Source organism: Terrapene carolina, unplaced genomic scaffold (assembly GCF_002925995.2).
Source record: "Terrapene carolina triunguis isolate 2854851 unplaced genomic scaffold, T_m_triunguis-2.0 Scaffold31, whole genome shotgun sequence".
Taxonomy (NCBI): domain Eukaryota; kingdom Metazoa; phylum Chordata; order Testudines; family Emydidae; genus Terrapene; species Terrapene triunguis.
In genome coordinates, this window is record NW_020664382.1 from 4,451,438 (window position 1) to 4,523,526 (window position 72,089).

Here is a 72,089-nt window from a genome sequence, read left to right on the forward strand (position 1 = left end):
ACAGACTGCTCCTTACAATTTCTCGCCACTTCTTTGGGCTGCTCCTACCTTTTCCCTGTTTGTCAGTATCCCTCCAAGGGTCACAGCTTCCACTACTTCCACTCTGGACTGCTCTCTCTTCACCCATCTGCTTCACAGCCAGTTACTAACAAGCATCCTCAATGCCACACTTAGGGCTGGTCTACACTACAGCTGTAAGTCGAGCTAAATTATGCTACTTAAGTTACGTAACTGAAGTCAATGTAATTTAGGTCAACTTACAGCGGTGTCTACACGACGCTGTGTCGATGGGAGATACTCTCCCACCAACTTACCTTATGCTTCTCGGGGAGCTGGAGTACAGAAGTTAATGGGAGAGCACTCTGCCATCCACTTACTGGGTATTCACTAGACCCGCTAAATCAACACCACTGCATTGATCGCAGCAGTGTCAATTTAGCTGTAAGTACAGACAGAGCCTCAGCCTCTCTGGTAGTACCTGGGTTGTACTTCAGGCAGCCAGTCTCTCTCTCTCCTTAAGGCAGAAGCCCCTGAGCACTCCTCCTGGAGTTGGAGTTGTGGTTAAGGCAGTCAGTATCTCCCCCTTGAAACAGGAGTCCCGACAGCTCTCCTCTGGTGTAACACCCCAGCTATAGGGCCTTAACCATCTTAGAGTCATAGACTAGTCTGACCTCCTGCACAACGCAGGCCACAGAATCTCACCCACCCACTCCTGTAATAAACCCTAACCTATGTCTGAGCTATTGAAATCCCTCAAATCATGGTTTAAAGACTTCAAGGTGCAGAGAATCCTCCAGCAAGTGACCCGTGCCCCACCCTGCAGAGGAAGGCGAAGAATCCCCTGGGCCTCTGCCAATCTGCCCTGGAGGAAAATTCCTTCCTGACCCCAAATGTGGCGATCAGCTAAACCCTGAGCATGTGGGCAAGACTCACCAGCCAGACACCCAGGAAAGAATTCTCTGTAGTAACTCAAAACCCACCCCATCTAACGTTCCATCACAGGCCATTGGGCATATTTACCGCTAATAGTCAAAGATCAATTAATTGCCAAAATTAGGCTATCCCATCATACCATCCTCTCCATAAACTTTTTTAAATCTTCTCCTTCAACTGGCCCTTCCGCCCCGCCCCACCGCCCAAGTTAGTCATCTAGCCTGGAGAGTTCAACAGACGAGCCTTCTTCTTGCATCTCCACTGCTATTAGGGAAGAGGCATCAGATATCTGGTCCACTTCCTAATGCGGGAAAGAAGGGAACCTTGCCCCACCAACTCTGCAGAGTTCCCGGTCCCTCTAATCACACAGTAACAGGATTTCCTTCCAAACACTGCTTACTTCCAGGATCATTTCCTTTCTTCCAATATCTCCTATTTCCTTGGTCTTTGTATATATCAGACCTCCCAAAATTTTAGAGAGCTCTGCTATGTGATGGAGATGGGCCGACCCTTAGACTCCGCTACCATTAAGTGGACAGGCTACCCCATCACAACTGCCTTCAGAATATTATTTGCTTGTGTGCTTTGGCATATATCAGTGAAATTATTTCCTTAACTGTAAATTTCAATTATCAATTGCATATGTTGGTATTACCCATACTTTATTTTTTTTACTTAGTGAGAAATGATTGGGCTAATTAATTTGTTCCCAGGATAGACAAATTAAATTTTAATAGTAGAAAATGTCAGCAATGACTACCATTACCACAGATTTCAGGAGCAAAATGGATTTCTAAATTGTCCTTTTTATTTCTAGTCCATAATTAATCTGTGTAGGCTCTGGACCAAATATCTAAACTGGCAAAGACACAAACCAATCTATAAAGCAGGGATAGTCAGAGCCCCGAGATATTCAATTGTGGCTAAAAATAAATGGATTAGAATTAGAGACCAATAATCTACTCTGGATAAAAAGAAGCCTCCACTCTCCAAACCTTTAATTTATAGCACCACACTCGAAGGGTTTGTCTATACTCAGAAAAAAATTAAAAGTTAAACTGCATTAAATTCCTGTGGTGGACACTCTCATTCAAAATTAAAGTGGCCTTAATTTAGTTTAGTTTAATTTGCTTCCAAAGTGAATTAAACTAAACCAAATGAAGGCCACTTAAAATTCTGAATGAGAGTGTCCACCACAGGAATTTAATGCAGTTTAACTAATTTACTTTAAATTCACACCTTTAGTTAATTCAGATTAATTTTCTTGAGTGTCCCCATGTAGACAAGCCCTAAGTGAATTTGATAGAACCAGAAGCAGCAGAGCTGAAAATCGCTCCAGAGAGAGAGAGAGAGTCAGTCCAGTTTTTATAGATGGTTTGGATAAGCATCTGAACTGAACCCTGACAACTACTCATGTGTAGTTCTCATCTCCGATTGTGGATGGGAAAACGAAAATGTTCACAAAAACCAATTAAACTATTTGCAACTCTTTAAAAGAGTTAATAAAAAATACTTTCATAAGAACCTTGCTTGTCCAAGGAAGAGAATCCAGTATGATTTAAAAACTACTTATTCTCAATGTTGTATATATCTAAATTCAGATTCTGTGGCACAAAAGCTTCAATAATCCAGTCATCCGAATTCTCTCCTGTTGGGAATCTCTAGATTTGCCCTGATACTGAAGTGATCTCTTTTCCTCCTTTAAAGGTCCTCTTTCTGTCACTGGTTTTATGTTTCCCCCGCCCTCTCCCCCAGAGTGATGTCCTGAATTGACCTTGGAGTTTGAATAGATCTATCTATCCACAGCACAGATGTGTGTCTGTAATGCCTACACCAACATTTCCCAAACTGTGGATCTCAACCCCAGTGAGGGAGGGTGGCAAAAGGGTACTGTGAAGGGGGAATAGTGAGATGTGGGGGGGGGGAGAAGAGGGAAATATCAGGGGTGGGGGCAGATGTATGTTTTTGCCCCCCCTCCTCATAAGGTTTTCCACTCCCACACATCTTGCAAAAGTAAGAGTGACAGCCAGAGGAGGGGCTGGAGCCACCACTGTGGCGGACACGATCAGGCCAGCCACCAGAGAGCAGGTAGGAAACACGTGGTAGAGACACCACGCCCAGGGGAAGGGCAGAACTCGGAGCGGGTGCACCAAACCACCATGATGGGGTTGGCTAGGGGAAAAGGCACCAGCACCTCGGCAGGGGCACGGGGTCATTGGTGCACAGGGCACACACACCACCCAGTCTCAGTAGCTCCCCTTGCTCCCTCTCCTATACCTCTGGTGGTCAAAAACAGTTTTCATGCTTTTTATTTTCAACCCTCCCTCCACATCTCAGACCCTGTGGGGGTCACTAACAGAGGTGAACAAAACATTTCGAATGTCATTTCAAAATGACATCTCAATTCAAAATGATATATTCAAAATGAAATGTCAATTAGAAAAATGATTTAGCTTAACAAAGAGAAGGTTAAGTGGTGATTTGATCACAGTCTATGTGGAGAATAAATATTTGATAATGGACTTTTCAATCTAGCCAACAGAAGTATAACATGATCCAATGGTTGGAAGTTGAAGCTAGACAAATTCAGACTGGAAATAAAGTGTTAACTTTTAACAGCACAGGTAATTAACGGTTAGAATAATTTACCAAGTGTTGTGCATTTTTCTTTTCTTTTTTTTCCAGCTGAAACTGCTCACTGAATTTTACCTGAATTCACAAATTCTCTCAGGTGTGAAAAAACACATTTTTGATCAATTCACTATTCATTGAAAAAATTTCACCCAGCTAAATAACTATTAAACATGTTTTCTAATCCTTTAATCATTGTTGTGGCTTTTATCTGAACCCTCTCCAAATTATCAACCTCCTTCTTTGTGGACACCAGAAATGAACACAGTATTCCAGCAGCAGTTACACTAGTGCCAAATGCAGAGGTAAAATAACTGTTCTAATCCTACTTAAGATTCCCCTGTTTAAGCACCCCAGGATTTCATTATTCCTTTTGGCTGCTGCATTGCACTGGGAGCGCATGTTCAGCTGATTATCCAGCATGACCCCAAATATTTTTCTGAGTCATTGCTTCCTAAGAGGGAGTCTCCCATCTTGTAAGTAATGCCAACATTATTTTTTCCTAGATGTATACATTTATCCATATTAAAACACATTGTTTGCTTGCTCCCAGCTTACCAAGTGATCCATCTCTCTATATATTTGTGACCTGTCCTCTTCATTATTTACCACTCCCCCAATCTTTGTTATCTGCTACCTTTATCAGCAATGAATTTGGTTTTTTCCAAGTCATTGCTAAAAATGTTAAATGGCAGAGGACCAAGAATTGATCTTGTGGGACGCACCCACTCAGTGACTCCCCCCCTTTATAATTACCTTTGGTGACCTATCAATTAGCCAGTTTTAAATCCATTTAATGTGTGCCATGTTAATTTTGTATTATACTAGGGTTTTTTAAAATCAAAATGTTATGCAGTACCAGTCAAATACTTTACAGAAGTCTAAGTGTATTACATCAATGCTGTTACTTTTATCAACCAAATTTGTAATCTCATCAAAAAAAGATATCTACGATCTATTTTTCTGAAACCTATGTGTGACATTACCCAGGGTACAATCTGGTCTGCTGAACAGCTGTGTCCCCTCAATCCTCCAACCTGGGGTGCCTTTTACACTGTTTCGCTATGAGAGCCACCACTCCTGCTCTGCTCTCACACAGCTTCCAGCATGTAAGTCACTCCAAACAGGAGTGTATGAGTGCTATAGCCAGCCATTCTTGAATTACACTGCAGAGCAACACCAGCAAATTCTCAGTCCCAGATTCTCCCTGGAAATGGTCATCTTGTACTGCCCATCACCCTCCTGGACGATACAAGGTCATATAAAGTCCATCATTTCATTTACAGAAATGTAGTTTCCCAAACACTTCAATCCAAACACACTGCTTTAAATGAAAACAACAAAATAAATGTATTAACTACAGAAAGATAGATTTCAAGTGATTACATGTAATGAGGCATACAAGTCAGAATTGGCTACAAAGAAATAAAAGGTAAAATGCAACTAGCACCTAGCTTAGCAAGCTGAGTACAAAGCAAAAGTGTCTCTCACCACATGTTTCAGCAGTCTTCCTTCCTGAACCTCTTTCAGTCAGAATCTCTCCACCAGTCCAATACTGCTTCCTTTGTTCTTTGGGTAGAGAGAAAGGGAGAGATATTTGGGGGCATCTGCTCTCTCCTCTAAAAACCCTTTCTCTTGTGCAAAAATCATCTCCAGTTGAGGCTCAGGGGGCAGAAAGTCTGTGTGAGCAAGAACCGCAAGCTATTTCTTTGTCAAAATGTAGATTTTTTGCCCACACCCTCTCCCCTGCGGTACAGTGGCCACTTAATCAGGTGATGGTCCATTTGATCTCATTGACACCTGGCTGAGATCCAAGGCTTTTGTCTCTGGAGAACTGGTTTGTGACTGCCCTGCAGAACATGTTGGGATATGTTTTGGTAATATCAGAGTGGAATCTTGTAACTTTACATACAATGTTGCCACACAGTTACCAGGACAATAATGATCAGCAAATCATGAGTTTTCAAATGATGCCTTACAAAGCATACTTTGTACAACATTTATCACAGTCAATGAAAAAGGGGTGAACATGGGCTACAGACTGTCAAACTATGTTGATTGGCATTAATTATATTGCCCTCTTTTAGTTCCTTATCAATCAAGATGGGTAACTCACTGATAAAAAGGAAGTCTATATTAAGTAGTGTGGCCCAGAGGTTGGATAGCATCTAAAAAGTTAATCTACTGAACATAGGACATTCCAGTTCAGAACACAACGTTAACTCAGGTCTCACACACACACAAAATTGGTCACAAAACCAAGCCCAGGTCTTACCCCACTTGCAGCCCCAATGTCAATATTCAGCAGGAAATGGCCCAGCTAACAGGAAGCCAGTGGGCTTACTACAGCATATTTTGGATTGAACCATGCCATGGTTATCAGAACTTAAGTGATTACAAGTAATGAGGCATACAAGTCAGAATTGGCTACAAAGAAATAAAAGGTAAAATGCAACTAAACACCTAGCTCAACAAGCTGAGTACAAAGCAAAAGTGTCTCTCACCACATGTTCCAGCAGTCTTACTGGCTGAACCTCTTTCTGTCAGAATCTCAGACTGGTGAATTTAAAAAAAGAGAGACTGACTCAAGCCCTTCCCCACCTTCCTTTTGCAACAGTTACTTTTTCCAGATTAACACAATAGCAATCTTCATATTTTCTACTTACTCTGCACACCTGTGCTTCTTTGTCAGTGTTATTTTGGAACTGGAGGCTGGGATGTGCTTTTGTTTTAATTATGGCTAAAATGTGGGTACAATATTTCACCTAGTTTGGCACCTAGGGTATGGCTATGCTTGGAGCTGGAGGTGTGATTCCCAGCTCAGGGAGACACTCTCACACTGCCCAAGCTTGCATGCTAAAAATAGAGTCTAGTATGAGGGAATGGCCATCCCGCATAAGTACCTAGCATCTGCAACAGGCAAACACTCAGAGCGGCTAGCTCCTCCCACAGTGCTGTGTCTACTTTCTATTTTTAGCATGCTAGCTCGATGAGAGGTAACACAAGTATGTCTCCTCAAGTTGGGAATCACACCCCCAGCTTCAAGTGCAGACATATCCCTAGAGTACCAGCGTTATTTAGATTGTAAGCTCTTTGTGGCAGGAACTGTCTTTCTTCTGTATTTGTACTGCACCTAGCACAATGTAGTCTTGCTCCATGATTGGGGCTCCTAGGCACTACGATAAGTAATAATAATTATTATATATTTATTATTTGCACTGCTCCCGACTCTACCAAGTTAACTTTCTCCTTCTTGATAAAACTTGGCAGAGTCCGCACCTTGAAGTTGGTTTATTAGCATTGTGAGGAAAATACACATTTTCCAGCTTAGGACAAATATGACAATGGAAATAAGAAAAGTATTTTCAATTTGGAGAGTTTCACAGGGCCTGATCATGCAGCACTGAAGTCAGTTGCATTCTGCTGCTGTTGGTGTAAAGATAACCAAGTTCATTTTTATTAGGTGTTAATATATTGCATCATGTTCCTTCTGAAAATCATTTCTGAGGCTCAAAATACCCAGTAAATAGATAAATGAAAGGCTATACATGGCCATATCTACTGATGTTTTGAGGTAAGGAAGTTATCCTCTATTTTGACATTATACTTTTTACAAGATATAAAACCAGAGGAGTAACAATACAGAGCACTGGAAATCAAAGATATGTTTTTTTGAGTTCCTGTTTGGAGTGCAAATCCCAGCTATAGGAACCACATGTGTCTTTGGGATACACTGTAAGTCAATCTTTATAGTCCCTTATGCCACAACCTTTGGAGGTGAATGTAGGCCCAGTAATAAGAAGGCTGTCGTAGGGGAGCTCCTATTGAGATTTACTAGAACAGTATGTATCCATTAGTAATTAAGTGGTCGTACTATTGACCATCAAAGAAGTAGAAGGGAAAAATTGAGAAACATAATGCAATTAAAGAATTTCCAATCTTTAGATTTCTTTTTACCAAAACTGATATGGGCCTTAAGTTGAAAGAAATGACAAAATTGGTACCATTCTCTTATGGAATCAATGGCTTCCAATTCTAGCACACCAGCCCATCCGATCCAGCTGGCCAAGGAAAGTCTTACCAGTGACAATATGTTCTCTATGGTTAATTCCCCACCCCACCCAGCCAGCATTTCAAAGCCCGGGCTCCAGCCCAAGTCCGAATGTCTATTCTACAATTTCTAGCCCTGCAGCCCAATCCCTTACAAACCCAACTCAACTGACCCAGGCCAACCATGGCTGGGCCAAGGCTTTTATTGCAATATAGACACACCTGTAAAGTCTGATCCAGTGCCCGTTGAACTCCAGGGGAGTCTCTCAATGGACTCTGGAGCAGGTCCTTAATTAGCTGTGTTTCCATTATAGCTCGCACATGTGTGAAGGCACACCCCTTATCAACTGTACATCTGGTATTACCTTCCTGTCTCTTTTCTTTAGAACATTTCTTTTATTGAAAAAGTTATGCTGAACCCCCCTAAGGCTACAATGAAAAGGGTTTTTTGCATGGTTACACACTGCTCATTTCCCTTCTCATTTTTTTCCCCACATTGTGCAGCCTTTCCACATGCAAACAGCATACTAACTTCAGAAGGAAAGACTAGAGAAGACACTATAGAATCTAGTCTTAAAGTACATAGGTGCTTTTGAAAATTATACCCTAAGTGACTTTGGAGCCTAAATTCCACTTTCAAGTGACTTAGGTACCTAAATCCCATGAATTCCAATTGAAAATCAATAGGAATTAGGCACCTAACTCACTTAGGTGCCTAGTGGGATTTTCAAAAGTGCCTATATGCATCTTTATGCACCTAAATAACTTTGTAGATCAGGCCCTAGAGGCCCAAGTGCCTAAGTCACTCTTGAAAATGGAACATAAGCTCCTAAGTCACTAAGGCCCAGATTTTATAAGGTGTTTAGGCAATGTTCTGCTCAGCACTGGAAAGCTTAACTGACTGAGGAGCCTAAGTCCCATTTCCAAAATGGACATAGCCATCTAGGCGCCTAACGCTCACTAAAAGTCAGTGGGACTTAGGCTCTTAGGCTCAGCATTGCAATGCCTAATTTTAGGCACCCTGCTGCCCAATGGAATCCTCATTCCTGAGTTGGGCAAGCAGGCTCTCTATCCAATGCATGGGGAAAGTTAGGGAAAGTGAACCTAAGAAAGGTATTCACTGTAGCCAGCACACTCAGTGGGGAGCTGCCTAAACTAGCCAATAAGAAATGCCAAGGAGAAGGGTGGTGCCTAAGTTCCGCCCCTCAAGAACAGTTAAGCTTATCTCCACTAGTGAGTCACAGCTGTGATCCCTCTCCTGCAGTTAAGCCAGGTCAACCCTTTCACACAAAAAACCCAACAACACAGCAGTGGTGGTGCTGTTTTCTCTTACATGGTTAGATTCCTTACTTGGGCCAAATTAGTATCTGGTGTAACTGCATCCAAAGTCAGAGTTACTCTAGGGATAAAATTGTGCCTTTGTTGGTCTGAACATCAAATGAGATGCCTTATAAAGAAGTTACACCTTCGCTGAGGTCACACCAGGGATGGATTTGACCCTTTGTTGGTATGAATTCTCAATGAGAATTTCTTAAAATCCCTTTATGTACTAAGTGTTGATCATAACGCCATCATTTATAATATCTGGAGCATACAAGCCTTATCCAATTTTGGCATAGTAGTTAAGACATTAACATCATTAACAGGGGTGTGCCTTTGCTCCAGTCTTCTTGCCCTGCAGAAACTGCACAGACTCCATTAGTTGTGCATTCAAAGTGACTTTTATTTTGAGTTCCCTCCACCAATAGTTGAGTTCCCTCCATTACAGTCCCTGTGCAACAATCTATTTACAATATCCTCTGTGCTTTTGGCCATCCCATCAGGATCTGAGGGGAACAGAGGTCTCTCTTCCCTGAGGCCTGTGTGACTGGGCTCAGCTGGTCCTGGTGTTGGCCCTGTTCCCCTTCCTCCCACTTACCCCAGGGCTTCCTTCCTTTGTGTCTTTATCAGAGTTGGGCTGATGGACTAGTTGGCATTTTATCCACTCAGCCCCCCAGCCTGCTTCGGGAAACTAATTGGCCTTTAAGTGATCAGAGCGCAAGCTGATCTGTTCTCTCCCTGCACTCTGTCACATGTTCTGCACTCTGTCACATGTGTAACTTCTTTATAAGGCATCTCACATGTCAACTGGCTGCAAACTGAAGAATTTAGTCAATTTTTTTAGTCACAAATACCTTTTCTAAAGCAGTTTCTGTTAAAGTGTGAAGGAGATGTTACCATTTTAAGTTCATTAACTGGGCCTTGTCTGGCAAGGCCCATGATTCATCCATTCAACTACCATTGTTTTGACTGGGGAAAAAAAATTGAACCTAAATATCAATGGTATTTATTTGAACCTGAATGTCACCTCCTCCTCAGAGTATTTGGAAAAAATATTCTATTGAGGGCTTTCATATTCTAGTATTAAGGCAATGGAAATATATTGGGCCAGAGAACTTGAGGTTAACTTCTGAGGGCCCCAAACAGGGCTGACTCCAGGCACCAACCCAGCAAGCAGGTGCTTGGGGCAGCTAACAGAGAGGGGCGGCACATCCGGCTCTTCGGCGGCAATTTGGCTGCGGGTCCCTCGCTCCCTCTTGGAGCGAAGGACCAGCCACCGAATTGCCGCCGAAGACTGAAGCGGCGGTGAGAGCAGATAGTGATCGCGGCTCCTTTTTTTTTTTCCTTTTTGCTGCTTGGGGCGGCAAAAACCCTGGAGCCGGCCCCGGCCCCAAACCACTCCCTTTACTCAGATTGAGTAGTATCTGATTTCAATGGGATTAATGGAATAAAGGCTTTATAATTCAAATAGAATATATTCCTTAGGTCAAAATTAAATCTATATATATGGAAGATATAATGAAAATTAGATTTAAGTTACAGTGAATTTTACTTATTAACAATGTATAGAGAAAATAAGCATGCTCCTATATTTTGGCTATACATTTATCCAGAAATAGAACTCCTAGTATTATTAATTATTATTATTCTAGATTGTAACGATAGAGCTCATTATCTAACTTGGCTCAAATTACCATTGTGATTTTCCACATGTACTGAAGATCTATTCCACTATCTGTATCAGGCAGGGAATGTCTTATACAGTGCTAAGCACATTGTCTGTGCTGAACAAATAATTTAAAACAGTAAAAATTCTGCTGAAGATTAGCCTAGGAGTAAGGAGTATCTGGGTGTCATTTTTTTAAAAAGCATAATAAAAAACGTGTATAGGTTGGATAGCAGGTGGTACATTTTTATGGAGGCAGGGCTTTGACATGATAAATCCACTACTTCCTAACTACTACTAATTTGTATTCTATAATGCCAAAGTGATTTTGAGAACCAATTTAATAATATTTTAATAGTGCCTTTCTCTTTATGCATCACAAGTGATTTTGGAAGTCTCCACCATTTTAGAAATAAAGTTAAATAAAACCCATAAACATAAAAAAACAGCAACTAAGCAAGGAACTAAAAACATTTCTAAGGTGCTAGATGTCTCAAAGGACTGATACTGAGACAGAAAGACTTCTCCTTTGGAGACCAAGGCAGAAGTGAACAAAATGTAATTACCATCTGACAGCTTACTGTATATTTAAGGAGTTGGTAGCTCCTAATGGGCAGGTGTCCACATTAGAAAAGCCATTCGATTGTCACTAATTGGTACCCTTGTTGGCAGTCTCAAGCAGAGAGACATATGACTAAATGAGCATGGAGACCACAATGCCTTCTGTGGTGATAATTACACATACCCACATTTATGGCTATTTACAGATGTGATTTGCCATTTAGGTCTCTACCCTTGAAGGGATTCAGCTATTCTGACAAAATTCAAGAATAATGGCTGTAAGCCTATTGAAACTTTTATGGCCTGATTTTCAGAGGTACTGAGCACCCATAACTTTAATAGAAGCTGTAAATACCCAGCACCTTTGGGAGACTTACCAATAACTTCAGTGTAACTAAGAGTCACATCTCAAGTAGTAACTATAGTTGCGTCACTAAATAATAGAGAGCACAAAATAATTAAGTTAAACATCCTCTGGGGAGGGATCCTGGGAATAACTAGCCTAGATACACTAAACTTTAGAAAGGATTTCATAACAATGAGGAAGCTAGGCAGTGGACTAGAGGTAGCAAATGTTGTACCTATCTTTAAAAAAAAAAATAAGTGTTAAGTATTGATCCTGGGAATTACAGACCACTGTTACTTCAATACCAGAAAAACTGGTTGAAATGATACTTGAAAACAGAATTATAAAAGCATCTAGAGAATGTAATGGAAAATTGTGCTTCTTTTATCTACAAGAACAATTTGTGAATAAAATAATGGGCTGATATGGTTTATTTGGACTGTTAAAAATATTTGTCAAGGTCCTTCACAAGAGGCTGTTAAGAAACTAAGCAGTCATGTAGTGAAAGGTAAAGTATTAGAATGGGACAAAACAAAAATCAGGAATAAATGGTAATTTTTTATTAATGGCAAATTTATTCAAATCATTGTATTCATTTATTTCATGGCAAAAGGCTTACAGCGGGGTCCCCATGGTTCTACACTTACCAGTGTTCTTTACTCAAGATTTGGAAAGAGGGATGACCAATGAGATGGCAAAACCTGCAGATGACACAAAATTACTTGTGTTAGCCAAGACTTGAGAAGATGAGCGAATTTCAAAGGGACCTAACAAAGCTAAATGAATAGGCACAAGCTAAAATGAAGTGGGGGGGGGAGGGGACGGATAGCTCAGTGGTTTGAGCATTGGCCTGTTAAACCCAGGGTTGTGTAGTTCAATCCTTGAGGGGGCCATTTAGGGAACTAGAGTAAAAATCTGTCTAGGGATTGGTCCTGCTTTGAGCAGGGGGTTGGACTAGATGACCTCCTGAGGTCCATTCCAACCCTGATATTCTATGATTCTAAGTTCACTGTTGGCAAATGTAAGGCTAGGACATTAGAAGGTATAATCTAAACACAGTTCTTAATTTACTGGGCACTGCTCAGGAAAAAGACCAGATTCACTGGTACACTCCATCTGCTTTGCACCACTCTTGTGATATGCAATAAACTTACCTGCTCAGTTACAGTAACAATTACCTATTGTCCTAAAACACAAAAATGAATAGGTTCTTCTTTGCACAATTGTTAGAAGACTTATTTTCTACTTTAGATTTTCCAATTATTATTATTATTATATCATGTCCCTTTTAAGTGTTTTGTATGAAACCTCTGTGGCAATGACTCTTAACAACTCATATATAATTAGTAATTAGAAAGCAATCATTTAATTTACCAAAATGAAAAACATCCTGATAAGAGAAGCCGCATTACTATCAGGGTTGCTTTCAGATACCTAACAGAAAAATAGATATTTCAGTCCAATAAATGAAGGATGAATCTCCTACTTTTGATCTTGGCCCTTTCAAATACTAAGGCAGAGCTCCTCAGCGGATTAGACCCCTACACCCTGAGCATGAATTGAGGGCTGTTCAGGTAGATCCCAGACCCCACATGGAGTCCCATGATATTCAGCATAGCTCCATGCAAATAGAAGGGCATGATTGTGTGCAGCTAATTGCAGGATTGGGACCTCACTCTTTCACTGAGTAACATTTTCCAGACTTCCACAGATAAATCTGCTCTTGAAAAAGAAGGAAAAAAATCATTCATGAAGTTCCACATCATTCTGTCCCACAAGGCAGAAACAGCTGGCTGACTGTGCAGGCAAGAATGCCTGCAGCAGATTCATTTTGCCTTCCTGGCAAGTAATGCTACAGAATGAATTACAAAAATCCAGACTGTAGAAAAGCTGGAACGTCACCTCAAAGATTTAAAGAAAAGAAAATATAGATAAAAACAACACATGTTTAGCCTAAATCTTTTTCCCCCTTTCTATAAAACAAGCAAGAGTTAGCACTAAGTTATCTGAAGTGCTATTATATGGCAAGCAAGTCAAACTAAGCTGAAATATTACCACACTGCATTTATCTCCTCAGTTCAGCACAAAGCTAGAATGCTTATGTTAATATGACACCACCAGAACTGTTATTTGCTTATCCTATGTAACATGTGATTGGCTAGGTCTGACCATAATTGAATAAATATTAGACTTACTCTAGAATCTTGTCTGGGGGAGGGGAAAATCAGGAGAACAGACAATACACAGCCTGAGAAACAAGTGTTACAAAAGGATATAGCAAATTGTAGTCAAATGCTCTTTATGACGGCAAATTGTTCTTGGTGATTATTTCAAAAGCAAGCTAAAATAATATATTCTCAAATGTTGGTAATAATATAACTTCAAACTCAATTTAAATACAGGAAATGCTGTTTGGTCAAAAAAGAGACAGACAGACAAACCCAAACATCTTGGCCTAGATCTACAAAGGGATTGAGGTGCCTAAATCCAGGGTTTAGGTACCACTGAGATCCACTAGCCTCCCACTCAGCTGCTGTCTAATCCTGTAAATGCCTAATTCAGCTCCTAAATTTTTGCTGTAAAAGTTCCCTAGGCACCTACATTTTTGCCCGTGGGCACATGCACAATGCCTCACTCTCAGTGCCTATATGCTTATCTCAACACCTAAGCCCAACTGCAATCCTCAAACCAAGTGAAGAGAAACATTCCCCATTTTCTCTCACCTAATCTCAGAGCACGCCTACCAGATCGGGGCCTATTCAAAATCCAGCCATAAGGAGAAACTGACTCCCTTATAACTTTCAGCCTAGTGACTAGGGCACTCACCTGGGATATGGGTACGGTGACCAGACAGCAAGTGTGAAAAATCAGGACAGTGGGTATGGGGTAATAGGCACCTATATAAGACAAAGACCCAAATATCGGGACTGTCCCTATAAAATCGGGACATCTGGTCACCCTAGATATGGGAGACCTGGGATCACATTCCCCCTCTCCTTGATGGAGAGACAGGATTTGAACAGGGGTCTCCTACCTCCCTAACAACTGGGCTATTCTGGTGTGAGTCTCTCACCTATTGAAGCTGTTTCTCATTGGATAAATAATTAAATAGTCATGGGAGCAGGGGGCCTGGACCTCCTACCTCGCAAGTGAGTGCCCTACCCACCAGACTACAAAGTAATTCTCACACTCACTCTCTGGCCAATGACTATTTAAGAATTTAGCCAAAGTGAAACAGCTGCAACAGAAGACATTGAGGGAGCCACACCTCAGGATATCCCATGGCTCAATGGTTAGGGCACTCTCCTAAGAGACAGGATTTAAACAGGGGTCTCCTTTCTGCCCCTCTGGCAGAAGGGGGAATTGAACCCAGGTCTCCCACATCCAAGGCGAAGTGTATTATTGCCCATGTAGCCTGCAAGAAAAATCCCTTATGTTTGTAGGCTCAAAAAAAAAAAGTCAATATTAGAAATAAGGAGGTGGAGGAAGAAGAGGAATCTCGGTATGGGGAGATAAGTAGGATTGCCCTGCAAACAGACAAAGAAAAGGAGTCTAACATAGGGATGTTACAGAGCCCACAAGGGAGAGCCACACTGGAGGGAATGGGGAAACCTGTAGCTAAGAAGTCCCTAAGGACTGAAGAGATGTTGAAGGACATGGAGCAGCTTAGGAAACTCAATTACTGGTGCCTTTGTAGCAGTAGTCTAATAGGCAATAAAATGCTAAATATCTCAGTTCCACTGCAGCATGTAATTTTTTCCCCCCTTATGAGCCAATAACTATTAACATTTTATTACCATTAACACTTAATTAGATTAGAAGAGACAGAAATGGATGGCTTTATGAACTGACCTTCTATTTCTGGCACCTAGTGTATTATTTCAGGAAAGACTAAATTTTGAAACATCAACATGATAAATCTGGAAGGCTCCACAATATGTTGGGAGCAGCCTTGGCTGTGTTTATGAAGTATAGCCATGGGAACTTTCTCGGGGAAGCACAAAACTTGGTACTTTCTTTGCAGGGGCAGCATGTACATCTTTTGTTGTGGTTTGCACCCCACTTAGTTTCTCTTTGACACTCCAGTTCCAGCACACCCAAAATCCAAAGAAAACTGCCTTTTGCCTTACCGTAAATTGAAACCACTGAATGCTAGTTGTCTCCAGTTTTAATCTGAAACCATAAATCCCTCTCCAACACTAAACACAGGTTTAGTGGCAGGCTCAAAAAACCTTTGTTAACTTGGCTACAATATCATGATAATAAAACCAATGCCAGTTGAGATTCACCTGCTTTGGAGGTTTGCTAATAAATGTTTTGCATAACTTTGGGCTTTACATCTGCATGTTCTGTACATATTATTAAACATGGTTATTATGGTTGTGCCTAAGGACCCACCATTGTGCTAGGCCCTGTACAGACTCAGACGTAGATAGGCCCTGTCCCAAAGAGCTTAACATCTAAATAGACAAGATTGACACAGGGTGGGGGAAGAGAGGGAGGGTGAAGAGAACAGAGCAGGGGAGAAGAGGATAGGAAGGGCAGGTGTGGAGTGAAGCTGAGATGAAGAGGTGGGGGTGCAGTTTGGAGCAAACAGCCAGGGCCGGCTCCAGGCACCAGCGCTGCAAGCAGGTGCCTGGGGCGGTCGACGGAAAGGGGTGTCACGTCCGGCTCTTCAGCGGCAAGTCCCTAAGTCCCTCTTGGAAGGAAAGACCTGATGCCGAATTGCCGCCGAAGAATGAAGCGGCGGCGGTAGAGAGCTGATCGCGGCTTTGGGGGGGGGGGGCACTTGGGGTGGCAAAAACGCTGGAGCAGGCCCTGCAAACAGCCAATCAGCACAGGGCAGAGAACATCCAGTCTAAATTACAAAAAGTTCTCCATGTCAAACGGTCCTAGCTTTGGCTCCTTCTGGCTGGTTCCTCTGCAGTTTTTCCCCAAGGCCACATGTGGGGGGGAGGCACCACCCGAGTTCTAGTTCCTCCCAGAATAATGTGGGGGGGAATCTTCTCTCAACAGTACTGGATCAAGAGGGGTGGCGCTGACTGGGATCCTTTTTACCCCCTTCCCCAAATTGCACCAATCCCTACTCTGGCTGTTTCTGTAGCTGATCCTATCAGCTTATGCCTTAGCTCTGAAAAGCTGAATATTGTGGCACATAAAAGTCCAAATTGATTATTTAATTATTTAATTTTGAGCAGACTTGTTTCACACTGACATTAGTAGAAGGTGAATAATGTCAGGCTTGGGTATTAGTCTTCAATAAATACAAACAAAAAACATAACTTTTGTTTGATAAAAAAAAGTCTCTCTTTCCTGTGTGGTGATACTAAAGCAATTAAGAAACAAAATTGTTGTTAAGAAGGACGTTATTGTGAGCATGTGGACTGAAGAAAGAATCAAAATGTTTTTACCCAACTGTTTTTTACCTCAGTGGATACAGCAATGCTGCAGGTATGCTAACTCCATGGGGAAGACAAATTTAACCAAAATCTGGATTTTTAAAATCAAACAGCCTGATTTACCTCAGCATTACTCTAGTTTGACACTGGTGTAACTCCATTGAGACACAACTAGGTAAAACTGGAGCAATACAGTGATAAATCAGGCCCAAGGACCAAAATCAATAACTGGAATTTAAATTTTGGCTCTGAGAGTAAACAACAATATTTAGAGAAATATTTTCATTGTCACAGTTTCCATGCTGCCTGTCACAAATCGTGTGCCTTATTTGTTTTCACATACATCCATTTTTAAAATAACATGTTTGTAATGCTTAAAAAAAACACATGGCTGCTAAAATCTGTGATTATCTGAGCTACATTGGCATTACAAGGCTAAAACTGAAGAACACAGAACAAGGGAGATTACCATTTCCTATTAAAATAAAGTAGTTATACTTAAATACATATAATCAGAGGACAAAGGGGAAGGTTGGTTCCTCTTGTAACATGCTCATCATTTAGGCCCTGTCAGATTCTCACTGTTAACTGTCAGCTCTGGGTATGAAATGGTTTGGGATCTGGAATGCTTGATCAGTTAATTCGGCTACACGAGTGATTAACAAAACATATTTTATTAGGCCCTTATTCTCTTAGATAATTAACAAGATGTTTTCCAGATTAGTTCAAATGTGCTTATCTTAATTTTCCATTTCAAATTCCCAGTCTATGAATATACTTTAGATGTGTATTACAGAAGGGATATAAAAATCCTGGATTGTGATTGGCTAAACTAATTGTGTGACCATACAATAGAACTATCAATCAGTTTGGAAATTCCCTCTATACAGATGACTTCATGAGAAAACAAAAATTTGGATCACCATAAATTAAAATTAGGGTAAGGATTTATAAGACCCATTTTATAATAGTAAAGGTCTTGTTCTTATTTATTTTTTAAGTTAATCAGAATCTTACATTTAGATAGCATCTGTCATCCCCAAGCACTTCAGTCTTTATACACAGAGTATTTATGGGGATCACCACAGAAATATAGTCACCTCAGCATAGGATGAAAGTTTCTTAGTGGCTTGATCCAAAGCCCATTGAAGTCAGAGAGAACACTGACTACAATAAGCTTTGGATTATGCCCTAATAGCACACAGCAACATATCAGAAGATATAGATGGAAAAGGTTTATTAGCTCATTGTCTGAAGAATGTTCCCTGAGATAGAGGATTATTCCCTGAGACACTATTTCTAGTGTTTTGTCCAAACTTTTAAAATTGCAAACAATAGGGCGTCCACCACTTTTCTTCACATGCTATTCCATAGTCTAATTCATCTGATTGTCAGGAAGGTCCTCCTAATTTTCAGCACCAAGTTTTCCTGTCTTAATTTTCCCCTTGTAGTATCCTAGGTACTACAAATACTCAACAATTCCTCTCCCACCCTGGTACTTACAACATTCAAGTACCTGTAGACTGTTACTGTGTCTCCCCTTGATCATGACTCAGGGAAGCTATGCATATTTAGCTTTTCCAATCTTCAATTCAATCCCTCCTGTCCCCTACTCGTTCTTGTTGCTATGCTGTGAACTTGCCCCAATTTTTCAATCTCTTTCTGGAAATCTGATGCCCCAAAATTGAATACAATATTGCAAGTGCAGTTGCAGCAGAGTCATCTAAAGGGGGAACATTATGTCCCTGCTGCATAATCTGATATTTCGGCATTGACAGCCCATAATTACTTTGACTTTTTTTGCTGCCATATCGCCTTGCAAACTCTCACCTAATTTGGTGCCTTAGTATCACCCTGAGGTTTCTTCCAGTATTACAGCTTTCCAGGTTCTCCTTCCCATTGAGTATGTGTGCTTCAGTTTACTTCCCCCCCCCCCCCCCCCCGGATAAATTAGCTCACAGTTTTCCATATGGAAGTTCATTTTGTTACTTTCTGCCCTGTTTCTAATTTCTGTGGGTCCCTTTGTATTATATCTCTATCTTCAGTGGCATTTATAACAGCAATTTAGGAGAGAAAGTGAGAAATACCTTACCCTATTCTAAACCAGAGGTGGAATTTGGCTTTGCAGAATGTAATTGCCCAGACTGGAACTTTTTCTAGAACTCCCATGGACCTGTAGAAATACAGGGAAAGGGAATATCCCTGGTGAAGTCTCTGTTACAGGTTCACATGCAAATCTCAGAGCGTTCCAAATTCACAGCTAATTCTGAAACCCAAAAGCTGTTGAGTTAAAATCGTCACACAGCTTTACCAAAGAATACACAGCTTTAGCCACTTCATCTGAAGTGTGCATTGTACGATATCATTTACAAAATGGTAGCGACATAACTATACTCCACTTTCCTTATAGGGCTCTCCAGCAACACTAACTCTGTAGACTTCATTATTAGGCTACTTTACCTTGGTGCCCAACTACCTTAAATCCCCATTGCAGTGACTCTCTGTGACGGCTTATCCTCTACTCCAGGGTGCCACCTGACGTACTGGGGTTCCACTGAGCCCGCCCATTCCACCAGCCTGGGCTCGCTCATCCTGTACTGCTGCGTGCGCACACGGACACACCCAGTTGCAGAATGACACTGATACTGAAATAGCGCTGCATGGGAAGGCTTTCAGCTAGGCAATTGCCCAGCACTCCTTTGGGGTACAAACCCAAAATTATATTGTCTTGCACTGTACAGAGATCTATACTACGTAAGCTCATGAAGTTTGCTCCCTCCCTCAGTGTGGAGGAAGATATGCACAGCGTCTTGGCCTCAGTTATGAATTACACAAACTGGTTACAGAATAAACAAAACACAAGTTTATTAACTAAAAAAGGTAAATTTTAAGTGATTATAAGGAATAGCAAACAGATCAAAGCAGATTACTGAGCAAATAAAACAAAATACGCAACCTAAACTTAATACATTAAATTAACTGGTTAATCGTAGCAAATTCTCACCCTAAATGTTGTTTTATGCAGGTTGCAGAGTTTCTTGAAGGTAAACTGCACTGCTTGCAGATTAAATTTCCAGGTATTCTTTTCACAGGCCAGACCTTTCTTGTCTGGGCTCAGCCCCTGCCCCCTTCCCCAGCTTAATTCCTTTGTTTCTTCAGGTGTTTTTAGCAGTCTTCCTTCTTGGGCGGGGAGGCAGTGGTGAAGAGCCAAGTTTAACTCACTCCCCAGCCTTAAATAGGATTTGTATATGGCGAGAATCCTTTGTTTCCCAGTTTGACCCCCACCCCTTCTTAATGGAAAAACACTAGAAATCCAAGATGGTATCCAGTACCAGGTGACATGATCACCTGACCTGTAGTGTCAAAGCAGCATCCCAGGAAACTTCTCAGGACAGAGGGAGATTAGTATCTTCAAAGTCCTATTGTTCTCCCTAATGGCCCATTCCAGGTTGATTGCATACTGTCTGGTGGGCGTTCCCCAGGTAAAAACACAGTTGTAATTGTTACATAGTCAATATTCCTAACTTCAGATACAGGAATGATACATGTATACAAATTGGATAATCACATTCAGTAAATTATAACCTTTCCAATGATACCTCACATGACCCATCTTGCATAAACCATATCTTAATTATGCCATATTTATATCATAAGCATATCTCTACAAAGAACATGGGGTGTAGCATCACACTTTCATTACTACCTTTTTCTAGATTCATAGATTCTCAGGCCAGAAGGGACCATTGTGATAATCTAGTCCGACCTCCTGCCTAACTCAGGCCACAGAACTTCCCAAAAATATTTCCTAGAGCACATCTTTTAGAAAAAACATCTGATCTTTATTTTAAAATGGTCAGTGATGGAGAATCTACCATGAACCTTGGTAAAGTGTTCCAATGATTAATTACTCTCACTGTTAAAAATGTATGCCTTATTTCCAGTCTGAAATATTACTGGTAATTCTCCTAGTTCCATCTAGTAATGGACAAATACCATTGTTAGGATTCTTTTTGTTCCCAATATAATTGTCATTTTTATTGTCCTTAACTCAGCTGGCCATAGATGTCTCCTTGTGTCCCTTTGCTTTCCTTTTCAATTTTCCACAATTCCTAGCTTCTGATTTATATTCATTATTGTCAACTTCCCCTTTCTTCCATTTGTTTTATTTACAACAGCTGCCTTCACTTCCCCCCTAAATCAGGTCTTTAAAAAAAAAATCAATATAGCTTTCTTCCTCCGCTGTGAGATAGTGGCATCTAGTACAGTGATCTTCAAAAACTCCCAATTATCATTCCTATTTTTTCTGATTAAATTCTTCCCTCGAGCTGATCTGGCTCATAATTGTTTTAATCTTTGTGCAACTGGCCATTTTAAAGTGCCAGGTATATATATTACTGGTCTGGATTTTATCATATTCACAATGTGCAAACACAATAAAGTCACGATCACTTGTATCTAAGCTACTATTAACTTTTAGTTCTGTGATCAGTTCCTCTTTATCGGTGAAGATGAGGTCTATTGCATCTAATGTGGGGGAATTCTGTAACACTTATTGAGCTGAGAAATTGTCATCTATAATATTTAGTACTGGCAGCATGATACCTCATGTATTTGTCACTCAAATTGATGTCTCTCCTGATCAAACAGCTTTTATTCCTGCATATTAGAGATGGGAACAGGATGACCAGTGGCTTATGTGCCTGACTATGATTTGGTGGCTTGTAGCAGACATCAACGAATACCGTATTTTGTGCTTTACTGTTAGGACATTTATCCACAAGCATTCAAGATTGTTTTTGTCAGAGTTATCAGTGACTTCGAAACTGGTAATGCCACATTTGACATTGAATGCCACTCTCCTTCCTCTTTTGCCCATTTGATCCTTCCTAAATGAGTTATAATCATCAATTTTAATATTCCAGTCACGTGAATCATCCCACCAGGTTTCAGTAATACCAACTAGATTAAATTTATGCTCATAAAATGAACAATTCCAGTTCCTCTTGTTTGTTACCCAGGCTCCAAGCATTGGCGTATAGGCAATTAAAGAATTTCTTATCATATCCTTTGGTTTCTTGATAAAAAATTTTCCTTAACATCTTGATTTTGTGCTAAATGAGTGTTCATTTCTTCCCTCTTTTTATCTTCCCTTTTTGTTATTATTTTAACACCCTCTTGACTACTCTAGCCAGCCTGTCCCACGGTGATTGGTTCCCTATCTATTGAGGTGGAGGCCATTCAAACTATACAGCCTCCTCTCCTCACAGAAGGTGGACCAATGTTCCACAAAACCCAAACCCTCCACCCTGCAACACTTACCTAGTCAGCACTTCACTTCCAGAATCTTCTGTGCCTTTTATCTTCCTTCCCTCATGGGACAGGAAGGATCTCAAAGATCACTTGGGACAGTCTTCTTTTTCAGCACCTTTCTGAGTTCCCTGAGTCATCTATTATCTGTGAGATATCCTGCAACAGTGTCATTAGTGCCAATGTGAATCATCAGCAACGGAGCCTTACCTGTCAACTTCAGAAGCCTTTCCAGTCTTAGAGTGATGTCTCATGTCTCGGCTCCGGGAAGACCGCACACTGTCCGCCCTGCTGTCTGCCTGTCCTTTGCAGAATTTTTCTTTATTATTATTCTGAGTATTGAAGACCTACTAGGAGCACCTGTCTTCCTTGGGTGGCTGGAGATTTCTATGGGCGAGCTTGATTTTCTTACAGGGTGGGCCAAGCTGCCATCCATGGGTGTGTCCCTTACATTTCTCCTAGCTGCTCCAAGGGAATGACCTCAAAAGATTTCTTTCACGGATTCCATGCTGGGGACTTGGTATCGATTGGTAACTTCTAGTTATGTGGAATTCCTCCTGGTCCTCAAAAGGGCTAGATCCACAATGAGGACTTAGGCATTGCAATGCTGAGCCTCACTCCGGTGGGATCCACAGCCCTGAATTAGTTGCCCAGGCTCCCTATACAATGCATGGAGAGAGTTATGCACCTAAAGAATCGGATCTACAGAAGCCAGCATGCTGAGCATGGAGCCACTTAAACTACCCAATAGGAAATGCTGAGGAGCGGGGTTGGGCCTATACCCCACCTCTCAAAATGACTTAGGTGCCTAAATTGAGGCTGGAGGGAGGCACTTATCTTCACAGCAGCCATGAACACTGTCCTGGAGTTAGGCACCTAAGCCCAGCCAGTCCTTTCTCACATATGAAGGAGAAGGAGGTGTTACTCGCCTGATTCCCTATTGGTTAGAGCACTCACATGGGATTCCAGCCAAGAGGAGCAGAGACTTGAACCTGTGTTTCCTACTTGTCAGTTGTGTGGCCTAACCATGGAGCTATGGGGTACTCAGGGTAGGTCATGCTCAGTTTCTCCTGTTGAAGCTGTTCCACTTTGCATTAATTATTTAAATATTCATTGGAGGAGGGGCATGATTTTGACTTACCCACATCCCAGGAGAGTGCCCTAACCACTGGGCTACCAAGTCATTCTTACTTTCTGTCTAGCCCAACAAATATATAAGTGGCCTCAAAATATGCCAACCAGCTCAGACCCCACTGGCAAGATAGGCAGGGAAATGCCTAGTTGGTGAATCCTGTTGGAGTTTAGGTATGAGCTAAGCACTGGACACGTGAATTTAAGCAGCTGTGCACATGCTGAGAGAAGTTTAGGTCCTATGGGGACTTTATCGACAGAAACTTAAGTCCAAATTTTACCCTGTTGGCACCTAGGAGTCTAAAGTGGATCTAAACCAAAAAATCTAACTTCTCAAGGGACAGAAGTACATATACATGCCACATTGGCTAAGCAAAATAAATAAGTGCTCTGTGTTTTTAACTAGCACAGCTGTGTTGGTAGAGAGATATTTTACAAGGGCTTGAGGGCTTCAAGTTAAACCTCCAGGTGTGCTGTAGGACTTTTGTAATGACAGATGAAAATAAGATATGTATTGTCTTTCATAGCAAAGATACTAAGAAGCTAAAACTGCCTTTAATTACATGACAATATCACCACTTTTTTACCCTTTACTTTTGCTTCCATCTCCCCCGATATTTCATCATTCTACAAACTGCAAATGTTCCCATTATTTCCTTACCAGTGCCTTCAAATGCTATTTAAATAGCTCTTCTACAGCTGACAGCAGAAGCTGCAAGTATTTAACTGCATAAAAAGGTAAAAGAGAAATGTTCATAAAATAACCTGCGTATCTTGGCAGCATTAGCACAATAAATTAAGTAGATTTTTGAAATCAGCAGTGCTGAGACTCACTGCCAAAAGTTGCGTCTTAAAAATATTTTTCAGATTCGTGTTCTCTCCAGTGGATTTTTTTTAATTCAAAGATATGAGAAAATCTTAAGGTTATTTGATCAAAAATGATAAATTGTGATTTACTGTAGCTCAGTCTTTACTTAAAATGCCAAACATGACTTTCTTTCTCATGAATATAAGTACACTGTACTCTCTCTTGCTCATAAATACACATCTTAGAATATTTTGAACAGGAGAAAATACCTTTCATTTATTCTTATTCCGGGAGACTAATGAACAGTCTTACATACTAAGCATAACAACATCTACCTGCTATTCCTGCTCTTAGAAAGCATTCCTACCCCCAAACCTATCCCATACCACCACAGTGTGTGGAAAGATTATTCAAATGCTCCTAAGATGTTAATGCTTATATTATGCAGCTAATCAATTCAGTTTTTTCTACAGTAGATTTCACATACTATTCTCCATGCTATGTACCTTGGCTCTAATAGGGGCTGAAAAACTTGCCCAAAGTGAGAGCTTGATTTTTGTGGCCAGGAAAAATTAAGATTTTCAAATGCGAATCTCATGGACCAATATGAATGATGGGAAAAGTGCTTATACAACACAGTATTAGAGTGTGCTGCATTATTTGAGGTCCTACAGATAAGATGTTAAACATGGTCTTTTCTTCTTTGTCTGGTATGGGCCCAGGTGGAAATGAAAGATCCTGTGGCACATTTTTTTTTTTAAACAGTAACTCCAACATCCTAGTCAGAGAGGATTTTGACTAAATTAGGCTCTACTTTTTAAGGCTGTATGTAGGCTATTGCTGAGCGAATAATGCATAATGACTGCTGCATTTGCCTACACACCATCACTGAACAACAAGTGTCTAATTCATTTCTGTAAACCATTTAGGGATGTCTTGAGCATGAAAGGCTCTATATCAAATGAAATTCTATTATTCTCTTTTAATAGTGTATCAAACAGAACACCATTTCTGTGCAGTTTTGAAAAGTAATTTAAGATATCCCAAGATAGATTACACCATCCTACAAGCTCATTGAGGTAAAAGTTGCATTTAGTGGTTGATTAGCTATTACCAAAGAGGAGATATCAATGAAATTACTAGGGATTTGTCATTGAATTTTTTTTGAAAATGACAAAACTCCACAAAAAGATAGTATAATAAAAACTACATATTTGCGTTCTGATCCATAGTTTGAAATTTATGGCCAATAATAAAGGAAATATTAATAAGAGGTTTTAACTAGAGATGTGGTAAACTCCCTCCAATTTAGTAGTGCATATATAGTACAGTCACTCTTGTCACCACCTTGTTATCAAACCAAACCAAAGGACAATGATCTAAACAGCTTAATCCAAGTCAAAAGAAACACTATGGTTGAGGAAAACATTACAATAGGTGTTTATTATCCTTCCATTAGATTCACAGAAGAATTGCAAAACGAGAATGTCTCATCCAGTGCTTATTCACTGCAACTCAAGTGGCCTGGATACTCCACATTTTGATTACTCTTGGGCTTCATTTGGGATACAGGTGATTTTCCCCTTCCACTCATATGTGATTCACATATTGTGATGTGCAACACTAGGACCTAAGGAATTTCAAGTCTCTGCTATCTTTCCAGACAGTCCTGGTGTACATACTGTGACAGAATGCCAAGTACTCAGGAACAGGCAACCAGACAGGTTTTTACACAAGGGTCATCATTTTTCTTTAGAACACAGTGCATGATATGAAGCCGAACATGGTATACTGGCCAAGAGGGCATAATAATGCGGATGCTACTGTCTCAGTACTGAGTGTGACACTAATCTAGACTAAAGTCACAGCAGGTTGTGCAGTGCCACAGTCTCAGGACAATGCAATATCAGGCTGTTCTATGTTTGCCTTAAGACAGCATATAGAAACCCCGGGGTTTCTCAACGTACACTGGAACGGGTTAACAACAGGGAACAACAATGGTGTTTGAAGTGTACTGCAGCCTCCAACAAGCCCATCAAAAAGAACCACGGCTGAATGTGTAGCTCAGAGAAAGACAAGAAATACAGATTCTCTTGAGGCAAAGAGAATCCACAATCCCTTGAGTGAACTGATGGCAGCTAATAACTAGCCCACTTCAATTGAGGAGTGTGCTTTGATCAGCTGATCAAACTGCAGGAGCCTTGTTACCAGCTCCTCTCCTACACAGTGATCCTGGCTTTGAATGAAAGAGGCCATCTGCAAGTACTAATGTTGGTGGGTGGGATTTAAAGTAGTTATTTTTATGAGTCCAAGCTAGTGTGCTTTATGTAGCAATATATATTTCATACACCAGTTTACTAATAACACAAGGTATAATCTGCCTCCTGCACTTTGCACTCACATTGTGCTTACCTATTAAGGGCAGGATTGTGTGCTTTCCTTGCTGAAATGCACGTGGGCATGCAGGAAGCCCCTTATCCACATTTGTTCAAGAGCAGGACATAGCAGCACCCCAAACTCTTAGGGCAGGTCTACACTACAGCCTAAGTCAATACAACTTGCATCCCTCAGGAGTGTGAAAGCCCCTCCCCCACCCCAAGCAACACAAGGTTCGCGCTGTCCACACCAGCACTATGTCGGTGGGAGACACAGCTTCCACTTCTAACCGAGGGGGAGTTATTATGCTGACGGGAGAACAATCTCCTGTCGACATGGCGTGTCTTCACCAGACATGCTATAGTGGTGCAGCTGCACCAATGTAGTGCTGTAGTGTAGACTTGACCTCAGAGGAGCACAAGGACTGCTTGCTCTTGTTGCCCAGGCTGCCCCCTTCCTAGTCTGGGCACAATCCTTTCCCCTGGTACAGCCCTTGTTCCAGCTCAGGTGGTAGCTAGGGGATTCCTCATGACTGCAGCCTCCTTTGGTCTGTTCCACCCCCTTATATATCTTTTGCACAAGGCGGGAATCCTTTGTCCCTCTGGGTTCCCACCCCCTCCTTCTCAATGGAAAAGCACCAGGTTAAAGATGGATTCCAGTTCAGGTGACATGATCACATGTCACTGTAAGATTTCATTACCCACTTGCCAGCACACACGTATACAGGAAGACTTACAGGTAAAACAGAGCCATCTGCAGTCAATTGTCCTGGTTAATGGGAATTATCAAGATTCCAAACCACCATTAATGGCCCACACTTTGCATAATTACAATAGGCCCTCAAAGTTATATTTCATATTTCTAGTTTCAGATAGAAGAGTGGTACATTTATACAAATAGGATGATCACACTCAGTAGATTATAAGCTTTGTAATGATACCTTACAAGAGACCTTTTGCATGAAGCATATTCCAGTTACATTAGCATATTTTCATAAAATCATATAGAGTGCAACGTCACAGGATCATTCTGTGCCAGCCTAATACTGGTGCAAACAATGGACAGACTGAGTGAGAGTTAATCTCCCTGGTGCTCTACCTGGGGTGGCAGCTCTGTACCACCTTCTACCTAAGGGAACCTTGGAGCTTAAATTCATAACTTTGCTAGACACTAAAAATCATGGTCTTGATAAAGACACTGATTTATGGCTTATTACAGCCATCTGTAACCCACTAACCCCACCTTCTAGCTCAGGTGTCATCTGGGTACATGGGAGGAAGGGGATCACAGACACTACCTCATCTCCTAGCAGATGGGAGAGGCCCAACTACTGCTACCCCACACAGGGGTGAGGCTGTGGGGTCTGAAGGAATTTGGGGGACACGCATCAGGACAAGGTCCCAACCTGGGACATGCCTAGAGCCCCAGGATTATTTGAATCCTGCCTCGTTAACTACCTGAGAGACTGCATACATCTTGCAACAGAGAGAGCCACCAAACCCCAAACTACCAGCAGAACACACCAGGCCCTCACTGGTCTGACCAGGGCAAGTCTGCATAACAAACCATGCTGTGCTAGGGCCCAAACTACAGCCCACTGTCATCAGTCAGTGCGAGTCTATTGAATTCAATTGGCTTTGGATCAGGCCTTAGCAATGAGAGGCTTAGCAGCAGTAGACCCAAACAAACATTGTGACTAGAACAAGGAAACAGATTTTAGGAAGTTTTTTATTTTTAAGCTTGTACAGTATTTTTGATGCAAACAAACAGCACAAGAGAACAAGTGCATGGTTAGGTGGAGACTATGCATCCTTGTGTACCATAGTGATAAATGAACTGACTTGATTTGTTCTATTCAGTGTTTATTTCCAATGGTTTGATATTCACTCAAACTACCTAACCTCTCTTTGAAATTCACTGATCCCTACACTAGCATTTCTTTATCTAAAGCGTCATCTGAGGGGGTTCACTAGAACTGAAATGTCTTAACAAAGCATTGTAGTGTGCAGTGTGGAAAAGAAAGAGCAGTTTTCTCCTCCACCCTCTTTGATTGAAGAAGTTCAGTGCCTCTATCTACACACATTTGCATCTCATACTTCACAAACACAATTCAAGCACTATAAGAGCTCCCTAAGGTAGGGCCCATTTAATGGAAAAATTAGAACAAAACACTGTAGAAGTATCTGGAGCATTTTCCTGTTCAAAAAATTTGATCACTCATCATTCCAACATTATTTAGGAAATAATATATACAAAGAAGTGATTCAGATGACAATATCCCATATAGCACCACCTCCAGTCAAGTGTATTTTATATATATGTATGTTTGTTTTTATTTTGTCTCTAGGAGAAGCGAAAAAGAGAAAGAGATGGCCAAATTGACAGAGTCGATGAGTGAGTACAAATAGGAAGTTCAACTATTTTCCCCCCTACTCGTTTTGTTTTTTCATACAATAGCACAAAAAAATAGGAAATACTCCCTGGGAACAAAGATCTCTTCCAAGCCTACTACTCACTCCCACCTCCATGCCTTGAATCATTCCTTTCTTCAACTCCCCTTGAAGAAGAGACAAATTTCTCCTTCCTCACACCTATTCTTTTATTAAAGTAGATTTATTTGGGTCTTTGTGGATTTAGGTCCTTATCCAGCTAAGTACCTAAGTACATGTTTGACTTCAATGGGATTACTTTTAGTTCTAAAGTTGATAGGACTACTAAAGTCAAGCACATGCTTTAAGCGCTATACTGGATCAGGCCATAGTGTAAATTCTTACACTCAGCATGGCCCCACTGAATTCAATGGGACTGCACAGGATGCATTTCTGCAGAATGTGCCCCATATGAATTATGCCCTCAGAGGTATGAGAGAGGTCTCTCAATGATTTCTTAGGCTCTGGCATATGTACATTGTTTTGAATATGTAACCACTAACTAAGTTTTGGGCTTGTTCTATAATTTGTCTATATTTCTTGTGAGCCTGGAAGGGTAAGACCCAAGTTCATAAGCTGACAAAGTTATTTCCCAATAGAACTGGAAGAAATTAAAGGAAGATCCTGGAAACTGACTATTTTTTCCCTGAAAGCTTGTCCAATGCATCAGTCTAGGAGAGTTTAAATAAGGTGAATTTTAAAAGGGAGAAAATATTTTACTCTGTCAGGCTAATGCTAAGATACAGTTTTACAAAAAAATGAAACAATTCTCTTAGGATTTGTCTGCACTTGAAAGTTGATCCAGGTTACAATTTTCCAGATTAAGTGATCTGAAACTACTGTTCTAAAAGAAGTGCTGTGACGAAGTGGGAGTTTTTTGTAATATTTTTATGAGCCTCTGTGTGCCTCAGTTTCCCTCTATACTATGCATGGCTACCCAGTGAGGGGGGAAAAGATTACGTTTGGTCTCAGGGATGACTAAGGGACTTGGGTAGCTGGGCAACACACTCCCCTGAGTGGACCAAATGGGTCATTAAAAAGAATGGTCAAAGGCTGATGTGTCTGCTCTGCCTCACCAGGACCACAGCCTCCTCCCTGCACCTTGTGCCTGCGGGAATCCGGTGTCACTGGCCCTACGGCAGTACAGGGAGCCTTCTGCAGCCCTGCTGTCATGGGAGTGAGCAAGCAAGGCAGCGCAGAAAGGCATGGTCAGGACTGCGAGGAGGAGGTTGAGCCCTCAGCTGTGGGAGGAGGCCACCTCGCTGCTAAATGGCAGAATGGCTCCTGCCTTCTTGATTATCTGAACTCCCAATTATATGAACAAAATCCATGAATTCCATGCTAGTCAGATAATCAGAATACCTTTTACAGATGGGTTGTGTGTGCATAAATGCTATCTTCAGTGTGCGCAAAATCACTTGTGTAAATAATTTGCATGTACACAAGTAGAAGCCCTTTGAAGAACTGGTCCTAAGTATCTATTCCTATTCTACAGGACTAGTAGATCTCCCCAACAAAAAACCCAGTTAAGAGAATCATGGGTCTCAAAAAGTATTCCTAAGCATTATGATGAACTGTACAAAGTACAACTTCTCATGTGACATTTGAATACTGATGTGTCACATTATTTAGTCAGAAACTGTGATTGTATAACTTAAAACAGATTTTTACTTTGCAAAATGAAATTGCAGAAACTCTAAGGAAGTTTTGGGGGGAAGTTCTATGGCTTGTGTTATACAGGAGCTCAGACTAGATCAGGGGTCGGCAACGTTCGGCACGCAGCTCGCCAGGGTAAGCACCCTAGCGGACCTGGCCAGTTTATTTACCTGCTGACGTGGCAGGTTCGGCCGATCGCGGCCCCCACTCGCTGCGGTTTGCCGTCCCGGGCCAATGGGGGTGGCGGGAAGCGGCGGGGGTGGCGGGAAGCGGCGCGGACCGTGGGATGTGCTGGCCGCGGCTTCCCGACGCCCCCATTGTCCCGGGACGGCGAACCGCGGCCAGTGGGGGCCGCGATCAGCCGAACCTGCCACGTCAGCAGGTAAATAAACTGGCCCGGCCCGCTAGGGTGCTTACCCTGGCAAGCCGAACGTTGCTGACCCCTGGACTAGATGATCACAGTGGTCCCACTGGGCCTTGAAATCTACGAATAAGACATTTAGAAGGCTAATTCCACTGAGCTATTAGTCTGTGCCTAAAGAGGTTTAGCTCCATTTCTTTCCAACATATCCAGTTCCAAGATACATTGTTCACCTTTTCGTCATGGTTTATTAACAGGAGAATAATTAGAGAAGTCTGTCATTCAGGTGACAGAATATTAATCTTGGTTTCCCATAAAATGTGTTTGCAGGCTCTCTTCTTATTCCAGCAAGGAAAGGGCCCTGTTATAACAGCTAATTACAGAAATGTAGTTTCACAGTGGATACCAAGCCACTGCAGTGAATAGGGTGTTCTATTAAATGAATCACTGTTGATTTGATCCTGCATATACAGTTTGATAGAGTTCATTTCAAGATTAAATCTCTCTTTGGGCAAATTAAAATGTAAAACAAATAAAAGTCTGTGTTTCAATATATTTTTTTCTTTCAGATGAGATTAGCCTGATGCATGTAACGAATAGAAAAGAACAGAGAGGACAATACAATTGTAATAAAATGAAAATACAATCTCTTCTTCATGACAAAGGTTGAGTTTTGTGAGGAGAATGAAATTCTAAAATAGAAGTTCATTATGCAATAAAGCAAAGAGCTCTCTTGCCTCTATACAAATATGTACAGCATTAACAAAAGGATAGCAGGACTGAGTTTATAGCTATAATGAGAAATAACACTGAGGAAACAAAGACTTGCCTTAATCAGGAAACTATGTTATTAATACAGTATTGCTGATGCCTACCATGCAAAAAATCTTGATCCAGCCCACCATCATATTATATTTTAAAATAGTTGGAGTTTGTTTGTTTCCCTTATGGTTTTAAGCCCTTCAGGTTCACAATTTCAAGCTTTTCTCCACAACTGTGAGGGACAGAAACTTACTGCTTAAATGAATGTTGACCATTCCACATAATCATATGACTCCATGAGCTGGGCCTTACGAAACTCATCAGCTATCATCAGAGTGGACAATACTTAATTCTACCTTGCCAAGATGAGAAAACATTGAGAAAAATAAACTCTAAAGAACTAAAGGCAGGCTGGCCAAGAACTGAATTCTAAGTGAAAGTAGTCATTTCCATTTGCCTAAAGAGAAACAATGATTATGGGTGGGGCTCAGAGCACCACCTATTTTTAAAGTTGGCCAACACATCCCATTGTACGACCCAGTTTTCAGTTGCTTATAACTTTGCCACACTTTAACCAGTTGAGCTAAAATTTTCCATGCCAGGTGTCTGCCTTAGATTCATAGATTCATAGATTCTAGGACTGGAAGGGACCTCGAGAGGTCATCGAGTCCAGTCCCCTGCCCGCATGGCAGGACCAAATACTGTCTAGACCATCCCTGATAGACATTTATCTAACCTACTCTTAAATATCTCCAGAGATGGAGATTCCACAACCTCCCTAGGCAATTTATTCCAGTTTTTTAATGTATTTATTTAAGTCAAAATGGTTCAGTTATTTTTAGATAAAAAATATTTTGATCTGCCCATGTTAAAAATTCTGGTGACTTTTTCTTTGAAAAACTCTAGAGTCCTCCCCCCCCACCCCATGTTCTGAAGCAGGGATTTGAAATTTGCAAGGGCATAGCCTTTGTCTCAGGGATGCACCTTTTGACTTCCCCTTGAAAATCTGCACAAATTTGGACAAGTTATAAGCCTTTGAAAAACTCACTGTTTGCACACGCTCAGAGACTTGCAGACTTTTGCAGCTAAATTCTCTGAAGATTCCGTCTGCATTGAGTATGCGCCAGACCAGGTTTGCACAGGATTTTCCTTGAAATTGCAGCTCTGGACTACTGTGAGCTGTGCTGGTCCAGGGACAGGAACTGAAAGCAGGGAGACTGTCTGTCTTTGTACTCTAAATACACACCCTGCTGACACTCAGACACATGGAAGAGGAAGCTTCCTGGTACAAATGCAGAGAAGACAAGAGCCAGGCCAGGAGAGTGGGGAACAGATTCAAACAAGGAGCCTGGGGAGTGGGGGGGGGAGGAATTGGACTGGTTGCTGGTGGGGGGAGTCTGGGACTGACTGGGCAAGTAGACTGGTACTGGGAGCCAAGAAAGGGAAATGGGGCAGATCAAAAGCCAGTGGGTTGGGGGTGACTGAAATCAGAGGAGAAGGCAGAAGAAGGAGACTGGTACCGGGAGCCAGGGAATATGGGCCAGGAGGGAGGGGGGACTGGAGGCTAGTGGGATATGAGAGAGAGATCAGATGAGTCAGGATGGTGGGAACTGGGAATATGGACTGGGGACAAGGGGGAAACTTGGAATGGCTGGTCAAGGAGAATGGGACTTGAGGTGGGGAAGACTGGGACGAGAAGCATGAAGAGTGGAAACTGGAACTGGCTAGATGAGAAGAATGGGACTGAGTTGAGGAGCTAGGACTGGGACAGGGACTTGGAGGGATAGGGCAGAAGTTCTCTAGTTTGGAGGCAAAGGGGAAGAGTCTGTGCCCATTAGAGCACACTCCCCTCTAGAGCCTGGACTGGAACCCAAGCTTCCTGAGTCTCACCATTACTCTGTTGTCAGCAAATATCTGTGAACCCACTGGCAAACTGTCTCATTTACTTCTAGTGCTGGTGCATAGAGAATGCAACCTACTGTTGCTATCAGTTACTCCATTCAAATGGCAGAGGTAGGCATGGTGGATCTAAAGATTACAACCCTGCTAATGACCCATGTGAGTATCAATATGATACCTTAGGATTCAATTTTTTCAGTTTTTTTTTTTTTTAAAGCAAAGCCTAGGAAGCGACACACACATTATATTTAAAGAACACTATTAAAGCTGAAAAGTGGCAAGAACGCAAAAGTTAGGAAATACCAGAATTAAGGTTGCCCATGTCACTTTAAATCAGATCCCTTGTGCTTATATATTATGACACAATCTTTAATTACATCATCATATAATACAGGAGTAGGCAACCTATGGCATGTGTGCCAAAGGCGGCACACAAGCCGATTTTCAGTGGCACTCACACTGCCCAGGTCTTGGCCACCGGTCTGGGGGGCTCTGCATTTTAATTTAATTTTAAATGAAGACTTATTTACGTTACATACAACAATAGTTTAGTTATATATTATAGACTTATAGAAAGAGGCCTTCTAAAAATGTTAAAATGTATTACTGGCACGCGAAATTTATTAGAGTGAATAAATGAAGACTCGGCACACCACTTCTGAAAGGTTGCCGACCCCTGATATACTACCATTCCCCTCCCCCAAAAGGCCTACCTCATTCATTGCACAGGATGGACCTATTCTGGGGATGAATCAGCATAGTGTAGTGACAGAGGCTGTTGTCTGTAGGACCCTTGTTTCATTTGTTGTAGAAGTTGCAATGTGCGTGAAAAGCAAGGTAGGAGATTACAGGAAGAGAAAGATTGGTCTCATGGTTAAGGCAGTTGAATTCTGCCCTGAAGAATTGGAGTCTATCCCTGCCTTTGGCTCAGGTTCCTGTGTGATGCTGGGCAAGACACTTAAGCCAAACTTTTCACCAGTGATCACTAATTGTACATCCTTCATTTTTTCAGTTGCCAACTTGAGACCCTCGGGTCTGATTTGCAGAAGTGCTGAGCACTCACTATTGCAACTGAAGTCAATGGCTCTATTGCTTTTTATTAAGTTCTATAGAATACTAAGTGCTCCGGAAAAAAAATCAAGTCCCCTGGGTCCCCAAAATTAGTGGATACTTTTTTCCTTAATCCCTGTGCTTTTTCAAAAGCTTATAACGTGTGAAAATCCACAGAAATTTGGCCAGGGATGGCAAAGGGTACAACCCTCCCATTCATTTAACAGGTTGTTGTGAAAATAAACTAATATTTGTGAAGCCATAGTGATGAGCACCAGAGAAGCCCAGGAAGAAATTATTAATTCTGTCTTCAGAGCAGGGTTTAGATAGTGTGCAGTAAATAAGGCCTGGGACCACACATTGAACAATGAGGAGAAAACAAAATATTGAATAGCTGCCCATTAAGTGAGCACTGTCTGTCCTGTGCACTGAATGAGGCAGTAGGGCTGTGAGAAAAAAAAATTGTATGTGATCATGTAATTAAAGATTGTATCATAATGCATACACACAAGGGGGACAAATTAAGGTTGCACCGGCATCCTTAATTCTGGTATTTTCTAACTTTTCACCATTTGATTTTGCAATCTTAATAATGTTCTGTTAATGTGTGGGGAGGGCAGTTGGTTGGTTTTATTTTGTTTTTTTTATGTAATATTTATTTCTTATCCGCTTAAATTTTCCAGAGATACTGAGCCCCTGCACCTCCCTCCACATATACTTCTATTGGAGTTGTGAGTGCTCTGCAATTCTGAAAAAGAACCACTACACAGAAAAAAGCAGTAAGCTGGTGTTCACTCAGGAGAAGAAAGGAATTTAAAAATGACTCAAGCACTGATCAATTGTCTTCACACTGAGCAGATGACAACAGTGAAATGGTGCAGGAAAGGATCAGTGTTTCTGAAAGCTATACAAACCTGTCTGACCTGTTAGCAGGTTTATTGAGCCATCGAACAGATAAACTAATGGATTTCAGTTCTAGGATGTAACCATGGCATGATGAACACACAAAGCTGGTGAATCTTTAAGGGAAGAGTGATCCTGAAATAATTGTATTTGAGGTAGAAGAGAACAGCTATTCATAAGGTAGTGCCATAAAACTATTGGATTTTAAAAATCCTAGACTTTGAGTGAAGTTAAGTTGCAAAACCCTGTAGAATCAATGACTCGAAAAAGTCTTCTCATAGAAAAGTAAGAGCTAAAGGATTTGATGAGAAGGATAAATATTTCACTCTATCAGAACAGGGTCAAGTCTGAATTATTTTATACTCCTGCCAAAAGGAGGTGGGTTTTGCCAGGCTACGTTTAGTGGCTAATTTTTAAAAATCCTGTAATCTGCTATCAATTCAATCATTAGGTTAGACTGTATCCTCCCATCACAATCTTCCATCTGGCTGCTCTGCTGCTCCTCTAACATTAGGCATTCAGCACGGGATAGGAGGTACTATACACTACAGCAATGCTCACAAGTTACAATATCTCATGGGGCCTAAACACCTTTTATTCACTCAAACTATGCTAGTTATAGACAGCCAGCTATCCCCACTCAAAATGCTGGATCTTCCAACTTTTTAAAAGACATCTTTCCTTTTACCTTTATTTTAAAATTTTATATATTATAAAGAAGAGAAATAGAAAAAACACCAAAAGTTTAAAAAGAGCTATAAAAAAAATCATAAAAAGTGAGAGATGGAAAAGACCTGTTAGAACACACAGTCCATCTCCTTTGCCAATGATTTGCTTCCTTTACCCTGAATAAAGCACTAAAAAGTGGAGAATTTTAAAAATCTCTAGCTATGAGGATACTGCCAGTTCCACAGAGAGGCTCTTCAACAGCCCAATGTCACATTTTATGTAACTTTTTCCTGATATATAGCCTAAGTTTTCCCTTTCTTAGTTTCTGCCTCTTACTACTAAATTATACCTCTCCCCCTCCCCCCCCATGTCACACTAAATAATTCCTCTCCTTCATGATTACACCCTTCAGATATATGAAGGTATTTGGCCCCTTTAATAATGTGAGCTAAACCACACATTAAACTCTTTTAATCTTGCCTCATCATTCAGTCCCTTCAATCTCCTTGTCATTTTGGTGGCTCTTCTCTGAACTCACTCCAGTTTTTCATAATCATAATTCACAATTATTTCTCTTAATTAAACATCCACATACACAGATTTGAGAGCTGGTGAAAAACATCAAGTCCCTCTCAGAAGAAAATGCGCTCATGCAGCTGTAAAAACGAGCACGGAGGGCTTACTTCCCTAATTGGCAATTTACCACCAACAACAAAATCCACATATATGAAGTGTTTAGAAATACTGCTTTTCTCCCCCTCTCAACACAGGAGCAGCTGCAGAGCTTGAGCATGCAGTCCTGCCACAACCAGGAGCTGCTTCTGGGGGGCCTATGCCTTTAACTAGGAGGCTCTGGGCACTGGGGCAGCACTGCTCGCTTTCTCTTTAAGTTCTTCTTGTCAGTCTGTCGAATGAAAGCCAAAACCAACACAGACTTTCTATTTCTCTATGCACCCCAGAAAAACTCTTATTTTCATTAAAGAAAATGACAGATGTTGCTGGGGCCAGAGGTGTAGTTCCCCAGATTCACCCTGGAAGACTTCAGCATCCACATTGACAAGAGACAAAAAAAAACACATTCCCTCTCCCCCCACTTTAGGACTCTCACAGGTCATTTCAGTCCAGCCCAGATAACTACACCTTAGACCTGGGCACTTCTAGTCCACCCTTGCTGACAATATGAGTACAAGGGGGACATGCAAGGTAACTGAAAGGCAGTGAATTTAAAACAGATAAGAGGAAATGCTATTTCTCACAACACACAGTTAGCCTATGGAACTCATTGCCGAGAGAGAGAGAATGATAGCGTTTAACAGAAGTCTAATAAGGAATGGATGGTATTTATGAATATCCAGTTTCATAATACAGATTTTATAAAAGAGGTTTTGGAAGGGATATAAAGTTTCACATGTAAGGGGATAAAACCTCTAATTACTAGAGACTAGGGAGAAACTTCCCCTTGAAGAGATTATTCCATAACAGCCCATTTTAGAGATTTTTGCACCTCTGTCTTCAGCACCTGGTACTAGCCACTGTCAGAATACACACCTAGATGGATCACTAGTCAGATCCAGTATGGCTCTTCCCATCTTTCTATATCTTTAGACTACAGAATATCATAATCCAGCCTCTGTGTTGGACACAGTATCAATTTATGCCAGCACTGGTCAGAGCTTCCCCATGTCTAAAGCAATGTGACTCCCAGGCAATTACAATTAAACCCCAAAGGCTTATGGACCCCACCAAATTCCAAAGGATGCTCAAGACAATAGCTGAACAGACCAAGGAGCTATGGCGCCCATGAAACATTATAAAACATACACTAGCCACCACCACAGTGGATCACACATAGCCCCTTTCTCCCAGTTGCAAACACAGGTATCTATGGTTCTCAGATGCCTTGATTAAGGTGGACCATGGTGGACACATGATTGACCAATAGCAAAACAATTCTTGGCCTGAAGCAGACAGTTTAAAACAAAGTTTCTATAGACTTATACCTAGGCTATATTACATGCCAAGAGATCACTCTTCTCTGCCTCCATAGCGACCACCAAAATATACTTAAGGGAGTTATTTAGGGTAGCAAATCACTTCATCAACTAGAGTGTATGAAGCCCACAGCAGAATCTAGTACTACTCACTGCAAGGGGCTTTCATTCTTCTTTGAAGAAGGCTACATACATGAGGAAAAAAGGTAAAACCATACACAAATGCACAAAACCTTACCACCTTCCTCCCCAGATTCCTCATTCAAAAAAGTAATTCTACTTCCCATCTAAACTCATTCTTTATTCTAACTCTCTCTGAAGAAACCCCTCCTAGATGCAGTGGACCTTGCCAGTGTCAAATCTACCTTTCATAAGCAAGCTTATTAAGGATACAGCCAATATCTGTCACCAAGCACATCTGTCCACAACCAAAATCCCAAATCAGGTTTCAGGCCAGGATGGACTATTTCTGTTTCCCATGCATAAATAAGAGTCTCCTGCTCTTAAACCTCACCACAGCATACATAAGATCAGTCATAAGATACTGTTATCCTGCCTGAGAGAGGTTGTTTGAATCCTTCCTCACGAGCTGTATTTAGAGTAGTGATCACTAACTACACCATGGCTCTGACCTATTGGGTACCACAGAATTCTGTTCTCTCCCTGTCCTATGCTATACTGACATGCATCCACTAAGAAAAATAATGAGATTTCAGGGGCACCAACACCAAAAATATAAGTCTGTCTCCTAGAGACAGAGAGAAAAGCTGATTTTCTGCAGGAAAATTTCAATTTGCCAAAAATATTCAATTTTCCATGAGGAATATGGAAATGGCAGCTCCCTGACTGGTTGTCTGGAAGGCTCTTCTCAGTTTCTCTTTCTAACTTCTATGTCTGCTCTCCTAAAATGGATTTTTTTTTTTTTAAATCCTTTCCTGTGACAAATGTTGCATTTTTTATTTTTTGGTCCAATTTGGCACAGAATTTTTTTCAAAAACTACCACATTTTTGTGGGAATGGATTTCCATTTTCTTGCCAGCTCTCTTTATAACCCAGAATACAAGACAAGGAACAATTTTCTGTATTTATGTACGTTCACTGAGGTCACCTTAAGATATTTCCATTTAGCAGAACCCCTCCGCATATTTGGCCTGTATAATCACATGCTTCCAACTCACCTACCATAATCATAGAGCTCACAGATAATACATAAAGCTGTACGAGGCCATATCCTACTACAGTTATTGTAGATGATTGATACTGAGAAAATTATGCACCCAAATCATGACATTTAAAAATCACATCTTCATTTCATTCATAAGAAACAGAATGATTGTCACAGCCTGACATGTTTATCATTGTCAAGCTGAGCCAGCTATTATATACAGTAGATTTCCTCTATCACTCCTAGGAACTAATATAATGGGATCATGTCATATGTCATGCAGGGTTTTCTAATCTAACTACATCAAAAGGACAAAAAAAATAGCACAATTACTTGTCCTTAGAAACAGCACATTTCAGTTTAGTTCAGAGAACAGATACCACAGTTTGGAACATTTGGGATGCTGTTTTATTGATCTGTTTGCCTCTTTATTTGGCTATCTGGGTAAACGTTGGTCCCACCAAATCTACAAAAACATAAAATGGTATTTGGAGTTCACATTTCCCCTATAATTGCTCTTTTGTAGGTCAGGAAAGGACTAGCTAGAGTATTCCTATCAAGTCAACTGGTTCCTAGGGGCTATTGCTCCAAATGTTAAGAGCTTGGGGGGGGGGGGTTGTATGTGTGCCAATTTTCTATTTAGGGGTGTATTACCAGCCAGTATGTAAGACCCAAATAATTCTTGCTGTTGTATTAATCTGTGGCTGAATATTTCTTATTTGTAGGACCCGTACCACTAGATTTGCTTGACTGAAATCAGGGCCGGCTCCAGGCACCAGCGCAGCAAGCGCGTGCCTGGGGCGGCAAGCCGTGGGGGGCGGCTTCTTGGTCACTGTGAGGGCGGTAGTGAGGCCGCCTTCGGTGGCGTGCCTGCGGGAGGTCCGCCGGTCCCGCGGATTCGGCGGTAATTCGGTGGCGGGGACGCCGAAGGCGTGGCATCGGCGGACCTCCGGCAGGCACGCCACCGAATCGGCGTGACCAGCAGACCGCCCACAGGCACGCCGCCGAAAGCCATCTGACTGCCGTGCTTGAGGCGGCAAAAGACATAGAGCCGCCCCTGACTAAAATGTCTTTTATCCACACAAAAATTCTTTAAAGATTTATTCATTAAAAACCTGATCTAAGCACCTCTAAAGTCAATAGAAAAATTCCCACTGATTTCAATGGGCTTTGGCTCAAATCTTCCTCCCTCCCTTTCCTCCCCGCTCTCCTCACCCCCTGTATGGTGAGCTGGCTACTGATGTGCAAAGGGGACAAATGGCCTTGTGCATTAGCCTGAATGTGTTTCTGTTATCCTTGAGTAGGCTTATAGGTTCCAATTCTGCATGTAACTCTGTATAGGCAGACACCTGGGCTTATGTGTAGTGTCACTGATTTTACTGTGGACACAGGGGTCCACTTGCATGGAGTCAGTTGCAGTATTAGGGCCTTAATTACCATGTACTGTTAAATTACCTTCTTTGGGGAGGGTGGGCGTGCGAATGCACAACAGCTATGCAAGGCTTGATGTCTTCTCTGCTCATTAATTTTATGCCTCTACTGTAATATACTCTGGTTTGCATTTTGCCATTTGAATATGCAATGGTTTGATATTTTTTTAACATCATATATCTGCTGATGAAAATGAAGCCTCAGCTAGGGATCTTTTAACACAAAATTGTGATGCAACTTGAATTTATAAACTGTTACATTTGATTTCTTGTCATTTGAAGAAAGTAAATTGATTGTTGAATAGAGCTGGATGAATAGTATAAAAACCTGTTTGCAAACAGTTTATTGAATTAGGAAGCAGGTTTTGAGTCACACTATTTGCACCACCTTCATTATTCACTGTTCATGAACATTTGCACAGCTCCATACAAATGTTCATGAAGTACGAGTATGGAGTCCATAATTGATGATCATTTAATTTTCAAAAATGTATTTGGGGTGTAAGTAACTTATAAAGTTTAAGGTCATACAGTCAGAATAGGAATGTAACCGTGTGCCTTATGTGACCAATTACAAAGCTTGAATAGCAAATTACAAATAATCAACTGAATGAAAACTGTGGACAGAATATGCCTGACCCAAAGTCCATAGAAATCAATGGAAGGATGCTCATTGACTGCAATGGGATTTTCATCAGATACCACCAAAGAGTCCAAACCATAAAACATGGTCATAAAAACTATTTGACAAAAAAATTCAAATATGCACCATTTGCAACGGCTTACAACGTCCACCCTGAACATCCCAGTGACTTTGGAGGCAAGTGGCTGGCCCCTTCCCTCTTGCTAGGAAACTGACGTGCCAACCAGTTGCCTCACTCCCTCAGCTCCCATTTTGGCAGGTGCAGTTGGAAAGTAAGCTGCCTTCTCCCCCATCCCACACCACCAAATCCCTGGAAAAAAAATTCAGTGTAGATCTCCCATTCAGCAGTTGAGAAATGCGCCTGTCCTGCTGCTGGCTCTTTAAAGGCACTACATAAATAGGGAATCTCCATTCCAGGACTGAATGGGAAATTTTCGTAGAGCTTCAGTAGAAACAAAAGCTGAACAGTGCAGTCTAATTTCTTTGCCAAGCTAAGTGAAATACAAACCTTAAACAAACAGCATGAGAGGTGAAAAGTCAATTAGATTTTAAAAATGCATTCTGCTTTAATCATCTCAATAGTCAACTGTAACCTTTGTAAGTCTTGTTTCCTTTGAATACACAATTATCTTTTCTGAACATTCTGAAATACACAGTAGTAGTGATAATTAAAATTATTTAAGCACAAGATGGGGCCTAAACCTGATGAATTATACAGAATTCATGATGCTCATGTATAAGGAAAATGATTGCTTGAAAATGTATATTTTAAATTTCAACAGTGCCATTAGATCCAGCTTCTTTTTAAAATGGGGACTATTTTCAAACATGCCACTAGAACAGAAGAGAGGTGTACCTCTGTGGCAAAGTTACAGAGTTTAAAAAGAAACCTCACTGGGGGTGTGGGGAGTGGGAAGAGAGGGAAATACCCTCATCTTTGTTGAGAGATTATAATTTCAAATTAAGTCTGCATCATATGTTACTATAGAAACTTCCATTTTGTGGCATGTTTGTGGAGAAAATAGTCAGAAGTTGCATTTTAATGAAGGCAAATAGCACATTTTCTTCTTCAGGGTAACAAAATAAAATAGAATTTTTATTAGAAATTAGAAAACGGCAAGCTAATTAAGGTCATGAGGAAGGGGCACTAATTCCTGAAGTGACATATGTCATGTTAATTTTCAGCTGCATCTCTGCCTCACAGATTATGTATTAGATGCTGCAGAAGACTGATGGATTGAGAGGCTTGTTGCCATGGTGATATTTGCTGCTTTGCTGGTATTCCCTACAGAAAGTAAAGGATTTTTTTCCCCTCCTCAGTTAGACAAATTGGCTATATATAGCAAGAGATGTTAGCGAACCGAAACAGCAGAGTCTGGTAGGGGGAGGCTGAGAGAAAGACTGGCATTTATAAGTCTAAGGAACTATAATAGATCAGAAAGCTATGGAGGGGAGGGTTGAAAGAAAGAAGCTTACAGCATTTCTATTATTTCTCCCTCTTCAGGATGAGGGAGGAGAGCAGAAGATAAAAAGGCAGTGTTGCCTAAAAGACGGCTACAGCTCCCATTGGTTTAGTCTGCTTGAGATGGGTTATAGCTTGAGGCAAAGCTAAGAGCTAAAAACCTCTCAAATGGGCAGTGAAACAATGGAATTGCTTACCACTGAAACTGTCAGTGTAAATCGCAGTTTGAGTTCCAAATATACATTTTTTTAAAATCTTTGCTTACAAGGTTTTTAAGGCAAGGTGTTGATACCATTTCCACCCATTTCTTGGCACCGTGAAAGTGCTGTAGTCAGATACTAAGCACTGTATCTTATGGTTAAAATCTGTTGCTCCGAGGTGTGGGAAGTGTGTGACAGTGTGGTTTAATTTTTTAATATTAGCCCATCTCAGCCAAATTTCTAAAGACTATTGTGGAAAAAAAGTCAAGGTATATTTTGCTTTGATTTTCCACTCCCTCAGCCCCCTTCACACACACAGATGCACTAAGGAATTTACAGTATTTGCTCTGTGGTTTAGCAAGCTACTATCCCATAAAGACATACTAGGCAGTTCTCACTGCACCCAATGATAAGTTAGAATACAGCATTTAAATGTTTCCTATTCCTTTTCATGCCCATATTACAATTATATACATCACCATCAGCTTACAGTGGGCTGTACAACAGGCAACATATAACAAATAATTAAAGTCCCTGCCCTGAAGGGTTCACAGTCCTAAGGCAGGAGAAAAAAAAATGCAATAAGGAATAAGCACAGGATGACTAGTGGTCAGTAAGGTTGGAATACTGAGAAGAGGGTTGACTCTTAGTGGACAGCATATTGACTGATGGGCTGTTTCACATATAAGGGGCATCACGACAGAAGGTGTCTTAAGGTAACAAGATGAAGGAAAGCGCAGAGTATACTCAGGGTCAAAGTTATGGGGTACTTTTGAAAGCAAGAAGGAGAAGCTTGAATTTAATGGAGAGAGGAATCCCGTGCAGAGACAGAAGAGGGGCACAGGCAGAATGGGGAATGCAGGGGAGAGAATGCGCTTGACACCAGCTTTTCTCAATTTGTTAATTATGTTATTAGATGAAAGAAATAACCAGATCATGGGATAGTGTCTTAGCAAGCAGAGAAACTCAAAGGAAGGGATGAGGGGAGAAGGAATGAGAACTCAAAGGATTACACTAAAATTATAAGCTTTGGGGACAGCCATCATGGAACTTGTGTTCACAGTGATACAGAACTGGGGGTAAGGAGAGGGCTTGGGAGGAAAATAAACCCACTTGTGGCAATGTTGAGTTTGAGGTGTCAGAGACACATCCAGGAAGAGAAAAATGGCTCTAGAACTGAACAGAGATAATTATTTAGGTGTTATAATTGAAAAGCAGTAATAGAACCTACAGGATTTAATGAGATCCTGCAGGAAGATAACATAGGGTGAGAAGTCCAGTCATGGAGCTCTGAGGGATTCAAATTCAAATACAGAGAACAGCTGGTATCCCCAAAAGGGAAAAGACAGACGGAAAGGAAAGGGGATAGCAAAGATTGTATAGCACCATGAGTGTGTGGAAAGGAAGGGACTGATCAGCTCTATTAAAGTAAACAGATCAAGGAAACTATTAATAACTTGAATGGGAGCTGTTTCAAATAAGTTAAATGAATGAAAGCAGGATTGCACAGTAGCAAATCATAGACCTGGAGGAAAAGAATGCAAGGCTGCAAGATGGACTATTTTCTCCTTGGCAAAGCATCCCATAATTTCTACCTCCCCAGGAAAGACACTTAATACTTTACAAAACGTTAACTAGTTAATCCTCACAACTCTGCTGAGATATATCATTGGGGAAACCACAGTGTCACATTCTTCCTACTCCCAACAGTAGGCCATGAAGTCAATGGGGCAGCTTGCCTACATAAGGACTTGTAAAGTTTGTTTTCACAGGTGACAAACTCTGAGGATCTAACATAGAGCTGGTTGGGAATTTTTTGATGAAACACTGTCAGAAAAATACCGATTTGTTGAAACTGAAAGTTTTCACAGAAATGTGTAAGTTTGAACAAAGCTCTCAAGTGCAGAATGGCAGGCTGACCAAGAAAGAGACTAGAGTAGCCAATCGCCTGGTGGCTAAGGCACTCAATCGGAATATAAGACCCAGATTCTAGTCCCTGCTCTGCCTGTTACAGAGTGCCCTAACCACCAGACTACAGTTAGTCTTTCTCTCAGTCTCTCCTGCTGCAGCTGTTCCACGTCAAATAATTAAATATTCATAGGGTCAGTGAGAGACTGATTCTATAGCCTGGTGGCTGCAGCATTCAGCTGGGATATGAGACCAGGGTTCAAGTTGCTGCTCCAAATCATGGACTTGAACCTGGGTCTCCTACAGTCCAGGCAAGTGCCCTGACTGGAAAAAAACCACAAGAGGTTCTAGCCTCACAAAATTTTTAAAGTGTCACATTGTTCTGATGCAGAAGAAAAACAAATTTCAAAACATCCAAAAAAAATTGCAAAAGAAAAAACTCTTGTTTTCCCGCCAGCTCTAAACTCATGTTCCTATACAAGTCTATACAATACTGTGACAAGAGTTTCAATGGCAAACTTTGAGAGTCTTGTCAGACCAATTTCAAAGATTTACATGGGGTGTACAGTAGCAATCATTCCTTGTCAGGAAAGTGAGAACAGAACACCACATGTGATGCCTTAGTTCTGATCTACCACCAATACTAGGGAAGCTACCAGGAGTATCTGTTATTGATTCACATCGCTTAGAATCCACTTATAGTGGTTGCCTGTTTGGAGATATTATAATTTACACTGGCATGTAAATTATTCTTGGTCTGTGAAATACTGACCCAATATATAGAGGTGCTGTGCATGCACATGAAACTCATCTACTAAAAACCCTTGGGGATTCTTTTTTATTATTGACAACAAATTATTGCCCATGTGCATTAACCACTTTAACAAACAGTTCAGTTATTCTGTGGTTTATTTTTCCCCCTAAAACATCCAGAGGCAATAATCCATACAGTAAGGATTAAAGGCCTAAAAACTTTCCGTTTAAAATAAAGTTGTTTCTGAGATACAGAAAGCATCTCTTAAAAACATGCTTTCATTATTTAAAATTATTCATTATTTATTGAACTACTGATTTATTACAGCGGTGCAGCAGAGGAATAGTAAATTTACCCTGGCCTGAGACCTTCTATCTCAGATTTCAGAACAGAGCAAAATTTACACTGGCAAAAAGGATGTATGATATCAGTATGGAAACACATTCATAGGCATGTATATTACACACACAAAATTATGTCAAAGACTTAATAAGGTTCAGAAGTCAACCACTCAAAAGTTAGGAAATACCAGAATTAAGGTTTCCCTTGCAAACTTAATATAGCCTCTTGTGCTTATTAAGTTTCCTCCTGGGGGGTTCTCCTAATAGTCTCTAAGTGCTTCACAAACACTAATGAATTTGACAAACTCCCTTTCAAGACAGGAGACTATTATCCCTGTTTTACAGAGAGGGAAACTGCCACTTTAGGGACCTAATCCCAGAATTAGGCCTGACTGGGATTCACAAAACTTCCATTCAACTGCCCTGAACCCTGTAGCCCCAAAATTTTTGCTGTGAAATGTCCTTAGGTGCCTATGTTTCTGCCTCAGAGCACATGCACTGCTACCTCCCACCAGTCATCCAGATGCCTTAGCCCCAGTGTGATGAACAAGCCAGGAAGAAGTAGATTTCCTCTGCCTAACTTGTTTGTGAGGCCCCATCCAGTAAGCATGCTCAGACCTCACCTACCAGATGGGGCCCCAATAGGCAAACTTACACAAAACATAGAGGGAGAGAGAAAGTGGAGGCAGTGCCATCATCCACCTTATAACTCCTAGGCTGGTGGTTTGAGCCCCCACTTCAAGTCCCCCTTCCACCTGAGGGGGAGAAGGGATTTTAACTGGGATCTGCCACCTCTCAGTTGCATGCCCTAGCCATTGGGCTACGTTATATAAATAAATTTGGGGCTCCAAGCATAGAACTTTGCCCTTGTCTTTATTGAATTTCATCTTGTTGATTTCAGACCAATTCTCCAAAATACTTGCAACCCCTCCCAGTTTGGTGTTGTCTGTAAATTTTATAAACATATTCTCCACTCCATTATCCAAGTCATTAATGAAACTATTGACTAGTGCTGGACCCAGGACAGACCCCTGTGGGACCCCACTAGATACAAGTGGTTCACTGACAAACTGGGTGGATGTAACTACTCTAGGAGTTCGGTCCTTCAACCAGTTGTGCACCTACCTCATAGTAATTTCATCAAGACCACATTTCCCTAGTTTGCTTTGAGAATGTCATGTGGAACTGTGTCAAAAGCTCTACTAAAATCAAGATACAGAACATCTAGTGCTTCCCCCCTATCTCTGGTGACCAGATGTCCTGATTTTATAAGGACAGTCCTGATATTCAGGGCTTAGGCACCTATATAAGACATTTCACACACACACACACAGTGTCCTGATTTTTCACACTTGCTGTCTGGTCAACCTACCCCACCCACTAGGCTAGTAACCCTGTCAAAGAAGGAAATTAGTTTGGTTTAGCATTAATTTGTTCTTGACAAATCCGGCTTAGCTGTTACTTATCACTATTATCCTCTAGGTGCTTACAAACTGATTGTTTCATAATTTGTTCTAGTATCTTTCCAGGTATTGAAGTTGGGCTGACAGTCTATAATTTCCTGAGTCCTCCTTGTTCCCCATTTTAAACATAGGTACTATGTTTGTCAGTTTCCAGTCCTCTGGGACCTCACTCATCCTCCCTGAGTTCTCAAAGACAATCACTAATAGTTTCGAGACTGCCTCAGGTAGTTCCTTAAGTACCATAGGGCTCAGTATCTCCATGCCTAAGTTTCTTTGTGAATTTAGCCCAAAGTTATTTGTCTAAGGCCACAAGGGGAATCTGCTGCAGTGTCAAGATTAGAATTCAAGACCTCCTGACACCCTATTCTGCCAAAGGAGCTGAGAGCTACAGCTCCCATTTGTATGAGCTGCTGGTGTGAGTGCTTAGTGCTTCTGAAAATAGGTCCCCAGGTGTCTCAAGTTGGGCACTGAGAAAACAAAGCACACGTAATTAGTGGTCACCTACCAAACTTTTGGTTTAAGTGACTTTCCCAGCATCACACAGGAAGACTATGGCAGGGATAGAATTCAACCACAAAATCAGCCCTTTCTCCACACACCTTCCATCTTATAGGGCAAATGAAACAGGAGCCCTACAACAAACAATCTTATTCACTGCACAACAGTGGTTCACTCACTTATCATCTTCCATCCTGCACACAGAATGAGGCAGAGGTTCTCTGGGGGAAAAGTATGTGATCATGTAATTAAAAACTGTATCATAATGCATATGCACAGGGTAGCCAAATTAAGGTTACGCAGGCAACCTAAGTGATGGCATTTGCTAACTTTTGAGTGCCTGACTTTGCAACCTAAATAGCTTTCTTTTAATATAGTTTCTTGTATGTCACTTACTAGTTGTTTTAAAGGGAAAAACAATAAATTCAGTTATGTGCGACTGTAGCAACTCTCCATCATACATCAGCAGCAGGATTTGATTCCTGAATCTTCAGTATTGCAGCAAAGATGTCTACCATTTGAGCTATAAAACTAACTACATTAGCAGATGCCCGAAGAAGACTGTTATCCTGCTTGAACCAACTACTAAGGAAGGACACAACACACTGAAACAGTGTGTTACCTATTTATGAGAAGCCCCACTTTATGAAGGCAAGGGCAAAAAACCAGCGGGTTCTTTCTGAGAGGAAAGTATCAGGGGGTAGCCGTGTTAGTCTGTATCTACAAAAACAACAAGGAGTCTGGTGACACCTTAAAGACTAACAGATCTGTTAGTCTTTAAGGTGCCACCAGACTCCTTGTTGTTTCTGAGAGGAAGTGCAGCTAAGTGTAGCTAATCATGCCTCTCGCCTTCAGAGCATGATCAGGTGCAGTGTTGCAAGGGGGTTTGCAGTTTAGCACTCCCTTTACCTGTTCCAGTTATGCAGTGATCTGCCATTTTCCATGGCTTAGCTCTCCAGACAGGTCACTACTCAGTCCATTCCCCTTCCAGGGCAAACAGAAAAGTCCAAAAATAGGAAACTCAAAATCTAATGGCCTTCAAACCTGTCTCCCAATGTCTATCTGAAACTTTACTTTCTTGGCCTCTTTTAACATCCACACATCCCCTCTCGGTCTGGGGGACCTTTCCTGGGGTCCTTTGATCCTTCTTCAGTTTCTCTGAGCTGCTCCTATCTTCACCCCACCTGTTGACATCTTCACCAGGTCTCTGGACTCTGCTGCCCCAGCCTGGATCTGTGGTTCCTCACAGCTTCTCCTTAGCCAGCTATGAAAACCATTCCCAGCCCTTCTCTGCAGCATCTTGACCATATTACAAGCACTCCCTCTGCCTGTCACCTTTCAAGCAGTCATTATCTTCCTCCTCCAAACAGAAGTTCCCTCTCAGCCCTCTTGCTGGAGCTGGGCTTGTCTCAGGCCTCTTGCCTTAGCATAGCCTGTCCTTCCCTCATTCAAGCAGGAGCTCCCCTGCAGCCCTCTCTCTGAGGTGGGATTCGTGTCTCAGGTCTCTTGCCTTGGAATAGTCTCAACTGCAAGGCTTTTGCCAACTGGCCATAGCCAAACACCCTCTCCAGTTAGCCTTCCAATCTGGAGGGTTCAGCAGGCCAGCCTTCCCCCCATCAGCATCCATCTATTGTGAGGGAAGAGGCAGCTTTTATGCTGGCTCCCTTCTCCAATTTCCTTCTTAGTTGATTGGGTGAGTGAGGGAACCCTGCCCTCTCTGCAAGGTTTTAGGCCCTTAAAGGTACAGTGTCAGGATACCTTTCCCCCCAAGCACCATTCATCCAAGGACCGTTAGGTCTCTCTATACATCTACTGGACCCTTCCAAATCCTGAAAGGATCATGTCAGGTGATGGGGTGGGCTGAGCACTAGATGCTACTGCCTGCCAGGCACTTTATCACAGGATTAGGTTAGAGTCTGATGTATTAGAGAGCTAGGTTCTATTTCCAGCTAGTGTAACTTCTCAGTGGATTATGAGGCCTAAATTATTAATAATTCTGTACCCTTCATCGCCCTTATTAACATCAGTCTCTACAAGAAATGAGTCTAGAACTCATGATTTCCTGGCTCTCCACGCAAAGTACATTCCTTTCATAAGGGAAATCCTCCATCATCATCCTATCTGTGTCCCATCTGGAGTTTGAGCTCTGTATGAAATGCTGAAGAGACACTAGGGCAGTGCACGCATAGTGGTATAAGACATTAGGGTGGGAGAAAGTGGGGTTGGCATGCTCCCTAAAACAAGCTGCACTACACAAACAATAGATGGAAAATGGTAACTTTCAACAGTTTATAACTCAGCCAAATCTAGGCAGATTTTCACAAGCCCAGCAAAAGGCACCTCCCGGGGCTAGGCCCTACCCTCCTGCCAAATTTCAAAGTCCTGCTGCAAACAGTGCAAGCCACAAGCTTTTCAAAGAAGAGGTTATTAGAAATTTTATAATGGAAAGCCTTAGGAAATCTTAACATAGGGACTGCTCATCTGCAATTGTAGATGGGAAGGAGGCTGCCAGGTTCCATGCATGTTTTCCATGGTGATGAAAGGTCTCTGTGGGAGAGCAACATTTAGAGAAGATTCTAGATCTGCTCTATCAAGTGTATTCAAACCTCTGGGCCAAGTCTACACATGGATCGTGGCACAGAGGAGCATCTAGCCTTCACAAATTCTGATTAGCCAATCAGATTTACCAAATGTTTGCTTAAAATTTTCCTGTTTCTTTTAACATCAGTGAAGGGTCATCATTTAGTTGGTGCAACATATTTGGCTTTGCACAGCAAATGACAAAATAGTCTGAGATTATCTTGAGTATATTTGCAAAAATAAAATAGAGAAACTATTTTCCCATCTGTCACTTGTTATGTTGCCTGTCATACATCATTCAGCATACAGTAACAGTAAGCCAATATGGGTAGAGGAAATGTTAACCATGTATGGAGATGTCCATTAATGCAGTAAATGAGACACAACATATCAGTATGTTGTGATTAATCCAGCAGTTCCTTTTTAAAAAAAAAATGAGAAGACTAGTAAAACAGTTTAATTAACGTGTCACAGGGTCCACTCATCACAGCAGCGCCTCCTGCTGGCCATCCTGGGGACTAGGTCTGCCAGTTGGTTCGCCCTCTTCTGGTGGTGCCCCTCCCATCCTCCTCTCACCCTGCAGACCTGCCAGGAACCATCCATGTTTCCCACTTCTGGGGCTACCCAAGTCCTTCTATGCAAACAGTCTCAGGCAGTCTTCTCCTGTGCTGTCCTGGTGGTACCACTTCCCCAGTGGCCAGTAGGGGAAACTGGCCTGCCCTCTACTCCAAGTTCCAGTCCAGGGACCCTCAGCTCAGCAATTCTGGGCTCTACCATGTCAGCCCTCGCTGCTTCTTCCCTGCTTCCTACTCTTCCTGGTCCCCGCCTCCTCTGAGAGTACCAGCTCCAAATCAATTCCTTCCTCCCTCTTCCCAGAGACTAACTGCAGACAATCTCCCTGCAGCCTCCAAACACTGCTCCCTCTTCTCAGGGAGTAACTGCTCTTTCCCCACCACCCTGTCTGTTCTCAACTCCTGGGCATTATAGGCCCTGCCTATTCCTGCCCAGCTGAGCCTCCTTTAATCAACTCCCTGTTCCCTGACTACTCTTCCAGGTGCAGCCTGGGCAGTTAGATGGCCTACCTGGCCACCTTAATCCCTTCTAACCCTGAGTGGTGTGAACACCCAATCATATAATTTAAAACAGCTCAGGGATAGATCCTCAGAAAATGGAAATCAACATAGCTCCAATGAAGTTAATGCAATTATGCCAATTTCCACTATGTGAGGCTCTAACCTCTGTATGGAATCTCCCAATTACTGGAATCATTGCAATGGCCACCATTAACAAGTCAGCACTTACCAGCAGCTGTCATACAATGGTATCTGAGATCACCTGTGTTTTCCCTTATCTTTATGAGATCGCTATATTCCTAATTCTTGTATTATTCAACTTTGACAAATATTAACAATTTATGGATTCTACCATGCTTTGTTTCCATCTGAAAATCCAGCATGCTGCTGATGTGTTTTTTTTATTGCCCAATCCTGCAGTCTCAGTGAAAGTTACACTGAGATCACTATCTATGAGCACTGCAGGATCCTAAGAAAGTGCTGTATAAAACTGTGAGGGAAAATAGTCTGTGGAAAAGAGTATATATTTAACAAAACCATTACAATGTGGGCTCACTCCAGTATATTCAGACACATACACATACATATATCTTAAAATAGGATTCAGAAGAAAATTATTTCTATCAAAATTTCAACTCTGTGTGATGTGATAGGTTCTCCCCCTCCACACACACACACACACAGGAAATATTTAAACAGATTGCAGTCTTTTAGCACCATCTTCAGAATAATATGATAAAGTAACATAATACTCCCTTAATGCAGCAGTCAGTTCTCCTGTAGCAGTGCAAAAGAATAATGTGGTGTAGGGTGACCAGACAGCAAGTGTCAAAAATCAGAACCCTTTTTTTTCAGGAGGTACGGGGGTATAGTTGCATGTATGAGACAAAGCCCCTAATATCATAGAATCGTAGGACTGGAAGGTACCTTGACAGGTCAAGTAGTCGAGTCCCCTGCACTCATGGCAGGACTAAGTATTATCTAGTCCATCCCTACAGGTGTTTGTCTAACCTGCTCTTAAAAATCCCCAATGATGGAGATTCCACAACCTCCCTGGGCAATTTATTCCAGTGCTTAACCACTCGGACGGTTAGGAAGTTTTTCCTAATGTCCAACCTAAACTGCCCTTGCTGCAATTTAAGCCAATTGCTTCTTCTCCTATTCTCAGAGGTTAAGGAGAACAGTTTTTCTCCCTCCTCCTTGTAACAACCTTTTATGTACACCTCTACCCCGATATAATGCGACCCAATAGAACATGAATTCAGATATAATGCGGTAAAGCAGTGCTCCAGGGGGGCAGGGCTGCGCGCTCCGGTGGATCAAAGAAAGTTCAATATAACGCGGTTTCACCTATAACGCGGTAAGATTTTTTGGCTCCCAAGGACAGCGTTATATCGGGGTAGAGGTGTACTTGAAAACTATTATGTCCCCTCTCAGTCTTCTCTTCTCCAAACTAAACAAACCCAATTTTTTCAGTCTTCCCTCACAGGGCCATCCCTACCCATATGCAAAGTACACAGCTGCGTAGGGCACCCCTATGCCTGGGGCCCCACACCCCCACCCCCACGGGGGAGCTGCGTAGGGCCCCAGAATGCCTAGGGACAGCCCTATTCCCTCATAAGTTATGTTTTCTAGACCTTTAATAATTTTTGTTGCTCTTCTCTGGACTTTCTCCAATTTTCCTCATCTTTCCTGAAATGTGGCACCCAGAACTGGACAATACTCCAGTTGAGGCCTAATCAGCGCAGAGTAGATTGGAAGAATGACTTCACGTGTCTTGCTTACAACACTTCTGCTAATACATCCCAGAATGATGTTTGCTTTTTTTTGCAACAGTTTTACAAAGTTGACTCATATTTGTGATCCACTATGACCCCCAGATCCTTTTTTGCAGTACTCCTTCCTAGCCAGTCATTTGCCATTTTGTATATGTGCAACTGATTGTTCCTGAGTGGAGTACTTAAGCTGATTGGTCTATAATTCCTCAGGTTGTCTTTATTCCCCTTTTTATTGATTGGCACTATATTCGCCCTTTTCCAGTCCTCTGGAACCTCTCCTATCTTCCATGACTTTTCAAAGATAATTGCTAATGGCTCAGATATCTCCTCAGTCAGCTCCTTGAGTATTCTAGGATGTATTTCATCAGGCCCTGGTGACTTGAAGACATCTAACTTGTCTAAGTATTTTTTAACTTGTTCTTTCCCTATTTTAGCCTCTGATGCTACGTCATTTTCACTGTTGTTCACTATGTTAAATGTCCAATTGCTACTAACCTTTTTGGTGAAAACTGAAACAAAAAAGTCATTTAGCACTTCTGCCATTTCCACATTTTCTGTTATTGTTCCCCCTTCCCCATTCAATAATGGGTCTACCCTGTCCTTGGTCTTCTTCTTGCTTCTAATGTATTTGTAGAATGTTTTCTTGTTATGCTTTATGTCTCTAGCTAGTTTCATCTCATTTTGTGCCGTGGTCTTTCTAATTTTATCCCTACATACTTGTGTTATTTTTTTATATTCATCCTTTGTAATTTGACCTAGTTTCCACTTTTTGTAGGACTCTTTCTTGAGTTTCAGGTCACTGAAGATCTCCTGGTTAAGCCAGGATAGTCTCTTGCCATACTTCCTATGTTTCCTACGTTGTGGGATAGTTGCTCTTGTACCCTTAATAAAGTCTCTTTGAAAAACTGCCAACTCTCTTGAACTGTTTTTCCCCATATACTTGCTTCCCATGGTATCTTACCTACCAACTCTCTGAGTCTGGTAAAGTCTGCCATCTTGAAATACATTATCTTTATTGTACTGTTTTCCCTCCTACCATTCCTTAGAATCATGAACTGTACCATTGCATGATACCTTTCACCTAAGCTGCCTTCCACTTTCCGATTCTCAACCAGTTCCTCCCTATTTGTCGAAATCAGATCTAGGACAGCCTCTCCCTATAGCTTTCTCCATCCGCTGAAGTAAAAAATTATCTGGTCACCCTAATGTGGTGACACTGTGTTCTCTCATTCTTCATCATTAAATATTCCCTCTACCAAATTCATCCCTAGAGCACAAAGCTATGCCACCAAGGATGGTTATTACTTGCTGGTAGCTTCAATGTACGCACAGTATGGTTCAGAATATAAGAGGAAGTTCTATAACTACATTGGTAACATCCTTAATGAATAAAGTCATTTACAAGTATATTATAGTTTGATTAGTTGTGATAGAAGGCAGTACATGAAAGTTATGAGACAAAGTTTAAAAATAAATACTCTGAAGGCTGTAAAAAGCATGACAGTATTTCATGTAACTATTTACTTTGGCTTTAATATGCAAATAAAAAGCTCCTTGGAAAATCCCCATTAAATATTATTTTAAAACCCCTTTCTACAAATGAATGGTGAAAGCTTTCATTTCAGTTCCCTTCTGCATTATCGCAGGAGCTCGTTAAACAGAAACTTAATAATTAAAAAAGGAAATATTGATCAAAATCTTATCTCAAATAAATATCAAGTTTGAATAGTAGCCAATACATTTCAATGCCTGTATGCATTTTACAATTTATACGCACACAGAGAAAAGTTATAGAAATATATTATATTGTGCACACTATTTCTAAGCATTAATATTTATTACTCAATGTATTTGAGGTTGCTAGAAGAGTTCTGACATTACCAAAATTAATAATTTATTAGTTGAATTTCATTTCATGTATATTTTAACAAATTTGCATAGGCAATATTTCAAATAACTGATGTCTGAGAAATTTAAAACTTCCATTTTGAAAGATACGTTTTAGGGCTTATGCAAATGAGAGACTGACAATGGATAAAGCTCAGAGCAGTTCAGGCAGATGCTTTGCAAGCTTCCCTAAACAGTGTCCTGCTAACTTGATTCATATCACTGCTGCTATTCCAAATCCTAGTTATGTCTTAAGCAACCATAACTACAGTAAGCTTGCATGTGTTTGCCTATGCCATTCCACTTCCAAATTCCCCTGCAAGATTCATTTCAGCACACTGGTATGGGGTGTAATATTTCCAAACACTGTAAATATCAGATCACAAGAAAAGCATCAATGATGACAGAAGTCTACTTCATGTCTGGGATCCCTAGTGAAACAATGGCTTGTAGCTTTAACAGGAATAGAGGGGTCCTCTTCTCTCCATGTGCATGCATAAGAAGTTATTTGCACACATTGAGCCTTTAATTCATCTCAGGATAAAACCATGCAGAAAAAGAACAATGGGTTTTGTTTCCCCATCATTCCTACATGTCCCCCCTGCTCCCAGAGGCAAGGCTGCTGATACAGCAGGGTGGTGAGAAGGCATGCCACCAGTACTCAAACAGCTTAGATCCCTGAGAAAAACAGATCTGTTTCCCGTTGCTTTCAGTCTGTCTGCTCTCCCCCACAGGCTCCTCTGCAAATACAGAAGTCTGCACAGTCACACCACCCTGCCCACACACACACACACACACCCGGCACAGTTCTCAAAGAACAGAGCAGGAGTTACTATGGTTCTGGAGAGTGGTGGCTTATGATGCATTTTGCACCAAAACATAGGCTACTCCAAGATGGGTATGTACAAATCGGGCAGTTCCTTCTCTCCCCACCCCAACTACTTAGGGCCGCCCAGAGGGGGGGGCAAGTGGGGCAATTTGCCCCAGGCCCCGGGCCCCGCAGGGGCCTCCACGAGAGTTTTTTGGGGCCCCTGGAGCAGGGTCCTTCACTCACTCCGGGGGCCCCGGAAAACTCTCGCGGGGCCCGGGCCCCCAGAGCTTCTTCCGCTCCGGGTCTTCGGCGGCAGTTCGGCGGCGGGGGGTCCTTCCGCCCCGGGACCCGCCACCAAAGTGCCGGGTCTTCGGTGGCAATTTGGCGGCGGGGGCCCCCTGCCGCCGAAGACCCCAGGCCCCCTGAATCCTCTGGGCGGCCCTGCAACTACTCCTTCTCTCTGGGTGGTCACATCTCCAGTCACAGAGAGCTCGGAACCAGTGTATCATCCTAGAAGGATGGGAATGAGCATACTGCATAGCTACCTCTCCCTTCCATGCTGTGTCCTCAGTCCACTTCCTATGGGTTTTTGCATATTTTGGCTCCCCTCCATACCACACACCAGAGGGGACGATCAGGGCTCAAGAGAAGAATATATTCCCTAAACTTCCTGATGTTGCGAGGTTTCCCAAAACACAGACAGGCCTGAGTGGACAATTCAGACTGCAGAAACAAAACAGAAACAAGCCAAAACCTAAATCATTCCAAAGCACACTTGAGAAATAAACACCAGACGAGACTGAAAATGAGTGTTTACTACTGATTAACATGCATTTGTGTTAAAAGGTACTTCATAGAGTTGGCAGGGATTGCTTCAAAGCCTGCAATTAAGGAGCTGTTGGACTGGCACTGGCCCTTTTTGTCCCACTATTCCTGTAGACCCTGCTTTTTTGAACTTCCCGATATAAAGGAATGAGCAGTTCCTGGTGCCAGCGAGGGTGGTTGTTGGTCTTGCATTTACTGTAATCGCAAACTAGAATGTATCACATGTTATATTTCATGACTGGAGCCTTAGCCTGCAAATGAATGAACGAGCACAAAACAAAATGTGGCAGTATTAGAGCTGGGTGAATAACTGATTTTTTGGTTCGCTGGGAGTTCCTAAATAATAATAATCTGAGGGAAAGGGTTTGGTTCAACCTGAACTGAATCCAAAATTTTTGGCATATTACACAAGTCCATTTCAGGTTGAATGACACATTTCATTTGACCCAAACCATTTGTTTCTGGGCTAGAGTCACAAAACAGCTGGAGGAGGAGGAGTTGGTGGTGCCCTCCTTATAATCTTTAGCCCAGTGGTTAGGGTGCTCATCTGGGATGGGGGTGACCTAGGTTCAAATCCCTGTTCTAGGATAAGGATTTGAACCCACATCTCCCCACCTCCCAGGTAAGGACCCTCACCACCAAGGTATTGGATATTCTGGGATAAGGGTCTCTCAGTCTCTCCAGTCAAAACTGCTCCACTTTGTATAAAATACTTAAATAGTCATTGGGCCAGAGAGAGAAAGTGAGAATGACTCTCTAGCCCAAAGGTTAGGACACTCAGCTGTGAGGGGGGATCCAAATTCAAGTCCCTGCTCCAATGACTAATTAAGTATTCGTACAAAGTGGAACAGTTTCAACAGGAGAGACTAAGGTCTGATCTACACTATAGACTGTGGTTAGATGTTGATAGCTGTTTGGCTGCGTGTTCTCTCTGTGTGCCGCCCCAGCCCTGTGCAGACAGCTGGCATGGCAGACCTCGAGCGAACCGCCCAATGACTACAAGATCCGTTAAGGTGGGAAGGCACCCAGCCAGGTTTATTGTTGATGAAGCACGGTACTAGTATCCCACAGACTCTACCACTAATACTTCTATGCCCGTAACAATGGACCAGCTCAGTGAACAGTGGGACTTTCCGTTCCTCCCTATGGCCAGACAAAGATATTCCCTCTGAGATATATCTTTATACCCCAATACGAACAAGTTAGTACTACCCTTCTGACATAGTTAGTTACTGCCCCAGACGTGGCTAGTTATCACCCATCATCTTGTACATGTTGGTTCGATCAAAACATCTCTTTTACGTACTGTTATCCTGCCCTTATCTTTTAGGCAGGGTCAGTGTGTTCCTGTTATCCTTGGGGAATGTTTCTGTATCATCTTTCATATTGGGATGTTCTGATACCACTTGGTATCAGGATGTGTTTGCGTGAGCACTCTGTGACTAGCACTTCTTAAAAATGTGTATTTCTGCAATATCAGCCCTGTTCTTGCCAAAATCTGTAAGCAGGTCCTGCCTCTACCAGGCCTCTAAAACAAGGGCTTGTGTCTCAGGCTCTCTTCCTACTACACAGGCCTACATTGGTATAACTACATCACTCAAGGGTGTGAGAAATCCACACCCCTGAGTGACACAGTTATACCGACCTAACCCCCCCATGTAGAGGAGCTCCCTCCCATTGGCTTAGAGCATCTGCATTAAAGCACTACAGCTGCACCAATGCAGTGCTTTAAGTGTAGACTTGCCTTACGAGCCCTACCCCAGGACAGCCTGGAAATAAGAGAACTTAGCTAGGAGAAGGGAGAGCTGGGTTCAAATCCCAGTTCCAGAGCGGGGATTTGAACTTGGGTCTCCTACAGCCCAGGTAAGGGCCCTAACTACTGAGCTGAAGGTTACAAGTAGGCTTGGCAGAAATGGATTTTTAATTTATCATTTAGATAGATAATATTGATGTTTAGTTTTAAGCATTTTTATGGTTTTGATCTATTTACATTTTCACAGTTGTGCAAAATTATGCTTTTGAAGCTTTTTTTATTTTTATCACTAAGTTTTTACAGCTGCAGGAAATCCTGGGGAGAATCAGACAATAATTTAATTACTTAACAGTAGACATCAAGATTCATAAAGTTAAACTTTATAACCGTTAACACAAATTGTCAACGTCATGTCAAAATATACAAAGTAAACAGCTTCGGTCAAACTCTAATAAGTTCTCAAGTCGCATTTTTCTTACTTTGCCTATCTGTAAACTTCAGTTATTAATGATGGAAATGTTTTTGTCTATTTGTGTGTATGTGGTAAAATTGAAATTTTCTGACATTTACCGATAACAATCTAATCCTTCCAACCCTAGAGGCAGGGAGGGAGGGCTCTTTCTCCTGTGTTGGGAAAGGGATTCTAAGTCCCATTGAGAATCTAGCCCAAAAACCTTTTGGCTGAAACTATTCCACAAATGCATGTCAAATTCACACGTAGTTTTGGATCCACAAAAACTGCATTTTTCAGCTAATAAAATATTCTTCCAAAAATTTTCACCCAACTCTAGCAGTAATACAATTAAGCATAACAAGCGATTAGAATGATTTCATTTGAAGGCCATTTCTCCCTGCATACCTACACCCATTATTTCCCAGCACAGCAACACTACATGCTTCATGCATGTGTCTATCTGGCTATAATTGCCCCGGAAAAGAACATATACTGTGCATTCCATGCGGACACATCTACAACACTAATTGCTTTTTGCAGCAGTAACACTTCCTTGATGCACCAGAGCATGATTTGTGCTGACATCTTTGCCTTTTGAACCTACCCAGTGTTCCATTCAGGATTACATCAAACGATTCTGATTTATAGGTTGAGAACTTCATGCAGCAGGTTTCCTTCTCATACCAATGACTAACACGTGCCTGCCAACATGAGTGAGATCCAGAGAGCTGTCAATCAATAGCACAGGGACCTCAAGAGCAAAGATTTGAACAGACAAACATAATAGACTGCTCCTGATTTACCTCTTCACCACTTAAATAGGCTGAAGTGAGATGTAAGTGATTGAGAGGTCTTGTGTGGGCTCGCTGCACAGGAGGGACTTTCACCATATATGTTTAAGGGCTTAAAATAAAGATTAAGATAAAAACATCCTTTTAATGATCATTCTCATTTAGTAATAATATAGAGGGTTGCCAACTGTCTAATCACATAAACCCAAACCTTACCCCGCCCCTGCCCTGAGGCCAATCCCTTCCCACCCCTTCCCCGAGGCCCCGCCCCCTGCTCACTCCATCTCCACTCCCTCCGTCGCTTTCTCCCCCCACACACTCACTTTCACCGGGCCTAGGCAGGGGGTTGAGATGCGGGAGGGGGTGCGGGTTGAGCCTAGGGCATGGGCTTGGGGTGTGAGAGGGGGTTTGGGGTGCAGGCTCTGGGAGGGAGTTTGGGTGCAGGAGGGGGCTCAGGGCTGGGGCAGGCAGTTGGGGCAGCACTTACCTCGGGCGGCTCCCGGAAGCAACCGGCATGTCCGGCACCTACGCTCAGGGGCAGCCAAGTGGCTCTGCGCGCTGCCCCTGCCTCCAGGCACTACCCCCGCAGCTCCCATTGACTGTGGTTCCTGGCCAATGGGAGCTGTGGAGTCAACATTTGAGGCAGGGGCAGCGCACAGAGACCCCCTGGCCACCCCTGCGTCTAGGAGCCAGAGGGATGTGCCGGTCGATTTTGGAGCCACGCGGAGCCGGGGCAGGTAAGGAGCCTGCGTCAGCCTCGCTGCAGCACCGACTGGACTTTTAGCAGCCTATTAAAATCTCCCGGATTGGTTTCAGTAGCCACTTGGAGATCGATTCTGAGAGACTCCCGGCCAATCTGGGAGGGTTGGCAACCCTAATAATATAAAACTAATGTTGCAATATTTAAAAGTGGGAGCTTGAGGACAGTATCAATTTTGATAGCAATGGCTCCCTGAAGCACTTCCAGCTAACATCTAGTAATAATAATGCTTTGCATATATATAGTAACTTCCAGCTGAAGATCTCAACACACTTTGGAAACATCAATCAATTAAGCTTCGCAATATTCCTATGAGGTAGATATTAGTATCTCCATCTTACAGATCAGAAACTGAGTCACAGGGAGATGAAATAACTGGCACAAGATCATACAGGAAGTCTATGATTGACATATATTCTATTCCTGGCTCTGCTACTGACTTGCTGTGTCACTTTGCACTAGTCCCAGTAATCATTCAATGCTTCAGTTTCCCCACCTAGAAGAAGGGGATACCAATGAATTACCTCCCTTTGGAAAGTGCTTTAAGATCTATAAATGAAAAGCTAAAACAAACACACCCACACCCACATACACACCAACCACAGTTGTGAGTTCAATCCTTGAGGGGGCCACTTAGGGATCGGGGGGGGAAATTAGTACTTGGTCCTGGTAGTGAAGGCAGGGGGCTGTACTCAATGACCTTTTGGGGTCCCTTCCAGTTCTATGAGATAGATATATCTCCTTATATTTTATTAATGATTATTATTATACACATACACATTGCATAATTCTTTCTCAACACTTTTCAACAGAGGCATTGCTAGCTATGGGGAAAGGGGTCAGTTGCCTCTCTTCCCCAAGATTTTTCATAGCTCTATATTCTCCTTTATGTCTTCCACTTCCTCCTCCCCACCCCCGCAACTTTAGACAAGGTCATTAGGAATGCAATAATTGCCTAGTTTCTCCTCATTCATGATGCTCTTTGGAACAGAGAACATTCTATATGCTGACACAACTTTGTCACTGCTGCCCTTGAATTTTTCTGTAATGACGCTCCTGTTTTTCCAAGGTTGAGATTTTCAAAGTTCTAAAGGTTGTCCTTTCTGCCTTTGAAAATCTGTCCCTAAAACTATATCAATAACCTACATACATACACGAAATAACTAGGAACTTTAACTTAATGGTCAAAGTTAACACTACAGTTGAAACCGATTTGTGCCAAAGAATTCCACAATCAGAAAACAAAACTAATCAGTTAAAATATGGAAGTTAACAGTTACAGGAATGTAGTTAGCATTTTACAGTATCCTCATCATTCATACGATCACTTAAATGAATGTATATGTGTAAAATACCATATTGCTCATTCTAAAAAGAATCTGCTCTTGCATACCTATCCACACAACAAGGAAATACCTATATCAAAGTAATTACAACTTTAGACAGTCTTTTAATCATTAAACTATAAATGAAAAATAATACATCCTGAAGTGAAACTGTGCCCTGGTTGGCTTGTTCTGCTGTTCATTGCCATTCATGCCAGACTTTTGAAAATGTAAGCAGAGTATTAGACTTCCGGCATGACAAGCTATGTTACCACAGGACACAGCAAGATTGGATTAAGGACAGAATTACTTGCAGCTTTAACTAAGGGTCTGAGTCAAACTCTTCATAGAATCATAGAAGTGTAGGACTGGAAGGGTCCTCGAGAGGTCATCTAGTCCAGTCTTCTGCACTCATGGCAGGACTACATAAAATAACTAGACCATTCCTGACAGGTGTTTGTCTAACCTATTCTTAAAAACCTCCAACAATGGAGATTCCACAGCCTCCCTAGGCAATTTGTTCCAGTGCTTAACTACCCTGACAGTTAGGAACTTTTTCCTAATGTCCAACCTAAACTTCCCTTGCTGCAATTTAAGCCGATTGCTTCTTGTCCTCACCTCAGAGGTTAACAAGAACAAATTTTCACCCTCTTCCTTGTACAACCTTTTATGTACTTGAAAACTGATATGTTTCTCTTCAGTCTTCTCTTCTCCCGGCTAAACAACCCCATTTTTTTCAATCTTTCCTCATAGGTATGTTTTCTTGACCGTTATCCTTTTTGTTGCTCTCTCTGGACTTTCTCCAATTTGTCCACATCTTTCCTGAAATGTGACACCCAGAACTGGACACAATACTCCAGTTGAGGTTGTATCAGCGCAGAGTAAAGCAGAAGAATTACTTCTCGTGTCTTGCTTGCAACACTCCTGGTAATACATCCCAGAATGCTGTTCGCTTTTTTTGCAACAGTTCTATACTGTTGACTCATATTTAGCTTGTGATCCACTATGACTGCCAGATCCCTTTCCACAGTACTCCTTCCTAAGCAGTCATTTCCTATTTTGTATGTGTGCAACTGATTGGTCCTTCCTAAGTGGAGTACTTTGCATTTCTCCTTATTGAATTTCATCCTATTTATTTCAGACCATTTCTCCAGTTTGTCCAGATCATTTTGAATTTTAATCCAATCCTCCAAAGCAGTGGTTCTCAAACATATTTGATAGGCCCCCCCTTCTTTCTGTCTATAATAGTTTACGCCCCACCCCCAAGTACATATACTGCCACCCAGCTCTGAAGGCAGAGCGGAGAGCAGCGGCTGCTGGCCGGGCGTCCAGCTCTGAAGGCAGCGTGCGCCAGCAGCAGCACAGAAGTAAGGGTAGCAATGTGAAAAGTGATATTAATCAATATCACTTCTCACAGCAGACTTAGCACCCCATTGCCACCCATACTTGTGCGCTCCTACTGCCACCCCAGGACTGACAGCTGGAGCCCCGCTGCCTCCTGGTGAGGGATTAGAGGGTGGGGGAAGGAGAGTCCAAGCCAGGGAGGTGGGGCTCTGGCTGTCCCTGTCCCCACCTCCCAGGAGTGCACAGCCCTTCTGCATGAGCCCTAGCCACCCAGGGATGACAGCCAGAGCTCTTATTTAAAAAACAAAACACAGAGCTCATGCCTCCCCTGGGAAGCCCAGCCCATAGCTTGAGAACTGCTACTCCAAAGTACTTGCAACCCCTCCCAGCTTGGTATCATCCACAAACTTTGTAAGTGTACTCTCTATGCCATTATCTAAATCATTGACGAATATATTGAACAGAACCAGACCCAGAACTGATTCCTGCAGGACCCCACTTGTTATGCCCTTCCAAGCTTGACTGTGAACCACTGGTAACTACTCTCTGGGAACGGTTTTCCAACCAGTTATGCACCCACCTTACAGTAGCTCCATCTAGGTTGTATTTCCCTAGTTTGTTTATGAGAAAGTCATGTGAGACAGTATCAAAAGCCTTACTAAAGACAATTTATAAAGAAAATTCAAGCAATGGCAAGGTAGTTTTATTTTATTTGTATAATCTATTGGCATTACTGTAGTATTTGAGCACCTCTCAAACATTAATTAACTTAGTCTCACAATACTCAAGTTAGATAAGGAACTGTTATTCCCTCAGGCACAGAGAGGTTGAGGCCTACACATTTTCTAAGATCTCAGCTGAGTTTGAGTGCTAAACTGGAGACACTTAGATGTGTGAAGTTGGACACCCTAAATCAGTGGCCAGTTTTCAAAAACTTTGCCTACAAAACTTGCCCAAGGACACATAGGAGATCTGCAGAAGTACAGGGACTAGAATTCAGATGTCCCAGGTACCTGCTGCTGTGTCTTGGGCACAAGATCATTCTTCCTCTGTAAGATATTACTTTATTGGTATGTCCAGGGAGAGTGCTGATGGAAATACACCTACGTATATAGCCCACTGCTGTCCCATAAAAGGAGTAAAAATGCCCCTGAGAGACTGATTTTAAATCTAGCGACATATATACACACATTTGGCACAAGGAAACAGCACCAGGCTTACTCAGTCTTCCTACTCTCATTCTATTCATAAGGAATGGTCCATTCCACAGAACCACATTGTAGCTTATTATGGGGGTGGGAAGGCATCTCCGCAGACAGCCAAGAGGGTAGAATTTTCCCTCTTAAAATGATACCTTTCCCCTAATTTATATAGTGCTAGAAGTGTGTTTACAGGCACTACAGCCTTCCTCCAAAACACAAGCTCTGATTCACTGGATGCAGCAACTCACCGTCTGCAGCTTTGGAAGCTGTCTTTGTTCCGCTCTTTGTTGACTAGCAATATTGTATCCATTTAACTTTCAAATTGGGGGTGACAAATTCAGATAATCTCAAATAATAATTGAGACTCCTGCCCTGATTTCTCACAATTGGAGCAAGCACGTAGTCCCTTTGTTGCTTACACCTGTGCTCAGTTCAACCCCAACATTAGGAGTGGGCAAATTTCCATGTATATTGGTGAGGGACCTATGTTTTCCTCTTTTCCGGTAGCCCGAGTTGAAAGAGGGGAGGGTAAAGTCAGGGTCGGCACAACCCATTAGGCGACCTAGGCGGTCGCCTAGGGCACTGCGATTTGGGGGGCGGTGACCGCAGCGGTATTTCTGCGGCGGGACCTTCCGCCGCCTCTGGGGGGGGGCGGCATTTTGGGGCGGCGGAAAAGCTGGCAGCGCTCCTGGGTAAAGTCAAAGAGGAATCAGAACTCTCTGGCATGAAAAGGTGTTAGCTTGGTTCCTGACACAGAGTAAGACTCTAAGGCAGCTGCTCACAGGCCTGCTGATCCCCCGAGGCCAAAACTGCAGAACTCCATATTTTTGCTGAATAGGTCTGAGAGGGGTGTGCCAAACTGCCCTTAACTAATAATCCAATAGCAAATACAGAGAAGGTGCTTTTACTGCCTTCAGTGTGAAATACCCTGAAAATACCCTGAAGTGAGTCTTTATATTGTATTCTGAAAGGCCGTTCAGGTGCAGGTGAGATTTTTCTGCATTGCAGAGGGGATTATTTTAAATGACAATTCAGAAATTGAATTGTACGGCAGTTCAGGAAGCAGAAATTACAACTGTGTGTTGGCTGGCAATCACATTGACAGGCGTATGATTTGTCCTGCAGATCCAGAGTTGCACGCGCGAGTGCTCTCTCTCTCTCTCTCTCTCTTGCGCGCGCATTCACACACACACACACACACACACACAGAGCCTAGCTTCAATCTACAACACTAGAAGAACAGTACATATTTTAGGGGCAGACAATAGTCTAGGTAACTGCCAGCTCATAGTAAGAAACATTTATGAAGGAAGGCAGATCTTTTTCTTCTAGCTGTCATTGCCTACTTAGGAGGCAGGTGAGATGTGTCATTCATATAAGCAGACATATCAAACTCTTAAAGGGACTGCTTCAGCTACAAAGCAATAAAGAGAATAGATCAATACCAAAATTTGCTCCAAGGCACCTTATGGTTTTCATTTATGACCTCAGTAATGTAAGTACTGAACCTGAAATTCAAAGAAAATTTAACCCCTTCTATGCTACAACTCTGTCTATGTCAAGGGACTGATTAATCTACTGATTCCAATAGGGAAAGAGAACCTAAATACACACTACATGACCTACTTTTTTTTTAAGAGGTATGTTCTATTCTCCATCAGTATTTCAATTTACTGGACCAAAAGCATTTTAGAACAGATTGTACCTGACAAAAACATATGAACTCACATGTTGCAACATTTAGCAGGCACATGAAAGACAATATAAAATTATTTTCAGTGTTGTTGTAGCAGTGTTGGTATATTAGACAGACTAGACACAGAGTTGTGTCCCCAAAATTGCATGAAAAATAATAATAATACATAGCTTTATGTAGTTCTATTCATCCATAGATCATCAAGCATTTTACAAAGGAAGGTAAGTATCATTATTCACATTTTACATATGGGGAAACTGAGGCCCAGAGAGGGGACGTGACTTCCCCAACTCACCCAGTAGGTTAGCAGCACGATGAGGACTGAAACCCCGATCTCCTAATTCTAAATCCAGCTCCCTGTCCACTGGACCAACTGCCTCCCAAAGGGTCACCAAAAAAATCCCACCTGTGCATTGTAGAAAATTCTCCAAGTGAGATGGGTCAAGACAACATATCTCTGTGAGGCTGACCACCACCAGGATGAAAAATAGAAATAAGTCATTTCCAAGAGGTTAATGGTGCATCCAATCAAGAATGTACCTTAGGAAAAAATTCATATCCTTAATCTACATATCATTCTGTGGTTTCTTCTCCACCTCTTTCACGGTGCTTCTCAGTTCCAGATCTGAACTGTTTAAATCATTTTTACAGCCTTGTTTCATATCTTCATAACTGAAATGCTATATTTGCCTTTCAAAAACATTACTTCACTTGGGAAGCAGGTTAGCTTTATTTACGTTGGTGGCATAAGTTCTCCATACGGAGATCAGCAATTTACATTTTCCTCTCAGTGTCTTGTTTTACTAAGATCAATATAATCATTCCCTAACCTGCCAGATCAAAATATACATTTCACCATGTTTTTGTTACATTTCATTTGAATGGTGACACTCAGGAGTTTTTATTAGTGTGTGTGACAGATGTGAGACCTGGGAAGTATAACGAGTTCAATGACTATATTGAAAAGTGCCAGACACGCATGGACTTCTGGGGCAATAAAGGGGCTAAATGGGTTTCCGGGGGAATCATCGGGAGTGTTTATGGGGGAAAAAACAGCCTTTTGAAGCTACACCCTGAAGAGAGGGCCCTTAGCTGGTGATTACCTCTTCCCAGAGACTGGAGTTCAGAGGCTCAAGCTACAAAGAAATAGCTGATCTGCCCAGCCATAGTTCTGGTTCCTTATGTAAAAACGGATATGAACTTGAAACCTCAGGGAAAACCCAGCTGGGGAGGGCGGTTGAAAGACTAACTCCTACCAGAGCCCTATGTTGGAGCTGAGAGTGACCTCTAGTAAGCTTTTTGGCATGCATGCTGGTTCATGTATTAAGAATAAATGTGCTTTCTTAGCAGGAGCTGTGTGCTAACTTATAACTGCTGACAATACACTGGTCATAGCCTTCAGAGAGAAAGTAAAACACAGGCACTGGCCATGTAGGCTTGCTGGGGATATCAGAGTGTAGATCAGGGAGCTGTGCAAACTTCAAAATCCTAGTTGGAAGGGAGTGACAACATGGGGTTCTGCCCAGGAGAGGTGATGGCTGGGAGCTGGAAACCTTTTAGTGGGGGCCCTGATGGGACCATGGAGGGGGAACTACAGGTTCAGTTACCCTGAAACTGTGACACTGTATATTTTAGATCTAAAAGCAGGCTGTGTGCTCTGTAATAAACATATACATATATAATCTCTCTTCCCTTTATTATGACATTTACTGACTATGCTTGAGTCTGAGACCAGATAGGTTCTCATAGATTCTAAACATGTGCTTCAGCTGGACCATTTGAGCACAGGCTCTAGATCAGAGACCAGGAACTATTTAAGAAAATGAGCCAAATCTACTAAAGTTCGATATACAGAAAGTAAAGTGGAATGGCAACACTTTTCCCTCTGCCCCTTCACCCTTCTTCAGGAACCAACTTTCCCCTTTCCTATGCTCCACAAAACATAGAACAAATAGGAAACTTTAACGCAACAGTATCAGCTACTACTGGGTTGGAAAATCTACTAGTTTTTCTTACTCAGTTTACTTAACCCTTCCCTACAAAAAGGCAAGACACATTTTCCTTTACCATGATACAATCCAGAAGTCATTTTACAAAATGTCAGTGGCACTGTTCCTAGAAGTAGCGAGTGACATCATACATCTCTTTAAATCATGCCTCTCAATTTCCATATTCAAATTAAGGGCCCAATCCCACAACCTTTACCTATGCATGCAGTTCTTACAAAGACATGATTCAGTGGAATTATTCAGAAGTTAAAGAATCAGGCCTTAGGCCTATGGAAATAAAGCAGTAGTCAATTACATACTGTAGTTGTCTAACTGAAATGTCACCCTCTTAAAAAATCTGCAGTGATGGGGAGACAAGAAGGAATTTTTTTTAATGAAATTCAGAACATCAGTCATCCCACTTAAGTAGGCGGAGCTTTTGAAGGATATTCTTCTATGCCTAAATCATTGTATAGACTTCCTATAGTTTTGTTTTTAATGGCATCATTCTTATGGGATAAAAAAAGTTTTCTAAACTCAATATAGTTTTGTAAATTCAAAATTGTGAATTTTGAGAGGTTTTGAAAAAATTAAAAACTCTACATAGTTCACCCTTTCCTAGCTATAATATTTAGAGACTTGTTCATGTTGTTTTCCTATCCGACCATTGATTTGATGTGACTGAGAAGGAACCTGAGCAAAGTACAGAGGAGAGAAGGAATTAAAGTAGCTACATTCTATAGACTGCAACCACTTTGCTAGATTATTTCTGAACTGATTTCAAAAATGTTTTTTGTTCTGAGCGCCTAAAAAGGCTTCAAGTTCAAATTTTTTTGGCATCAATAATGGCAAAGCTGAGATTTATATGTTGAGTTTGGGGCATTTTAAAAAACGCAGTAGGCAGCAGTAAAACAAATGTAGTTGCTGGAGTATGTCTGGCTGACTAATGGGTACTGTAGACTGCAGAATCAATTGCTGGCATAAAATTCATCAAGACTCGCTGCAGGGGATGCATAGACTATCTTTTATAGGAGATTATCTGCATCCCTATTTCTCAAGTGTACTAGCATTGTGTCGTTATGCTAATAATTCAAGACAGAGAAAGAAAATTATGCTATTCTAGATACCTTTCAGTACCATAGTTTGAGATACTGGAATACAGCAGAACCCAACTACATAACATTCTCGGCCATTTGCGGGGATTTTTTTGCAATTTGTGTGTTTATTTTTATTTTTAAGATCTCTTAGTTGGCCCAACAAAGCAAGGCCTTACACTCAACTGAAGAACATTCTTTGTCTATAACACAATAACCTTGGAATGCACATCCAATCAATTCCAACATTTCAGGGAAAGTTCTAGGCATTAATTGGCAGAACCCTATTGATTTTGGTGAAAATCTGAAAAGGGAAATGGGGGGCACACAGAGCCCCCAGCATCTGATTAGCAGAGCCGGCAGCTTCAATCGCCTCTGTGATTGTCTATAGATCAAAGAACCAGTGGATAACAGCATCCAGCATAACAATACTCACCATCTCAGCTCTCCTCATCCTCCTAACACAGTGTTAAAATGTTGACCCCATGGAAGGAAAAGAAAAGAAAAAGGAGAAAGAAAAAAATAAGAATGGTAGGAATAGAAGTATACACAGAGACCCTGTAATGGGAAGGAGAGAGGGGAGCTCCCAAAACCCCTGACAGGTGGAGAATGGAGACCAGGGTATAGGAGTAAAGGGGAGAAAGGGAGCCATACTTTGTGATATTCATGAACACTTCTGCCTGATATTCAAGATGTGAGTATGGCATGTATATAATTTTCCATATATTCTTTTTAAAGAACAGCTTAAAATTACTTTAAGAATTTTGCAATTTAGTACCTTGGTCCTCCATTAGTCATTAGGCTTGGCTGCTTACATGTGAAAATATTTGTCACAGCATCTTTGTGACTCTAACCACTCTAGAAAGAAGAATGTAACCCGACATTCCTTGGGTAACATTGCCTACATTGCTGTCATGACACGTATAACAAGGAACTCAGTTTTAATAAAAACAGGCTGTGACGTGTGTTGAAAAGCAGATCACAGGATGAAGGATTAGGATGCAGATCTGAGAGGCAACATCTAACAAGTAAACTATCTTCCGGTTTGACATGTGAAAGCCCCAGCCTTCTACGTAGGGAATCTGGACAAAGTAGCCCTTTTCTAGTTTTTGGCATAGCTATTTCATTCGAAGGCCATTGCTTCCATGAAACATGCATTTTTCAGAGTATTTTAATCCTGCCCAATAAGGGTTAAATATCTCACAGCGTAGGTACATAAATTAAACTACAGTCCATGTGAATAGCTGTGTTTGTGCTTCAGAACATTAAAGGTGCTAACACTGTTGCAACTAATGTCCAAGCCCGAAGGAGCGTTTAATTAGGCAAGCGAAAGAGCGGAGCATGAGAGATGGGTGATGTTTTCTGCGCCGGCTAGACTGTCGTTCTGATCTTTTGCTCTTCGGAATCAATTTTCTCGTTTAAATGAAAGTGAGGCATTTTGTTTAGAACAATCCAAGGTCCTGATCCTGCCTTGTGAGCCACACAGGCAGACTGGCATACCCACCACAGCGTCCCAATAAACACAGCAGACTGCCCACACAGATTGCCATGCTGCTCAGCAGCCTAAGCGTCCGCTTTGTGACTCTTCATTACTTAACAGGATTTATTATCAGACAAGTCGTGGCTTCTTCACCCTGTTCTCTTCCTATTTGACTTGGCATATTCAGTGCTGTTCATTCTTTTTACTGGATATATTCAGCTAAACTACAATAAATGATGAGTTATCACCATTTTTATTTGGTTTTCATAAAAACCCAAAAAGCTTCTTGTTATTGCTAGGAGCAAATAATCAGGTTTGTGAACCAAAGAAAAGATAAGTATCAGGGGGTAGCTGTGTTAGTCTGTATCCACAAAAACAAGGAGTCTGGTGGCACCTTAAAGACTAACAGTTTTATTTGGGCATAAGCTTTCCTTGTTGGTTTTTAAAGAAAAGATAAGGGATTGTTTGTCAGGTGACACCAGGCAAACCTCACAGGTTGCTGTTTGTCTTATCAGAGTAATGAAAGCATGTGCTGTCCCTTTAGATTAGTATCCTTGGATATCAGGGAAGAGCTACGGGCTGCCACAGAGGCCTTTGTGATCTGTAGAATCAATGAGCATTTCAGCCAGACACGTCACCATCAGCTCATCTTGCATTTTATTTAACGGTTTACAGGTTTTTTAAGAGTGTGGGGGGAAATCAGCAACTGTCTTCCCCACTCTGCACTCCACTCCCACGTTTACATTCACAGGCACACACACACATGGAAGAGCGACCTTACGATTTGCATGTTTCCAAGCATGAGGGAATGCTTAGCTTCTGGAATGGGTGGGTCAAACCATGGGTTGAACCCCTGCTAAACCTCAGTCCTGCTGCTGGAGGTTTGGTGGAGAGAGCGGCTCCTACAGAATTGTTTCCTCCCTTCCCAGTCCCACTGCTAGAGAGGAAGAAAAGGCTGGCCCACAAGTCTGAGCTTGAATGTGGCATTGGGCCCAAGCTGGTGCTTGCTTTGATTGTGCTCAGACATTGTGTGATCACTAAGAATCCTTTTCCCTCCCTACAATGCCCTAAAATATTTATTACAATGAAAGGTCTTCCAATTCTTGCATTTTGGGATTACTGGTAAATTGAGG